The sequence below is a fragment of the Coregonus lavaretus genome (assembly GCF_964263955.1).
Source record: "Coregonus lavaretus genome assembly, contig: HAP1_SCAFFOLD_2183, whole genome shotgun sequence".
NCBI classification, from domain to species: domain Eukaryota; kingdom Metazoa; phylum Chordata; class Actinopteri; order Salmoniformes; family Salmonidae; genus Coregonus; species Coregonus lavaretus.
This window is the reverse complement of record NW_028165696.1, coordinates 1-65,000: the sequence shown is the minus strand read 5'-3', so window position 1 is coordinate 65,000 and position 65,000 is coordinate 1. Positions and strand designations below refer to the sequence as shown.

Sequence of the window (65,000 nt, the reverse complement as noted above, 5' to 3'; positions counted from 1 at the left end):
AAGGAGAGGAGGACAGGCCCCAGATAGAGGGAGGAATGAAGGAGAGGAGGACAGGCCCCAGATGGAGGGAGGAGGAATGAAGGAGAGGAGGACAGGCCCCAGATGGAGGGAGGAATGAAGGAGAGGAGGACAGGCCCCAGATGGAGGGAGGAGGAATGAAGGAGAGGAGGTCAGGCCCCAGATGGAGGGAGGAATGAAGGAGAGGAGGACAGGCCCCAGATGGAGGGAGAAGGAATGAAGGAGAGGAGGACAGGCCCCAGATGGAGGGAGGAATGAAGGAGAGGAGGACAGGCCCCAGATGGAGGGAGGAGGAATGAAGGAATGAAGGAGAGGAGGACAGGCCCCAGATGGAGGGAGGAATGAAGGAAAGGAGGACAGGCCCCAGATGGAGAGAGGAATGAAGGAGAGGAGGACAGGCCCCAGATGGAGGGAGGAGGAATGAAGGAGAGGAGGACAGGCCCCAGATGGAGGGAGGAATGAAGGAGAGGAGGACAGGCCCCAGATGGAGGGAGGAATGAAGGAGAGGAGGACAGGCCCCAGATGGAGGGAGAAGGAATGAAGGAGAGGAGGACAGGCCCCAGATGGAGGGAGGAGGAATGAAGGAGAGGAGGACAGGCCCCAGATGGAGGGAGGAATGAAGTAGAGGAGGACAGGCCCCAGATGGAGGGAGGAATGAAGGAGAGGAGGACAGGCCCCAGATGGAGGGAGGAGGAATGAAGGAATGAAGGAGAGGAGGACAGGCCCCAGATGGAGGGAGGAGGAATGAAGGAGAGGAGGACAGGCCCCAGATGGAGGGAGGAGGAATGAAGGAGAGGAGGACAGGCCCCAGATGGAGGGAGGAGGAATGAAGGAGAGGAGGACAGGCCCCAGATGGAGGGAGGAGGAATGAAGGAGAGGAGGACAGGCCCCAGATGGAGGGAGGAATGAAGGAGAGGAGGACAGGCCCCAGATGGAGGGAGGAATGAAGGAGAGGAGGACAGGCCCCAGATGGAGGGAGGAGGAAGGAAGGAGAGGAGGACAGGCCCCAGATGGAGGGAGGAATGAAGGAGAGGAGGACAGGCCCCAGATGGAGGGAGGAGGAAGGAAGGAGAGGAGGACAGGCCCCAGATGGAGGGAGGAATGAAGGAGAGGAGGACAGGCCCCAGATGGAGGGAGGAGGAAGGAAGGAGAGGAGGACAGGCTTCCATCAGGCATTAAGGGATCACAGTGTCTCCCGACCCCCCCTGTCTCAGCCTCCAGTATCTATGCTGCAGTAGTCTATGTGCCGGGGGGCTAGGGTCAGTCTGTTATATCTGGTGTTATTCTCCTGTCTTATCTGGTGTCCTGTGTGGATTTAAGTATGCTCCCTCTAATTCTCTCTCTCTCCCTCTCTCGCTCCCCTCCCGGAGGACCTGAGCCTAGGACCATGCCTCAGGACTACCTGGCCTGATGACTCCTGGCTGTCCCCAGTCCACCTGGTCATGCTGCTGCTCCAGTTTCCACTCTTCTGCCTGCGGCTATGGAACCCTGACCTGTTCACCGGACGTGCTACCTTGTCCCAGACCTGCTGTTTTCAACTCTCTCTCTCTACCGCACCTGCTATTTCAACATCTAAATTCCCGGCTATGAAAAGCCAAGTGACATTTACTCCTGATGTACTGACCTGTTGCAACCTCTACAACCAATGTGATTATTATTTGACCCTGCTGGTCATCTATGAACTTTTGAACATCTTGGAGAAAAATCTGGCCATGTACTCTTATAATCTCCACCCGGAACAGCCAGAAGAGTACTAGCCACTAGGTTTCTTCCTAGGTTCCTGCCTTTCTAGGGAGTTTTTCCTAGCCACCGTGCTTCTACATCTGCATTGCTTGCTGTTTGGGGTTTTAGGCTGGGTTTCTGTATAGCACTTAGTGACATCTGATGATGTAAAAAGGGCTTTATAAATAAAAGGTGATTGATTGATTGATTGATCTCCATCAGCAGCAGCAGGGATAGAGAATAACGTTGTCAGGCGTTCTACGAGTACTGTAGAAGCTGAGTCATTATGAGGCAGGGTGTTAGATTGGAGTGTTAGGCAGAGGCATCAGGACCTCACCATAGTGGGCCGCCTATTGACATGCATCCCTCTCTCCCTCCCTCCCTCCCTCCCTCCCTCCCTCCCTCCCTCCCTCCCTCCCTCCCTCCCTCCCTCCCTCCCTCCCTCCCTCCTGCCCTTCCTCCCTCCCTCCCTCCCTCCCTCCCTCCCTCCCTCCTGCCCTTCCTCCCACCCTCCCTTCCTCCCTCCCTCTGCCCCAGCTTTAGGTTGATTAGTAGAGAACCCATCTTCAGTATGGCTGCTGGGTCATTAGTGTGATGAGCTGACCAGAAGGACCCAGAAGGACCCCTCTTTGAGGATAAACAGGCACTAGGACAGATGCTTACGGGCCCCTTGTAATCCTTAGAAGGTTAACTCAAACTGACTATACAGCCTCAACGGGACTGGTGTGACTATACAGCCTCAACAGGACTGGTGTGACTATACAGCCTCAACAGGACTGTGTGACTATACAGCCTCACAGGACTGGTGTGACTATACAGCCTCAACAGGACTGGTGTGACTATACAGCCTCAACGGGACTGGTGTGACTATACAGCCTCAACAGGACTGGTGTGACTATACAGCCTCAACAGGACTGGTGTGACTATACAGCCTCAACAGGACTGGTGTGACTATACAGCCTCAACAGGACTGGTGTGACTATACAGCCTCAACAGGACTGGTGTGACTATACAGCCTCAACAGGACTGGTGTGACTATACAGCCTCAACAGGACTGGTGTGACTATACAGCCTCAACAGGACTGGTGTGACTATACAGCCTCAACAGGACTGGTGTGACTATACAGCCTCAACGGACTGGTGTGACTATACAGCCTCAACAGGACTGGTGTGACTATACAGCCTCAACAGGACTGGTGTGACTATACAGCCTCAACAGGACTGGTGTGACTATACAGCCTCAACGGGACTGGTGTGACTATACAGCCTCAACAGGACTGGTGTGACTATACAGCCTCAACAGGACTGGTGTGACTATACAGCCTCAACAGGACTGGTGTGACTATACAGCCTCAACAGGACTGGTGTGACTATACAGCCTCAACAGGACTGGTGTGACTATACAGCCTCAACGGGACTGGTGTGACTATACAGCCTCAACGGGACTGGTGTGACTATACAGCCTCAACAGGACTGGTGTGACTATACAGCCTCAACAGGACTGGTGTGACTATACAGCCTCAACAGGACTGGTGTGACTATACAGCCTCAACGGGACTGGTGTGACTATACAGCCTCAACAGGACTGGTGTGACTATACAGCCTCAACAGGACTGGTGTGACTATACAGCCTCAACGGGACTGGTGTGACTATACAGCCTCAACGGGACTGGTGTGACTATACAGCCTCAACGGGACTGGTGTGACTATACAGCCTCAACAGGACTGGTGTGACTATACAGCCTCAACGGGACTGGTGTGACTATACAGCCTCAACAGGACTGGTGTGACTATACAGCCTCAACAGGACTGGTGTGACTATACAGCCTCAACGGGACTGGTGTGACCATACAGCCTCAACAGGACTGGTGTGACCATACAGCCTCAACAGGACTGGGGTGACTATACAGCCTCAACAGGACTATACAGCCTCAACAGGACTGGTGTGATCCTTGTAGATGGCAGACGAGCAGCTCTTCCTGAACCTTCACAGACTGTAGGATATTCAGGCTGTGTCCCCTTCATTCCTCCTTGACGGACGACGTAACAACGCAATCACCTTGAAACGTTTGATGATTCATAACACTTTGAATGCGCCAATAGGTTTAGGTCATTTCTGTAATACAACCTGGTTTGAAATAGTACTGCATGTACCTACCGTTCCTATCACAGTAAAGGGAATGTATTAGTGTGTTGTTAGTTTGTTAACGAGTCAATCGGAATTAAGCTAATCTATTCCCCTAACCTATATATCCTACCTCTTCTCCTAACTCAATGATGTGTTTCCTATCTACAGGACAAAAAAAAAACCAAAAAGAAAGTAATGAATTTCTGCTTAAACATTTCTACTGAATAGATATGCCATCCATCGGCAATTAGACCAACAATCAGATCAGCTAAGCACTAACACACACACGCACACACGCACACACACGCACACACATAGCATGCACGCAGCATCACGCACACACAATCTCCATTCCTCCCTTCCTACCCCCTGAAGATAGAATAGGTCCATTGCTAAACCTATCTCTCTTATCTAATGGTGATCACCTTAGCCTGAGGGCTCCATTGAAATAACCTGGCATACCTACCATGGGACTTTAAGCCTCACCAATTACACCATTCATATGGAAGTCGTTGTCTCCATGAATATGAAATGTTTGGCAGTGTCCTTTAACATTGTGAAGGGCTCTGTGTTTTCCTGCTGAGGGACAAAGCCTGGAGGTGTTGGCCCATTTCCATATGATTTAGAAGGCTTGAGAAGGGTTTGAAACGGGGCTGTGTTTACAGTAAACTTAGTGTCTCTCTCTTTGAGCTGAGCCTCTGGACTGCATGGTAGAGGATGCTTCCACCAAAAGTATTCATCCCCCTTGCCGTTTTTTCTATTTTGTTGCATTACAACCTGTAATTTAAATAGATTTTTATTTGGATTTCATGTAATGGACATACACAAAATAGTCCAAATTGGTGAAGTGAAATGAAAAAAATAACTTGTTTCAAAAAAGTATAAAAATTAAATAACGGAAAAGTGGTGTGTGCATATGTATTCACCCCCTTTGCTATGAAACACCTAAATAAGATCGGGTGCAACCAATTACCTTCAGAAGTCACTTAATTAGTTACATAAAGTCCACCTGTGTGCAATCTAAGTGTCACATGATCTGTCACATGATCTCAGTATATATACACCTGTTCTGAAATGCCCCAGAGTCTGCAACACCACTAAGCAAGGGGCACCACCAAGCAAGCGGCACCATGAAGACCAAGGAGCTATCCAAACAGGTCAGGGACAAACTTGTGGAGAAGTACAGATCAGGGTTGGGTTATAAAAAAAATATCAGAAACTTTGAACATCCCACGGAGCACCATTAAATCCATTATAAAAAAATTGAAAGAATATGGCACCACAACAAACCTGCCAAGAGAGGGCCACCCACCAAAACTCACGGACCAGGCAAGGAGGGCATTAATCAGAGAGGCAACAAAGAGACCAAAGATAACCCTGAAGGAGCTGCAAAGCTCCACAGCGGAGACTGGAGTATCTGTCCATAGGAGCACTTTAAACCGTACACTCCACAGAGCTGTGCTTTACGGAAGAGTGGCCAGAAAAAAACCATTGCTTAAAGAAAAAAATAAGCAAACATGTTTGGTGTTCGCCAAAAGGCATGTGGAAGACTCCCCAAACATATGGAAGAAGGTAATCTGGTCAGATGAGACTAAAATTGAGCTTTTTGGCCATCAAGAAAAACGCTATGTCTGGCGCAAACCCAACACCTCTCATCACCCTCGAGAACACCATCCCCACAGTGAACCATGGTGGTGGCAGCATCATGCTGTGGGGATGTTTTTAATCGGCAGGAACTGGGAAACTGGTCAGAATTTAAGGAATGATGGATGCTGCTAAATACAGGGAAATTCTTGAGGGAAAGCTGTTTCAGTCTTCAGACATTGGAGACTGGGACGGAGGTTCACCTTCCAGCAGGACAGTGACCCTAAGCATACTGCTAAAGCAACACTCGAGTGGTTTAAGGGGCGACATTTAAATGTCTTGGAATGGCCTAGTCAAAGCCCAGAGCCTCAATCCAGTTGAGAATCAGTGGTATGACTTAAAGATTGCTGTACACCAGCGGAACCCATCCAACTTGAAGGAGCTGGAGCAGTTTTGCCTTGAAGAATGGGCAAAAATCCCAGTGGCTAGAATACTTTCGCAAGCCACTGTATTTACTAGCAACATTAAACTGCAGTGCCCTGGCTCTTCCTTCCCCACCCCCCAGAACAGCTGCCTATTAAACAGCTCTGATGAAACATTCAACTGCAGGTATGACAGTATTAGCCAGGTATGACAGTATTAGTAAAGCAACACTGATGATGCTTATTTTTAGTTTCCTACTTAGTGCACTTTGCATTCTTTCAAGGAATTAAATGCAATATGTGTTTGTATCTCTGCCTCCTTGGTCATTCCATTGTATGGTGCATGATATCATTGCAATAACTTTTGGTTGACTTTAGTTATTCTTGTATTGTTAGTCATCGCTGTGTGTTACCCATGTTGAAGATGACCTCATCGCTGTGTGTTACCCATGTTGAAGATGACCTCATCGCTGTGTGTTACCCATGTTACTGATGACCTCATCGCTGTGTGTCACCCATGTTACAGATGACCTCATCGCTGTGTGTTACCCATGTTAAAGATGACCTCATCGCTGTGTGTTACCCATGTTAAAGATGACCTCATCGCTGTGTGTCACCCATGTTACAGATGACCTCATCGCTGTGTGTTACCCATGTTAAAGATGACCTCATCGCTGTGTGTTACCCATGTTAAAGATGACCTCACAGAACGGGGTTGTCGCAGGCTTTTCTCACCGTGGCCACACATTAGTCAATGTCTCTGTGATTCATAGAGAAAGGGCATTCAGCTGGCTATTGTCATGGAGGGTGATCTCTAAGCCCACCGATTGGGCAACCTGGCACTTGGTGGGGGGTCAGGACCGTTAGCATGGGGGGCCAATCTGCTGGGATTGCTCAGCTCAGCGAGGGGTCCGTGTGTATGTGACGGGGGGGGGTTTGTCCTGGCTCTTTGTACTTTCTAACTCAATTAACTTCTGCACCTTCTGACCTGGACCAGTCAGCTAGCTCCGAGAACTATACTAACCACATCCCAAATGGCACCCTATTCCCTATAAAGTGCGCTACATTAGACAAGGGCACTACAGTGCAATAGGGTGTCATTTAGGAATAAAATGACTGTATCTTTCTTCCGTGGGTTGCAAAGCCTTTTCATTCCACCTCTCTCTATACGTGTAGAAACTAATTGGGAGAGTAGTCCAGGATAAAGAACGGAGAAGTTAGAGGAATGTCTTAAGAACACAGACGGAAAGTTCCGGTCACTAATAGAACACAAAGAACCAGAGCTAATTGAAGAGGGTGTCGTTCCCTAAAGCCTAACGGTAAAACACGTTGAAGGGTCCTAGTTCAATAGAACGTCGTCTAATCCTGAGTGGTCAAGTGCTGTAAAACCATTTGCCGACGAAGCAGCAAGACAGTGTCTGCTTCCCAAACCGCACACTTTAGACCAGGACCATAGGGAATAGGGTGCTATTTGGGACGCATCCTATGACGGGACTGTTTCCTCCTTCACCTTACTTCCAGTTACAGAAAACACACACACACTTCTGTCTCCCTGTCTGGTCTGTGTTCCCGTATCTAACAGGTCAAAGTGAGGTTAAAGTGAGGACTGGTACGGGAACAGGACTCGGGCTGTGTGATTTCCTTTAATAGTCACCCAGGCAGACGGTGTGTGTGTGTGTGTGTGTGCGTTGAGCCCCAGACAGCATTTCATTAGCGATTCCTGTAACGTCAATAAAGTTGGGATGGTTGTCAGGAAGAGCGTTGGGTGGGGGACGGACCGAACAGGAGGCTGCCGTGGTCTCAAGGCCGCCTGACCAGACAGGACACACACACACACACACACACACAGGCATGTACTCACACACACACACACACTCACACACACACAAACGCACACACACTGCAGTATATGCCATCACTCACAGCCAAACAGGCTGGATGATCATGAACACTCAGCGCCTTCATCACACTCCCCTACATACTAAAACAGACAGCCTGGGCTGCGTCCCAAATGGCACCCTGTTCTCTATGTAGTGCACTACTTTTGACCAGGACCCATAGGGAATAGGGTGCTCTTTGGGACGCAGACCCTGTCTGATCAGCAAGTCTAATGTCTGCTCTAGTCTGTCTAGATCTGTTCTCAAGTGTTCCGGACCCCTACTGGTTTTTCATTGTGATGTCCTGAGGTATGTCTATCTTCTAGATTGTATTCTAACAGTACTGAGTACTTTTTGTATAATGACTTGATTGTTAACGATGGGCTATGACTACAAAAGGACAGTTGAAACCAGGTTCCATGTTGAAGTACTGAAGCTTCTCATTCATCTCATTTTCAATGTTTTCAACCTACGGCTGTAAGGACCTTGCCTGAGGATGAGGCTGCAATAAGGACCATACCTGTTGTATTAAAAAATAAAAATAATGTATGCACTCACTAACTGTAAGTCGCTCTGGATAAGAGCGTCTGCAAAATGACTAAAATGTAAAAAATTGCAGCCTTATCCTCAGGCATGGTCCTTATTGCATCCCTGGCGGGAATACTACAAAGCAGGTTCAATGAGTTAGCCAGATAACTTTGATTTAAAAAAAAACAAATAAATAACTGTTGACTTCCTGGTTTATTAAGAAAGCTTAACTTATATATGTGTTTTGGTTGTAGACCATGCCCATTTCAAGCTTACAGTATATTTCAAAAATAATAATTTCAGGATATTTAGGCAAATTAGCTGGCTAACTGAACCGGTTTGTCTTATATACATCTGGCCTGTACTATTCAATGGGTTACAGTGCCATCTATTGTTAGTCATGAGAAGTGCAACCAAAAAGTATAGACCCTTTTCCAGTCCACGACACACTGACGTCAGGCACAGATGCGCACGACTCTTGGCGGCAGAAAGAAAGCCATCTCCATCTGCGCCCATTCAACATAGCCTAGAGTTACGTTTTTATTACTTCTAACCAATCTTTTATTACTTTGCTGCGTTCTCATACGCTTACAATTATGTTTTGAATTCTTGCTTGAACTGTCGCCAAGATCATATTTGGTTGTGATCTTTGCAAAATAACTATTTTGGATGCAGCAGTTGTTAGCTAGAATGCTAACACTCATTGACATAGGCTGTAGCAAAATGTTTAAGTGTTTAAGTGTTTAAAAAAGTTTAAGTGTTTAAAAAAAAAAAGTGTAATGCAGTTGATTTGCAATGATTACACAAACGTGATATTAACGCAGGACATTCATACGAGCTATAAAATACAATTATAATCAAAAAGTAGTGTGGAATGCACTCTTAGGTAAATAGGCATTTTTTTTGCCGTTCTATAAGGACTCACCCTTGTTCTGCCACCAATTTGGGCGCGTTGCCTTCGTGCGTCAATGTTTGCAAACACATAAAGGAGTCTATTAGATGTGCCTTTAGGTCACACCACTAGGGGGTGGTATCATCCTTCATACTGGAAAAACACACTTATCCCGCAAGGAAGCCATAAGGAGTAGGAACTTGCCCCTAAAAGTGAATATTAATTGTATTTCCTTGATTCCTCACACAGATGAATTGAGAAAGAGCGAAGAAGTAGGGTGAACCGTAAAATGCTGATCTATTGTCAGTGGTGCATTTTCTCCCCTCGTAGTTTAGATGACGTTTTTGTGGATGTAGACTGATCCTAGATCTGTGCCTGTGTGTAGCAGAGACACCTCCATGTTTTCTCATTAGCGTATCACAATAGAGTGAGCATTCCAAGTAAGACTAACTTTTGGCTCATAGAGGTGCCATTTGGGACATGGGCCTATGGGTCCTGGTCAGAAGTAATGCACTAGGGAATAGGGTGCCATTTGGGACATTGGCCCTGGTTAAAAGTAGTGTGCTATACAGGGAATAGGGTGACATTTGGGACATTGGCCCTGGTTAAAAGTAGTGTGCTATACAGGGAATAGGGTGACATTTGGGACATTGGCCCTGGTTAAAAGTAGTGTGCTATATAGGGAATAGGGTGCCATTTGGGACATTGGCCTTGGTTAAAAGTAGTGTGCTATATAGGGAATAGGGTGCCATTTGGGACATTGGACCTGGTTAAAAGTAGTGTGCTATATAGGGTATAGGGTGCCATTTGGGATACACAATAGATAATGTAGATGATATTGATGTTTTATGTGTTAGCAGGACTAGACAGAATCTGTGGCGAATGTTGTTTAATCAATAACTTCACCGGTGTTGGTCGGGATATCTAATCAATAATCAATACAACTGAAGCTATTCATGTTTTATAGTCACATTTGCTTTGATGTGTGTGTGCATGTGTGTGTGTGTGAAGGTCAGCCAGAACTTTAGTCTCTGCTGGAATGTGGACAGCTACTATACAGAGTGCTTAACCAATTGCAACACCGGAGATCACAAAGATGCCAAATTCCTCGGCTGTGATTGGCAACGTCTAGTGATTACAACCAAAGCCGCTGGCGGCCATCTTTAGGTGCCAGCTGATCTCTGTTCACACTGATAATACAAGAGCCCGGCCATTCCCTATACAGGGAGAAGCTATAGTACAGGAGTCAGGACATTCCCTATATAGGGAGTAGCTATAGTACAGGAGTCAGGACATTCCCTATATAGGGAGTAGCTATAGTACAGGAGGAGTCAGGACATTCCCTATATAGGGAGTAGCTATAGTACATGAGTCAGGACATTCCCTATATAGGGAGTAGCTATAGTATAGGAGTCAGGACATTCCCTATATAGGGAGTAGCTATAGTACAGGAGTCAGGATATTCCCTATATAGGGAGTAGCTATAGTACAGGAGGAGTCAGGACATTCCCTATATAGGGAGTAGCTATAGTACAGGAGTCAGGACATTCCCTATATAGGGAGTAGCTATAGTACAGGAGTTAGGACATTCCCTATATAGGGAGTAGCTATAGTACAGGAGTCAGGATATTCCCTATATAGGGAGTAGCTATAGTACAGGAGTCAGGACATTCCCTATATAGGGAGTAGCTATAGTACAGGAGTCAGGACATTCCCTATATAGGGAGTAGCTATAGTACAGGAGTCAGGACATTCCCTATATAGGGAGTAGCTATAGTACAGGAGTCAGGCCATTCCCTATATAGGGAGTAGCTATAGTACAGGAGGAGTCAGGACATTCCCTATATAGGGAGTAGCTATAGTACAGGAGTCAGGACATTCCCTATATAGGGAGTAGCTATAGTACAGGAGGAGTCAGGATATTCCCTATATAGGGAGTAGCTATAGTACAGGAGTCAGGCCATTCCCTATATAGGGAGTAGCTATAGTACAGGAGTCAGGACATTCCCTATATAGGGAGTAGCTATAGTACAGGAGTCAGGATATTCCCTATATAGGGAGTAGCTATAGTACAGGAGGAGTCAGGACATTCCCTATATAGGGAGTAGCTATAGTACAGGAGTCAGGACATTCCCTATATAGGGAGTAGCTATAGTACAGGAGTCAGGACATTCCCTATATAGGGAGTAGCTATAGTACAGGAGGAGTCAGGACATTCCCTATATAGGGAGTAGCTATAGTACAGGAGGAGTCAGGCCATTCCCTATATAGGGAGTAGCTATAGTACAGGAGGAGTCAGGACATTCCCTATATAGGGAGTAGCTATAGTACAGGAGTCAGGACATTCCCTATATAGGGAGTAGCTATAGTACAGGAGTCAGGACATTCCCTATATAGGGAGTAGCTATAGTACAGGAGTCAGGACATTCCCTATATAGGGAGTAGCTATAGTACAGGAGTCAGGCCATTCCCTATATAGGGAGTAGCTATAGTACAGGAGGAGACAGGACATTCCCTATATAGGGAGTAGCTATAGTACAGGAGTCAGGACATTCCCTATATAGGGAGTAGCTATAGTACAGGAGGAGTCAGGACATTCCCTATATAGGGAGTAGCTATAGTACAGGAGTCAGGACATTCCCTATATAGGGAGTAGCTATAGTACAGGAGGAGTCAGGACATTCCCTATATAGGGAGTAGCTATAGTACAGGAGTCAGGCCATTCCCTATATAGGGAGTAGCTATAGTACAGGAGGAGTCAGGACATTCCCTATATAGGGAGTAGCTATAGTACAGGAGTCAGGACATTCCCTATATAGGGAGTAGCTATAGTACAGGAGTCAGGACATTCCCTATTAAGGGAGTAGCTATAGTACAGGAGTCAGGACATTCCCTATATAGGGAGTAGCTATAGTACAGGAGTCAGGCCATTCCCTATATAGGGAGTAGCTATAGTACAGGAGGAGTCAGGACATTCCCTATATAGGGAGTAGCTATAGTACAGGAGGATTCAGGACATTCCCTATATAGGGAGTAGCTATAGTACAGGAGGAGTCAGGACATTCCCTATATAGGGAGTAGCTATAGTACAGGAGTCAGGATATTCCCTATATAGGGAGTAGCTATAGTACAGGAGTCAGGACATTCCCTATATAGGGAGTATCTATAGTACAGGAGGAGTCAGGACATTCCCTATATAGGGAGTAGCTATAGTACAGGAGGAGTCAGGACATTCCCTATATAGGGAGTAGCTATAGTACAGGAGTCAGGACATTCCCTATATAGGGAGTAGCTATAGTACAGGAGTCAGGACATTCCCTATATAGGGAGTAGCTATAGTACAGGAGTCAGGACATTCCCTATATAGGGAGTAGCTATAGTACAGGAGTCAGGACATTCCCTATATAGGGAGTAGCTATAGTACAGGAGGAGTCAGGACATTCCCTATATAGGGAGTAGCTATAGTACAGGAGTCAGGTCATTCCCTATATAGGGAGTAGCTATAGTACAGGAGTCAGGACATTCCCTATATAGGGAGTAGCTATAGTACAGGAGGAGTCAGGACATTCCCTATATAGGGAGTAGCTATAGTACAGGAGTCAGGACATTCCCTATATAGAGAGTAGCTATAGTACAGGAGTCAGGACATTCCCTATATAGGGAGTAGCTATAGTACAGGAGGAGTCAGGACATTCCCTATATAGGGAGTAGCTATAGTACAGGAGTCAGGCCATTCCCTATATAGGGAGTAGCTATAGTACAGGAGGAGTCAGGACATTCCCTATATAGGGAGTAGCTATAGTACAGGAGTCAGGACATTCCCTATATAGGGAGTAGCTATAGTACAGGAGTCAGGACATTCCCTATATAGGGAGTAGCTATAGTACAGGAGTCAGGACATTCCCTATATAGGGAGTAGCTATAGTACAGGAGGAGTCAGGACATTCCCTATATAGGGAGTAGCTATAGTACAGGAGGAGTCAGGACATTCCCTATATAGGGAGTAGCTATAGTACAGGAGTCAGGACATTCCCTATATAGGGAGTAGCTATAGTACAGGAGTTAGGACATTCCCTATATAGGGAGTAGCTATAGTACAGGAGGAGTCAGGACATTCCCTATATAGGGAGTAGCTATAGTACAGGAGTCAGGACATTCCCTATATAGGGAGTAGCTATAGTACAGGAGTTAGGACATTCCCTATATAGGGAGTAGCTATAGTACAGGAGGAGTCAGGACATTCCCTATATAGGGAGTAGCTATAGTACAGGAGTCAGGACATTCCCTATATAGGGAGTAGCTATAGTACAGGAGTCAGGACATTCCCTATATAGGGAGTAGCTATAGTACAGGAGGAGTCAGGACATTCCCTATATAGGGAGTAGCTATAGTACAGGAGTCAGGATATTCCCTATACAGTGCTATGAAAAAGTATTTGCCCCCTTTCTAATTTTCTCTACTTTTGCATATTTGTGATGCTGAATGTTATCAGATCTTCAACCAAAACCTAATATTAGATAAAGGGAACATAAGTGGACAAATAACACAACAATTACATATTTATTTCATAAACAAAGTTATGCAACACCCAATTCCCCTGTGTGAAAAAGTAATTGCCCCCTTACACTCAATAACTGGTTGTGCCACCTTTAGCTGCAATGACTCCAACCAAATGCTTCCTGTAGTTGTTGATCAGTCTCTCTCGTCGCTGTGGAGGAATTTTGGCCCACTCTTCCATGCAGAACTGCTTTAACTCAGTGACGTGTGGGTTTTCAAGCATGAACTGCCACAACATCTCAATTGGGATTAGGTCTGGACTTTGACTAGGCCATTCCAAAACTTCCAATTTGTTGCTTTTTATCAATTTACATGTAAACTTGATTGTGTGTTTTGGATCATTGTCTTGCTGCATGACCCAGCTGCGCTTCAGCTTCAGCTCACAGACGGATGGTCTGACATTCTCCTGTAGAATTCTCTGATACAGAGCAGAATTCATGGTTCCTTCTATTAAGGCAAGTCGTCCAGGTCCTGAGGCAGCAAAGCATCCCCAAACCATCACACCACCACCACCGTGCTTGACCTTTGGTATGATCTTCTTACTGTGGAATATTCATACCTGACAGACAGTTTGTTCATTTCCCAAAACTCAGAGCAGTCACCACATCCAACCCAGACATACTGCAACATTTGAGCTATGATGCAATTTGTGCGTGTGTTGGAAGAGTTGACGTTGGAGTTGGAGTCAAGATTCAAGGATATCATGGAGTACAAGGAGGTTTTCAACTTCGTTGAGAACCCCCCTTTTCATGTGCCAGTGTCATCTCTGACCCCAGTCTTCACAGCCCTCTGTCCTGGCCGTGCTGGAACAGAGAGTGAGATAGTGGAGCTGCAGGCAAATGACACACTGCGAGGTGAACTAAGATCAGGTGTTTCCCGTTTCTGGAGCCTTGTGTCAGACACAGACTATCCACTTCTGAAGCAGTGTGTGCAAAAGGTGACGTCATTTTTTCGTCAGCACTTATTAATGTGAAGCAACATTTTCAACGATGAACATTGTGAAACAAAAACAGACAAACAGACTGACCAATGCACACCCGGATTGCCTCACAATGATAGCGACAACAGACTATACATTTAGAATTAATTCTGTCAAGGAGCAGAAGGGACATTTTCGCTCATCCAACTACTGAGGTAACCCTCAATATGGGTCTTATACATGTGATGTAGCATTTAAGAAGAAGAAGAGACTTGCTTGGGCCAAGAAACACGAGCAATGGAAATTAGACCGGTGGAAATCTGGTCTGATTGGTCCAAATGTGAGATTTTTGGTTCCACCCGCCGTGTCTTTGTGAGACGCAGAGTAGGTGATCAGATGATCTCCGCATGTGTGGTTCCCACCGTGAAGCATGGAGGAGGAGGTGTGATGGTGTGGGGGTGCTTTGTTGGTGGCACTGTCTGTGATTTATTTAGAATTCAAGGCACACTTAACCAGTATGGCTACCACAGCATTCTGCAGCGATACACCATCCCATCTGGTTTGAGTTTAGTGGGACTATCATTTGTTTTTCAACAGGACAATGACCCAAAACACACCTCCAGGCTGTGTAAGGGCTATTTGACCAAGAAGGAGAGTGATGGAGTGCTGCATCAGATGACCTGGCCTCTACAATCACCCGACCTCAACCCAATTGCGATGGTTTGGGATGAGTTGGACCGCAGAGTGAAGGAAAAGCAGCCAACAAGTGCTCAGAATATGTGGGAAACTCCTTCAAGACTGTTGGAAAGGCATTCCTTATGAAGCTGGTTGAGAGAATGCCAAGAGTGTGCAAAGCTGTCATCAAGGCAAAGGGTGGCTACTTTGAAGAATGTTTAACTCTTTTTTGGTTACTACATGATTCCATATGTTATTTCATAGTTTTGATGTCTTCACTATTATTCTACAATGTAGAAAATAGTAAAAATAAAGAAAAACCCTTGAATGAGTAGGTGTGTCCAAACTTTTGACTGATACTATGTCTTTAGTATTTTACAGATAGAAAGATGAAAAAAGTATTTATCCACAATCTGCTCTGAGTAAGTCCGGTGATGAAGTGTCTTAACAAAATGAAACTAAAATATGTATGTGATTTCTTAACAGATGACACAACAGGCTCAAAGTGTTCACCAAATTGAAAATGGGGATTGGCCAACACAGATAGAAGGAATGGATATGCCTTCAGAGAAGGATGCTCAAACCCAATGGGAAGACCCATCTCTAAGTGATCACAACTACAGCTCAGGTGATGGTGTAAAGCCCATCTACCTGTGAGGCAGGGACACGGTGCCCAGCAGCACCTCTATACAAAACCCTGCTGAGGAACGAATTGGTGAACACTTGAGCCTGTTGTGTCATCTGTTAAGAAATCAGTATGATCCTCTGTAGCTCAGCTGGTAGAGCACGGTGCTTTTAACGCCAAGGTAGTGGGTTCGATCCCCGGGACCACCCATACACAAAAAAAATGCATGCACGCATGACTGTAAGTCGCTTTGGATAAAAGCGTCTGCTAAATGGCACATTATTATATTATTATTATTATACAGGCTTGTCTCTTGCTGCCTTTTCTACCCCGGCGGAACGTCTTCTACCAAGGCAGCTTTCAGTTAGACCTGACAGACCAACTCTGATGAAGCTGAAGCTCAACTTGCTGCAGCAGTACGTAGCAGAAAGGTTTCCCAGAGTTTTGTCAGTCTAGTGATTTAGTTATTGGATTGACATGATGGAAGAGAATCTAAGTGAGTACATTCCATGGCTGCCAAGGGAGACCATCCGTGCTACAATGCCACAATGCTTTAAGGACCACTACCCAGGAACAACCTGCATTATTGATTGCTCAAAAACTGCTTTACAGAAGTGCAAGAATCTGGATTCAAGGGGGGAATCATTCAGCCATTAATACGCCCAGAACACTATCAAGTACCTGGTGGCCATTGCACCTTGTGGTCTAGTGATGTTCATCTCCTCAGCATATGGAGGTAGCGACAAATATATCACAACGGATTCTGGGTTCCTGGAGTACCTCTGTCCAGGTGACGAGGTCATGGCTGACCGGGACTTCACAATCCGTGATCTGCTACACGAGAGGAAGGTCAAATGAACAATTCCAGACTTCACAAAAGAGGCACACAGCTGTCAGAGGACACCACATGTTCAAGACGGACAGCTAACCTGAGGGTTCATGTGGAACGCGTCATTCAAAAGGCTCCAACGGTTTAGAATCATCTCACAGACAGTGCCAATCAACCTCTCATCTAAAATGGACAAAATACTTTGAAACTGTGCTGCCCTGTGTAACCTGCGTGGTGATATCGTTCATGAAGATGCTGAATGAACTGACCAGTCAAATGCCATTCACAGGGTCGATTTACCAATATTTTGAATTGAAGTTATGTGCCAAAAGTTACATTAAATAAATGTCAATTCATTCTATAATAACTCAACTTAATTATTTGATGTACATACTCATTCATATTAATAGAAGGCTAGAAGGATAAAGTTAAACGGAGCCGACCTCAGCAGTAGCAAAAAAATAGGCTACTAAATTCTGACGATAACTTTGCTTTACAGGCTTCAGCAAACAGAAAGTTGTGTGGTGCTCAGTTGTGAGGCTGAGGCAGGCTGCAATGTAACAGGAGGAAGCAGAGAAGACACAGTGAGAGGAAGCGAGCAGAGAGAAAGGTTAGCACAGTGGTTCCCAAACTTGGGGTCGGGGGCCCTCATGTGGGGTCCCCTGAGAAAACGTTACACTTTACTAATCTTATCATAGAAGTTAGGAACTTTAGTAAAAATAAGATATGTTTCAATGTGAACATCTCCACATGGCCTATCTTCCCTATAGGCCGACATTGAAATACAATCAAAATGGCAAATAATACAGATCTAAAAACGTTTTCATTTATGTCGGTGGATGTTCGTCTTATCTGGAGTTTATAGTTTACCCACCTTGTTTTTTTTACCACTACATCACTGATATTGATACATAATCGTAAGGAATATTCTAATAACTCATCAGAATGTGATAATACGATCATCTATGTGCTCCATTTATGTCTGTCTGTGCAGAGCTTGATTAGTAATGCCTAGGAATACAAAATGTGAACACAATGGGGGTTTTCTCATTTGGGGAAAAGACCATCCTCTCTCCTCCGTGACCCGGAAACCGATAAGTGGTCGAGGAATGTGTCAGTTCGTTAGTAGGCAAACGGTAGAGTGTTCTCTGCTCCTCGATAGACACCTTTCATCGAGAATACGGACCGTGGAAGAGTTTTAAAATCTGCCACACCCCCTTTGAATCAGCTTTTGTTTTATTAGAGAATAAAAACATGCACACCTTTTTAAAACAATATGCTAATTATTGTTTTATCTATAAAATGTCTTACACAACTAACTTAATTAGTTTTGATCACTTTACACATTCGTTTTGGGATCCACCCCTGGGATCCACCCCTGGGATCCACCCCTGTAAACGTCATTTTGTGACCTTGGGACTATAAGGTCCTATCTGCGCAAAGCATAGTTCTGAGATATTGATCGTCAACATTTTCACATCCCAGATCTCAGAACTCTTTTGTAGTGAATTATTCTTTCATAACCCAAGTACCTAAAGTACAGAGTATCAAAATCCTGAGACATTTGTAGATCTTTTTTTTTTTAGGGCGGTGCAATCGCAGATAGCACCTTATGGCTCTGAAATGTCAATCTGGGTTCAGCCATAAGATTCTATCTGATACTTCTGAATTAGACATGTTCGTTTGTAAGAAAGATGTAGCTATTTCAATACATAAAGGATACAATAACACTATTTTACCAAGATAGAGTCAGAACACATCACCAGATAGGTTATGACATGTATTATGATCATCAGACTAATTACTGTCATCACTGAACAACGATGTGACATCATTTACTTTAAAGATTTCTGACAGTGTAGGTTTTTTGCTTGCATGCCGTTATCGCTGGGTAGGCTGGGCCTAGGCCATACTTAGAGGGAGATGGCAAAAGACATGCGTTCTGATTGGTCAGTGTGTTTTTGTTCAGGCTTGTGATTGGATTGCAGATAAAAACCTTATATTGCCAAGTTCAAATGGGTTTATGCAGATAGAACTTTCTAGTTGTTCTTTTTTTTTTTTTTACTTAAAATGTACTCCACAGACATATGAAGAACCATCTAAAGATCAATTATAATTATATGTGACAAAAATGTCAGAAATAATCTTATAGTCCCACTCACCTCGATGAACTTTGACCTTTTTTAAAGTTGGTGAGAGAGGATGGAGGAGAGAGGACACAGGAGGTGAACAAATCTAATTGATAAAAGGCCTTTGTAATTTGAGAAAATAGATATCTACACTACATGACCAAATGTATGTGGACACCTGCTCGTCGAACATCTCGTTCCAAAATCATGGGCATTAATATGGAGTTGGTCCCCCCTTTGCTGCTATAACAGCCTCCACTCTTCTGGAAAGGCTTTCCACTAGATGTTGGAACATTGCTGCGGGGACTTGCTTCCATTCAGCCACAAGAGCATTAGTGAGGTCGGGCACTGATGTTGGGCGATCAGGCCTGGCTCGCAGTCGGCGCTCCAATTCATCCCAAAGGTGTTCGATGGGGTTGAGGTCAGGGTTCTGTGCATGCCAGTCAAGTTCTTCCACACTGATCTCGACAAACAATTTCTGTATGGACCTCGCTTTGTGCACGGGGGCATTGTTATGCTGAAACAGGAAATGGCCTTCCCCAAACTGTTGCCACAAAGTTGGAAGCACAGAATCGTCTAGAATGTCATTGTATGCTGTAGCATTAAGATTTCCCTTCACTGGAACTAAGGGGCCTAGCCCGAACCATGAAAAACAGCCCCAGACCATTATTCCTCCTCCACCAAACTTTACAGTTGGCATAATGCATTGGGGCAGGTTGCTTGTATCCCAGAAGGCAACAGTAGCCTATAGTAGCCTTGAGCAGGAACATATGACGACACTCTTATTCATAGCAAAATAACAGGTAGCTAAATGTAATAACAAGATGCAATCATTTGCTGTTAGTAAAAATCTATTTATTTCATCTTTGCATTCTAAAATAATTAGAAATAGGCATCTATTTCCTATTATTTATTTCATTTATTGCAGAATACATTCTTCACCATTTCTGACTGTGATGGTTTCATACTGGTGAAATAGCCTACAGGCCCGCAACAATGGACAGGCTACCGTTCATCACATCTCTCATTTAAATTAGACCCACGTCACAGTATTAAATAGATATAGCTATTTCAGGTATTTTGTAATTACACTTTAACAAGTATTGTAATTAATTGTAATAATACATAGTTACACTATAATAACAACATGCAACTGGTGGTGATTGCAGCCTGTAATTACAATTACACTTGTCACCGTGCTTGTTACAAATGTTAAAGTTTTCCGATAGCATCCCATCCAATACTTCCAAAGTATACAGCAACTTAGTGAAGCGTGATTCCAGGCAGAGTTATAATGCTCGTTCATACGCACACAGTTTTGTGACAGGTCTGATTTATAAAGGGAAACATGCATATGTATGGCGTGTTTAATGTGTGCCAAGTTTATACATCTTAATATTTTGTGCATGTGCTGTCTTTTCAGAAATGGTGCACGCAGATATTTACTGTTAAATCTATGCAACGGCTATAAATGAGGCCCGCGCTGAAGATGTCTACATCTGTTCGCTAATACAGGACTATTAAAGGTCCAGTGCTTTTGTGGAAAAATGTAAACTAAATATACACTGAACAGAAATATAAACGCAACATGTAAAGTGTTGGTACCAGGTTTCATGAGCTGAAATAAAAGATCCCACAAATGTTCCATATGCACAAAAAACGTATTTATCTCAAATGTTGTGCACAAATTTGTTTACATCCCTGTTAGTGAGCATTCTCCTTTGCCAAGATAATCCATCCACCTGACAGGTGTGGCATATCAAGAAGCTGATTAAACAGCATGATCATTACACAGGTGCACCTTGTGCTGGGGACAATAAAAGGCCACTCTAAATTGTGCAGTTTTGTCACACAACACAATGTCACAGATGTCTCAAGTTTTGAGGGAGTGTGCAATTGACATGCTGACTGCAGGAACGTCCACCAGAGCTGTTGCCAGAGAATTTAATGTTAATTTGTCTACCATAAGCCGCCTCCAACGTTGTTTTAGAGAATTTGGCAGTACGCCTAACCGGCCTTACAACCGCAGACCGTGTGTATGGCGTCGTGTGGGCGAGCAGTTTGCTGATGTCAACGTTGTGAACAGAGTGCCCCATGGTGGCGGTGGGGTTATGGTCTGGGCAGGCATAAGCTAACGACAACGAACACAATTGCATTTTATCGATGGCAATTTGAATGCACATTATAGATATAGAGATACCGTGACGAGATCCTGAGGCCCATTGTCGTGCCATTCATTCGCCGCCATCACCTCATGTTTCAGCATGATAATGCACGGCCCCAGACTACCGATTGAGCACTTCCATAATGTGGTAGGTGTGTCTAGGGTTTAAAATCCCGGTAACCTCGCCAAAATTCCCAGAAATCGTGGTTGGAGGTAACTGGATTTTGTTGGGTACTAACTTCTAAACTTGAAATATGAAATATCCTTATTCATGTTACCATATTAGAACTGATGGTATGGAAATCTACTGAGTGAGAAAGGGGAATGCAGGGAGGTTACATCTCGCCAGAACATGTTAAATAAATAATATGCCATTTAGCAGACGCTTTTATCCAAAGCGACTTACAGTCATGTGTGCATACATTTTTACGTATGGGTGATCCCGGGGATCAAACCCACTACCCTGGCGTTACAAGCGCCACGCTCTACCAATTGAGCTACAGAGGACCACATGTTATTGTTAAAATCTCATGTATCCTATGGAGAGGAGAAGGGCCACAGTCTGGTTTCAGTCAACAGATAAGGAAGGGCAGCCGTGGGTTGGGGAGGAGAGGGATTTGGACCGAGGTCTGATGAGATGAAGTGAGAAAGAACAGGCGTCAGTCCTGCCTGCCTAGCAACAGAGATGTATTGGCTGTCCAGGCAGCTTAGTGGTTAAGAGCGTTGTGCCAGTGAACCGAAAGGTCGCTGGTTCTAATCCCCGAGCCGACTAGGTGAAAAATCTGTCGATGTGCCCTTGAGCAAGGCACTTAACCCTAATTGCTCCTGTAAGTCGCTCTGGCTAAGAGCGTCTGCTAAATGACTGTAAATGTACAAGGAGGGGACTCGGCATAGGAAGAAGGTAGATATACGTGCGCTTGTGTAAACATGTCTTTGTCTCATCAGCTGTTTGACCAAGTGGGGGAATAAACTTGGTTTGAGCTTTGACTAGTTCGATTTTCAGTGTGTTTACATTTCCTGCTGCTTCTGGGAATATTCCAACTGGGATTTCTGGCAAACCTGTGAATTTTTGGGAAAGTTACAGGAATTGTGCAACCCTAGGTAGGTGTGTCAGTATGGGGGATGGATTTATGATTGTACGAAGAAATTATGTTAGTTAAATAAGATTAAATGTCACTAAAATATTTGACACGTTTATTTTTTAACAGCTTTTTGGCTTTCCTGAAACCTGAATTGTTGCAACACTTGTACACACGTTGTCAAAAAATTAACAAAAAAAATCATCAGTAACCATCAGTAAGTAGATTATGTAAGCATAATAATAATGTGCCATTTAGCAGACGCTTTTATCCAAAGCTACTTACAATCACGTGTGCATACATTTTTTACGTATGGGTGGTCCCGGGGATCGAACCCACTACCCTGGCGTTACAAGCGCCATGCTCTACCAGCTGAGCTACAGAACGAAGATGACAGGTCAAACATACCCAGTGATACGTAATGGGATTGGGATGGGTTAAATCCTACGGATCCTTGGGATTGGGATGGGTTAAATCCTACGGATCCTTGGGATTGGGATGGGTTAAATCCTACGGATCCTTGTGATTGGGATGGGTTAAATCCTACGGATCCTTGTGATTGGGATGGGTTAAATCCTACGGATCCTTGGGATTGGGATGGGTTAAATCCTACGGATCCTTGGGATTGGGATGGGTTAAATCCTACGGATCCTTGGGATTGGGATGGGTTAAATCCTACGGATCCTTGGGATTGGGATGGGTTAAATCCTACGGATCCTTGGGATTGGGATGGGTTAAATCCTACGGATCCTTGCTCATTCCATATCCAGTATAAACTGAGGACAAAGCATTAAGAACACCTGCTCTTTCCAAAGCATTAAGAACACCTGCTCTTTCCAAAGCATTAAGAACACCTGCTCTTTCCAAAGCATTAAGAACACCTGCTCTTTCCAAAGCATTAAGAACACCTGCTCTTTCCAAAGCATTAAGAACACCTGCTCTTTCCAAAGCATTAAGAACACCTGCTCTTTCCATTACACAGACTGACCAGGTGAAGCCAACTGACATTTACAGCTGAGGTGCTGACCTGTTGCACCCTCTACATCCACTGTGATTATTATTTGACCCTGCTGGTCATCTATTAACGTTTGAACATCTTGAAGAACAATCTGGCCTTAATGGCCATGTACTGTTATAATCCCCACCCGGAACAGCTTGAAGGGGACTGACCAGCCCTCAGAGCCTGGTTCCTCTCTAGGTTTCTTCCTAGGTTCCTGCCTTTCTAGGGAGTTTTTCCTAGCCACCGTGCTTCTACATCTGCATTGCTTGCTGTTTGGGGTTTTAGGCTGGGTTTCTGTATAAGCACTTTGTGACATCTGCTGATGTAAAAAGGGCTTTATAAATAACATTTGATTGATTGATTGATTGACATCCAGCCAACTTGACACAACTGTGGCAAGCGTTGGAGTCAACATGGGCCAGCACCCCTGTGGAACGCTTTCGACACCTTTTTAGAGTCCATGCCCTGACGAATTGAGGCTGTTCTGAGGGCAAAAGGTGTTCCTTAAGGTTTTGTACACGCAGTGTAAAAGACAGTACTATTAATGACGTATAGATCACCTTATAGTAATGCCATTTACTATTCAAGGTGCAATGGAGGAAAAAGTTAGTGGCTTAAGTCTCTAATGGCACACTATGTAGTTTAGTGCAGTACGTTTGACCAGTGCCCATATGGCGTTGATGAACCTTAGTGCACTATAAATGGAATAGGGTACCATTAGAGACTCATATTAGGTTTTTGTCTTTGAGGCAGTTGACTCCTTGTGAAACGTAACTTGGGGATGATAATGCACATTTCCACTGAATCCTTGATTATCAACGCACTAGGGAATACTGGTCTATGTGATGTGTGTTAGTGGGTGCTGCTGGGTGTTCAGTCCTTGATTATCAACGCACTAGGGAATACTGGTCTATGTGATGTGTGTTAGTGGGTGCTGCTGGGTGTTCAGTCCTTGATTATCAACGCACTAGGGAATACTGGTCTATGTGATGTGTGTTAGTGGGTGCTGCTGGGTGTTCAGTCCTTGATTATCAACGCACTAGGGAGTACTGGTCTATGTGATGTGTGTTAGTGGGTGCTGCTGGGTGTTCAGTCCTTGATTATCAACGCACTAGGGAATACTGGTCTATGTGATGTGTGTTAGTGGGTGCTGCTGGGTGTTCAGTCCTTGATTATCAACGCACTAGGGAATACTGGTCTATGTGATGTGTGTTAGTGGGTGCTGCTGGGTGTTCAGTCCTTGATTATCAACGCACTAGGGAGTACTGGTCTATGTGATGTGTGTTAGTGGGTGCTGCTGGGTGTTCAGTCCTTGATTATCAACGCACTAGGGAATACTGGTCTATGTGATGTGTGTTAGTGGGTGCTGCTGGGTGTTCAGTCCTTGATTATCAACGCACTAGGGAGTACTGGTCTATGTGATGTGTGTTAGTAGGTGCTGCTGGGTGTTCAGAAAAGAAGGTTGCACAATGAACATTTTATAATATACTCAATGAATACTTCTATTCCTAAGAATTTCCTACCAATTCTTATAAATCGTATTGTGTGCAGTAGTTAAAGCTGCAATCTGTAACTTAGAAATGTGAGTTACACAGTAGATCTGTCATTCTCATTGAAAGCATGTCTAAGAAGCGGTAGTTCTGTTCTATGTGCGCTATTTCTATGCTTCCCGTTCTTACGTTTCATTTTTTGAGTCTTTCACTTTCGGTTTTGTGCACCAGCTTCAAACTGCTGAAAATAAAAAATATTTTTTGGTTATGGAAAATATATTTCACAGCGGTTAAGATGTTACAATGATTCTCTACACAATGACTGCTTTTTTTTTTTTTTTTTTTCACATAAACTGAAATTATGCAAACTATTAGAATTTTAGCAACCAGGAAATGGCGGAGCGATTTCTGCATGTTGCACCTTTAACGATTTGTGCTTAATATCTGAAGTGATTAGGTGGTGATGATGGCTGAGTGTAGAGCAACACGTTACTATAGCTATAAGACTATAAGAGTAACATTACAACATAATAAAACCCAGTTAAATAATTATATTTAGCAAATCATTAAATTATGTTAGCAATGTTCATTTTATAACTTTCCTTTTTTTGAAACTATAAATGGTCACATTCTTTTGTTTCACTTGCAGTAGCAATTATCCATAAAATCAAACTAACATTTTAAACTTCATTCACTGTGTTCAAAAAATGTAATACCAATGATCAGGGATGAGCTTCGTGATGCGATAGGAGTGACACTGGCCGTGTCCGAAAACCCAAACTTAAAATAGTAAATAGTAAATAGTAAATAGTAAATAGTAAATAGTAAATAGTAAATAGTTGCTGTTTGAGTACGGCAAAAAAAAAAAAAAAAAAAAAGTTTTATAGTGTGTGACATTTTGAAAATCGAGTGTACATTAAATGCCCGGATCTCATACTCATTTGGCTGTTCATCAAATAGAATTCGCTGAACACTATTGAGGAAGAGAGACATCAGTTTTTTTGACAACAGCTGATAATCAGAATAGGGGATGCGCTCTACAAAAAATATACCAATGGCGGGGAACAAGTGTGATTGCGCATTCGATGACACCTTCTCAGTATGGATGAGTAGTATGTTGATATTTGTTGCATACTCCGCACATCCTTACTAAAACAGTGTGTTCTAAATGTAGTACGATTAGTACACAGTAATGCAGTTTAAGTAGTAGGCAAGTCAGATTTCGGACACGACCAGTGACTGACTACCTTTTTCCAAACCACAAACATTTAAACTAAAGACAAGTTCAAGGGAAAAGCTAAATGTTCAAAGTGCATTTAGGGTCAAACTATTGGAATCATCTGAGTGATCACTCCTGAGTGGCGCAGTGGTCTAAGGCACTGCATCGCAGTGCTAACTGTGCCACTAGATCCTGGTTCGAATCCAGGCTCTGTCGCAGCCGGCCGCGACCGGGAGACTCATGGGCGGCGCACAATTGGCCCAGGGTAGGGGAGGGAATGGCCGGCAGGGATGTAGCTCAGTTGATAGAGCATGGCGTTTGCAACGCCAGGGTTGTGGGTTCGATTCCCACGGGGGACCAGTATAAAAAAAAAAATATGTATTCACTAACTGTAAGTCGCTCTGGATAAGAGCGTCTGCTAAATGACTTAAATGTAAATGGTTGGTCTAGAGATGACTGAGGCCAGATTCAATCTGATCGCATTTTGTCAACAATGCGTCTTTTAAAGGCAACGCTCCCGCATTCACGGCGATTGCATTCACAGTAAACACGGCAAATGTCAGCTCAGTCGGAAAACGCCTTTAAATGTCAAGTACGCTTTAACATGTATCTAACGCAGATCAAAACGCTGTTAGCAATAGCCAACTCCATTGTAGCAAACCAAGGTGTTAGCATTAGCCAACTCCATTGAAGTACCCCAAGGTGTTAGCATTAGCCAACTCCATTGAAGTACCCCAAGTTGTTAGCAATAGCCAGATCCATTGTAGCACGCCAAGGTGTTAGCAATAGCCAACTTCATTGTAGCACAGCTAGATGTTAGCAATAGCCAACTCCACTGTAGCACAGCTAGATGTTAGCAATAGCCAACTCCACTGTAGCACAGCTAGATGTTAGCATTAGCCAACTCCACTGTAGCACACCTAGATGTTAGCATTAGCCAACTCCATTGTAGCACACCAAGGTGTTAGCTAACGCCAAAAGACAACTATAGCCTTCAGACCAGGATGTGTTCTAGTTTAATTCCCACATTAAAATAATTTCTGCTGTGTTAAGTTTTAATTTGTTATTTTACTAAATATGTATTTTGAAAAAAACAGAAGACTGCAGTTTTTTAAATAATAAATGGAAGCACCTGTAAAAAAAAAAAACTAAAACAATAATAATAACTCTAATATTACAGCTCTAACTCAGACTGACTGGTGGTGACATCATCGTCAGCCATCTTGGCTCTCCATGTGTCTCAGTTTCTGTGTCTCTCTGTGTCTCTATGGCGACCACCAGGCTGCCCAATGGCAGGCCAGCACGTGCTTTTGTCTGTATGTGTCTCACTGGGTGTGGTTGGAGGAGGGCTGAGGAGGGGAACCCACTACCCTCGTAGCCCAGGGTTTGGGCCAGGGGGTCTACCTGTACCTCTGTGTGTGCCTGTTGGGTCTGGGGGTGCTGACCCACTACCAACCCAGTCCCCTGGGGGGCGCCAGTCTGAGCCGGGCTCCCAGTGATGCTGGTGGTGGTGGTGGAGGCCTGTATTGTGGGCCTCTGTGTCTGTGGGGAGAGGGGAAGGTAGCCCTGGGCCTCTTCCTCCCAGCTCCAGTCCCTGGATGAGGCTGTCCTGTCTGGCCTGGGCCTGGCCTCAGTTGGACACCATGTTAGCCCCGGGACTAGACCCCATACCCGGCCCCCCTCTCCAGGCTGTTGTGGGTGAGGAGCAGGTCATTGTGTCGCGCCTCCTTCTCCGTCAGCCTGTTGTTCCCATTCCCACTGAAGACAAGCCCCCCCCCTCGGTGGCCCCCCCCTCGGTGCCCCCCCTCCTCGGTGCCCCCCCCCCCCCTCGCTTTCTAGCTCCTCCAGCTGATGGGCCACTCACGTGTAACCACGGGCAACCACCTCCCCCCCTACCGGCACTCCCCCTCCTCCTCTCCTTTGACCCCCCTGACGATGACGTCACAGATGATAATGTCATCACAGACACAACCTGGGGTCTGTCTAATGGGTTAGTCTCATCCGGGAGGTCATTCATAGATTGTAGTTGACCTCTAACCTCTGAGTCGCGGGGTGTGTGGGTGGTACTGAGGCGGTGGTGGGAGTGTGCCGGGGACAAGAGGGGTGGTGCGTGGGCTCTCTGGGAGTCCCGCTGTGGCCCAGTTCGGGGGGTGACCAGGCCTCCTCTCCCTTTCCTCCGCACCCCCTGCTCCGGCCCCGGCCCCCCTGCTCAGATGCCAGGTCATCCTTAAAGTCAAGCTTATGGGTTTGGTTGTCGTCGTTGTTTTTCTCGAGTTGGTCTAAAAGGTGTAGCAGTAACATTTTTCGACATCCTTCTGGAAGATGTGCCAGTCGTCCTGTCTGGGCTGTAGTCAGTCCTTCTCTGGTCGTCCTGTCTGGGCTGTAATCAGTCCACCTCCTTCTCCGTCAAGTTGGGCAGCTTAACCCGCTCGTCCATCCCAGACTGGCTGAGTGCTGTGGGGGGAGAGGAGGAGAGGGTCAGGGTCTGGAGGTATGGGACTGGGAATGTGTGGTGTAGTAGTGGTAGTTTGTGGTTGGATGATTGTGTTGCAGTCATGCCTAGTCCAACAGCAGTATCTAGTCCAACACCAGTATCTAGTCCAACAGCAGTATCTAGTCCAACACCAGTATCCATCCCAACAGCAGTATCTAGTCCAACAACAGTATCTAGTCCAACAGCAGTATCTAGTCCAACAGCAGTATCTAGTCCAACAGCAGTATCTAGTCCAACAGCAGTATCTAGTCCAACAGCAGTATCTAGTCCAACACCAGTATCTAGTCCAACAGCAGTATCCATCCCAACAGCAGTATCTAGTCCAACACCAGTATCTAGTCCAACAGCAGTATCTAGTCCAACAGCAGTATCTAGTCCAACACCAGTATCTAGTCCAACAGCAGTATCTAGTCCAACACCAGTATCTAGTCCAACAGCAGTATCTAGTCCAACACCAGTATCTAGTCCAACAGCAGTATCCATCCCAACACCAGTATCTAGTCCAACAGCAGTATCCATCCCAACACCAGTATCCATCCCAACACCAGTATCTAGTCCAACAGCAGTATCCATCCCAACACCAGTATCTAGTCCAACAGCAGTATCCATCCCAACAGCAGTATCCATCCCAACACCAGTATCCATCCCAACAGCAGTATCTAGTCCAACACCAGTATCTAGTCCAACACCAGTATCTAGTCCAACAGCAGTATCCATCCCAACACCAGTATCCATCCCAACAGCAGTATCTAGTCCAACACCAGTATCTAGTCCAACACCAGTATCTAGTCCAACACCAGTATCTAGTCCAACAGCAGTATCTAGTCCAACAGCAGTATCTAGTCCAACAGCAGTATCTAGTCCAACAGCAGTATCTAGTCCAACAGCAGTATCCATCCCAACACCAGTATCTAGTCCAACACCAGTATCTAGTCCAACAGCAGTATCCATCCCAACAGCAGTATCTAGTCCAACAGCAGTATCTAGTCCAACACCAGTATCTAGTCCAACACCAGTATCTAGTCCAACAGCAGTATCCATCCCAACAGCAGTATCTAGTCCAACAGCAGTATCTAGTCCAACAGCAGTATCTAGTCCAACACCAGTATCTAGTCCAACAGCAGTATCCATCCCAACACCAGTATCTAGTCCAACAGCAGTATCTAGTCCAACAGCAGTATCTAGTCCAACACCAGTATCTAGTCCAACACCAGTATCTAGTCCAACAGCAGTATCTAGTCCAACACCAGTATCTAGTCCAACAGCAGTATCTAGTCCAACAGCAGTATCTAGTCCAACAGCAGTATCTAGTCCAACAGCAGTATCTAGTCCAACAGCAGTATCTAGTCCAACACCAGTATCTAGTCCAACAGCAGTATCTAGTCCAACAGCAGTATCCAGTCCAACAGCAGTATCTAGTCCAACAGCAGTATCCAGTCCAACAGCAGTATCTAGTCCAACAGCAGTATCTAGTCCAACACCAGTATCTAGTCCAACAGCAGTATCCAGTCCAACAGCAGTATCCAGTCCAACAGCAGTATCTAGTCCAACAGCAGTATCTAGTCCAACACCAGTATCTAGTCCAACAGCAGTATCTAGTCCAACAGCAGTATCTAGTCCAACACCAGTATCTAGTCCAACAGCAGTATCCATCCCAACAGCAGTATCTAGTCCAACACCAGTATCTAGTCCAACAGCAGTATCCATCCCAACACCAGTATCTAGTCCAACAGCAGTATCTAGTCCAACAGCAGTATCTAGTCCAACAGCAGTATCTAGTCCAACACCAGTATCTAGTCCAACAGCAGTATCCATCCCAACACCAGTATCCATCCCAACACCAGTATCTAGTCCAACACCAGTATCTAGTCCAACAGCAGTATCTAGTCCAACAGCAGTATCTAGTCCAACAGCAGTATCTAGTCCAACACCAGTATCTAGTCCAACAGCAGTATCCATCCCAACACCAGTATCCATCCCAACACCAGTATCTAGTCCAACAGCAGTATCTAGTCCAACACCAGTATCTAGTCCAACAGCAGTATCTAGTCCAACACCAGTATCTAGTCCAACAGCAGTATCTAGTCCAACACCAGTATCTAGTCCAACAGCAGTATCTAGTCCAACACCAGTATCTAGTCCAACAGCAGTATCTAGTCCAACAGCAGTATCTAGTCCAACACCAGTATCCATCCCAACACCAGTATCTAGTCCAACAGCAGTATCTAGTCCAACAGCAGTATCTAGTCCAACAGCAGTATCTAGTCCAACAGCAGTATCTAGTCCAACACCAGTATCTAGTCCAACAGCAGTATCCATCCCAACAGCAGTATCTAGTCCAACAGCAGTATCTAGTCCAACAGCAGTATCCATCCCAACACCAGTATCTAGTCCAACAGCAGTATCTAGTCCAACAGCAGTATCTAGTCCAACAGCAGTATCTAGTCCAACACCAGTATCTAGTCCAACAGCAGTATCTAGTCCAACAGCAGTATCTAGTCCAACACCAGTATCTAGTCCAACAGCAGTATCTAGTCCAACAGCAGTATCCAGTCCAACAGCAGTATCTAGTCCAACACCAGTATCTAGTCCAACAGCAGTATCTAGTCCAACAGCAGTATCCAGTCCAACAGCAGTATCTAGTCCAACACCAGTATCTAGTCCAACAGCAGTATCTAGTCCAACAGCAGTATCCAGTCCAACAGCAGTATCTAGTCCAACACCAGTATCTAGTCCAACAGCAGTATCTAGTCTGTAGCCTCCACAATGCCAGCCAGCTCAGCTCCATAGGGTTAGGGCCCCCTACCCCAGTCTCTTTCTCAAACACACACACACACACGCACTTACGCACGCACGCACACACACACACACACACACACACACACACACACACACACACACACACACACACAGCCCTGTTTGGCCAGGAGTGTTGAGTAAGAAGGAAAGAGAGAAAGTTGAGCCTGCTGTGTGTGTGTGTGTGTGTGTGTGTGTGTGTGTGTGTGTGTGTGTGTGTGTGTGTGTGTAAAATTGATACAAATGTCAATTTGAATAAAGTTAGGGCCTATACACTGAGGCTGGAATAGTTAAGGTACATGCTTACTAGTAATACGGTTGGGATGGATTCCATTTCAATTCAGCTAATTCAGTTAATACATTCCAAGAGTTGGAAAAGACTAGGAGGTCCAGATTAGAGTATTCTGCTGTAGGCAGAGAACATAGAGGATGGTTTTAATTGGTTTATAGGCTAAGAGAATCCCAGGAAGGACTGGCTTGGTCTCCTCTTTGACCACTTTTGATGCCGCTGTTGCCTGGTGAGCAGGTGCCCAGAAACAGAGGTCAATAGGTTCGTTGCCTGGTGAGCAGGTGCCCAGAAACAGAGGTCAATAGGTTCGTTGCCTGGTGAGCAGATGCCCAGAAACAGAGGTCAATAGGTTCGTTGCCTGGTGAGCAGGTGCCCAGAAACAGAGGTCAATAGGTTCGCAGTCAGAGGTCAGGAAGAGGGACGGAGAGGTCACAGCAACTCAAGTGTCCACTCTGCTACTCTAATAATGCCATTCTGAATGATGCCATGTTGCTCTAGTACAACGATTGGGTATCATTAAGACTAACCAAGCTGTTGATTATGTATACCCGCATCCCAAATGGCACCCTGTTCCCTGTGAAGTGCACTACCTTTGACCAGAGGGCCTTGGTCAAAAGTAGTGTACTACATAGGGAATAGGGTGCCATTTGGGACGCAACCTCTGTCTATGGTCAGGTAGTGTGGAATATGGTGATGTTGCATTAGCAACATGTCCGTGATCGTGCGATGCATGAGTGAAATCAGTGAATGTCATGCATTTTCATTCACATGCATGTGACACACATTTACCAAGTTCCTGAATGTGAAGATTTGACTTATTTGAGCTTTTATATATTTCATTTCTATCAAATAAAATTTTTGAATAAATAATTAATTTAATTTTGAGGATACATTTGTGATTAAACTGATGTTTCTTGTCCAGAAAGGTCAAATTAATTTGACTAAATATCAATATCTTCACAACTTGAGTGACCAACCTGGACATGTGTGAGAGGGCATACAAGAGGCGCTCTGTGAGCTAGCTGACTTGTTAAGCCAAGAGGAGCTCTGTGAGCTAACTGACTTGTTAAGCCTGACTTGACAAGCCAAGATGAGCTCTGTGAGCTAACTGACTTGTTAAGTCCAAGAGGAGCTCTGTGAGCTAACTGACTTGTTAAGCCAAGAGGAGCTCTGTGAGCTAACTGACTTGACAAGCCAAGATGAGCTCTGTGAGCTAACTGACTTGTTAAGTCCAAGAGGAGCTCTGTGAGCTAACTGACTTGTTAAGCCAAGAGGAGCTCTGTGAGCTAACTGACTTGACAAGCCAAGAGGAGCGCTGTGAGCTAACTGACTTGACAAGCCAAGATGAGCTCTGTGAGCTAACTGACTTGTTAAGTCCAAGAGGAGCTCTGTGAGCTAACTGACTTGTTAAGCCAAGAGGAGCTCTGTGAGCTGACAAGCCAAGAGGAGCGCTGTGAGCTAACTGACTTGTCAAGCCAAGAGGAGCTCTGTGAGCTAACTGACTTGTTAAGCCAAGAGGAGCTCTGTGAGCTAACTGACTTGTTAAGCCAAGAGGAGCTCTGTGAGCTAACTGACTTGACAAGCCAAGAGCAGTTAAAAAGTGACTTCTCAGTCTGACAGATGTTCTAAAGGATAGGACTGATGCATGTAGGGGTGCAGAGAGGGGCTGAAGACAGATCTGCACCTTGGCATTTGCCTCACCCAGCAGATAAAGACCATTTTTTTCTGACTGTAAGTCACTCTGGATAAGAGCATCTTCTAAATGAATAAAAATGTAAAGATGCAATGATGACACCCCTCAGCCTTCATGGTGACGTGATGACAAGCTGCTTTCAATTAAGAAGAAATCTAAAAATCGACTGAACCAATCATTTATTAGTTAGTGTAGTTTCCCAGGCATGCAGAAGAAGAAAAAACCAAGCAGATCCACACCTCATGGATTATTAGTGGGAATGAGTCAACGAGTCGGCCTATGCAGTTAATAGGAACAGAAGCCTCTTTCAGAGTGAGAGAGACTGCGACCCAAATGGTACACTATTCCCTATGTAGTGCACCACTTTTTGATCAGAGCCCACAAGGCCCCTGGTCAAAAGTAGTGCACTATATAGGTAATAGGGTACCATTTGGGACGCTTCCAGAGAGATGGTAAAAGAGGGGTGGATACCTGTGTGGTTCATAGCTGTCTCCATCTTTACCTCCTGATAAGAAAATAAGAGCAGTTCCGATGTTAATAAAGAGATGGGGGTGGGGGGATAAGGAAAATAATGAATCATTCACGTTGGAGAAGCCTCTTCATCGACAGGACAAACGAGCATCAATGGCCCTAGAGGAGAAATGATAGTCCTGTTAGAGTATGGATGGAGAGATGGTGGAGAGGAGGAGCAGGACAGGGGTCGGGTGGAGAGGATGGAGGGATATTTGATTGGGTTGGATGGTGATATCCTGCCTGGTTGGCCCTATCTGGGGGTATCGTCGGATGGGGCCACAGTGTCCCCCCCCCGTCTCAGCCTCCAGTATCTATGCTGCTGTAGTCTATGTGCCAGGGGTGCTAGGCTCAGTCTGTTATATCTGGTGTAATTATCCTGTCTTATCTGGTGTCCTGTGTGGATTTAAGTATGCTCCCTCTAATTCTCTCTCTCTCCCTCTCTCCCTCCCCTACCGGAGGACCTGAGCCCTAGGACCATGCCTCAGGACTACCTGGCCTGATGACTCCTGGCTGTCCCCAGTCCACCTGGTCGTGCTGCTGCTCCAGTTTCCACTGTTCTGCCTGCGGCTATGGAACCCTGACCTGTTCACCAGACGTGCTACCTTGTCCCAGACCTGCTGTTTTCAACTCTCTCTCTCTACCGCGCCTGCTATTTCAACCTCTAAATGCCCGGCTATGAAAAGCCAAGTGACATTTACTCCTGATGTACTGACCTGTTCCAACCTCTACAACCACTGTGATTATTATTTGACCCTGCTGGTCATCTATGAACGTTTGAACATCTTGAAGAAAAATCTGGCCTTAATGGCCATGTACTGTTATAATCCCCACCCGGAACAGCCAGAAGGGGACTGACCAGCCCTCAGAGCCTGGACCCTCTCTAGGTTTCTTCCTAGGTTTCTGCCTATCTAGGGAGTTTTTCCTAGCCACCGTGCTTCTACATCTGCATTGCTTGCTGTTTGGGGTTTTAGGCTGGGTTTCTGTATAGCACTTAGTGACATCTGTTGATGTAAAAAGGGCTTTATGAATAACATTTGATTGATTGATTGAGAGATAGATGGTGAGATTGGGAAGGACCTGTGTGATGGTGTGTGTGGGTGTGTGAAGGTTCCTGACTGGTGTAAAGTGACAGGCTCAATAGGCTTGTTCACAACACTCTTCAGAGATACATCACTAACACACTGGGAGCATCCCAAATTGCACCCTATTCCTTATATAGTGCACTACTTTTGACCAGTGCTCTGTAGGTCCTGGTCAAAAGTAGTGTACTACAAAGGGAATAGGGTGCCATTTGGGAAGCGGGCATAAACCACTTCCACAGCAGAAGGAGTTGAAATGAGGGACACATTATTAGGTTCTCATTACATCAGAAACCAATTCAAAGCTCTATATATGTGTCACGGATTCTGCCGAGGCTGCTCCTCCTCCTTGCTCGGGCAGGCTTCGGCGTTCGCCGTCCCCGGAGTACTAGCTACCACCGTTAGATGTTTCGATGTTAGATTGGTTTTGTCTGTCTATTGCACCTGTGTCCGTTTGTGTCTGATTATGTGTCCTATAAGTTGCCTGCTTTGTGTTGGTTAGTTTGTGTGTTATTGTTCCGCCTGTCCGTTTGTGCTGCGTGTTTCTCTTTGTTTGTTGTTTTCGTTGTTTACGCACTGTTTGCGTAATCGCTCGCCTCTGTTTTGTGTTTGAGGCCGTTTTTGTATTTTGCCTAGTATTGCACTAGTAAAGACTGTTGGACTAGCTTCGGTGTCCTGCGCCTGACTCCCACACCACATTACATCAGCCCTTGACAATATGCTTGATACAAACCACACGGACTGGTTTGGCTGCAGAAGAGTTCCCTGTGCGTGTCACGACTATGATAAAAACAAACCAAGGGATTATTTGAGTAACATCTTTCATTTCAACCCAAACCCTGAATGACTGAAATATCCATAAACCCTGGATAACACAAATATCCATAAACCCTGGATAACACCAATATCCATAAACCCTGGATAACAACAATATCCATAAACCCTGGATAACACCAATACCCATAAATCCTGAATGACTCCAAAATCCATAAACCCTGGATAACACCAATATCCATAAACCCTGGATAACACCAATATCCATAAACCCTGGATAACACCAATATCCATAAACCCTGGATAACACAAATATCCATAAACCCTGGATAACACCAATACCCATAAATCCTGAATGACTCCAAAATCCATAAACCCTGGATAACACCAATACCCATAAACCCTGAATGACACCAATACAAATCATGCAGTGATGACAACATTATAGATGTCAGATTTCCTGTGAAAGTAGACAAAGCCGTAGTGCCATAGTATCAGTGTCTGTGTGTCTGTGCTGCGACAGGAATCCCTAGGGAGTAGACAGCGTTTGGGTCAGAACCAAGACAGGCACACAGGGATTGTGTGTGTGTGTGTGTGTGTGTGTTGTCAGATAGAAATAAACACACACTGTAGACATAGTAGAACCACAAGAGAGGACTCAATGATGATTTCTTCTTCCTTCCTACAGTATGTTGAAATGTCAGCGTACATCATTGAGAGAGAGAGAGCGAGAGAGAGAGAGAGAGAGAGAGAGAGAGACAGAGAGAGAGAGAGAGAGACAGACAGACAGAGAGACAGAGAGCGAGAGAGAGAGAGAGAGAGAGAGAGAGAGAGAGAGAGAGAGAGAGAGAGAGAGAGCGAGAGAGAGAGAGAGAGAGAGAGAGAGAGAGAGAGACAGAGAGAGAGAGAGAGAGAGACAGACAGACAGACAGAGAGCGAGAGAGAGAGAGAGAGAGAGAGAGAGAGAGAGAGAGAGAGAGAGAGAGAGAGAGAGAGAGAGAGAGAGAGAGAGAGAGAGCGAGAGAGAGAGAGAGAGAGACAGAGAGAGAGAGAGACAGAGAGAGAGAGAGAGAGAGACAGACAGACAGACAGAGAGCGAGAGAGAGAGAGAGAGAGAGAGAGAGAGAGAGAGAGAGAGAGAGAGAGAGACAGAGAGAGAGACAGAGACAGAGACAGAGAGAGAGAGAGAGAGAGAGAGAGAGAGAGAGAGAGAGAGAGAGAGAGAGAGAGAGAGAGAGAGAGAGAGAGAGACACAGAGAGAGAGAGACAGAGAGAGAGTCCTTTCCCAACAATGCAGGTTGAAATTGAAAGGCAATGTTCCCGCTTTAGCCAAGACTGCATTCAATGTAAATGCTGCATTTGTCGGCTCAATCGGAAATTAAGTTAAAATTTATGCAGCAGAATCTGCAACACTTCAGCTTTACAGATTGAAAAGAGCCCTAAAACAGACTGAAACAGGCCAGACTGGGATGGACTGGGTCAAATGTCTCAGTAAGTGTATTATACGGCATTATAAAGGATATAATATAGGATATAATAAAGGATATTATAGAGGATATTATAGAGGATATTATAAAGGATATTAAAGAGGATATTATAAAGGATATTATAGAGGATATTATAGATATTATAGATATTATAGACAATATTATAGAGGATACTATAGAGGCTATTATAGAGGATATTATAGAGGCTATTATAAAGGATATTATAGAGGCTATTATAGAGGATTTATAGAGGATATTATAAAGGATATTATAGAGGATATTATAGATATTATAGATATTATAGAGAATATTATAGAAGATATTATAGAGGATATTATAAAGGATATTATAGAGGATATTATAGAGGATATTATAGAGGATATTATAAAGGATATTATAGAGGATATTATAGATATTATAGATATTATAGAGAATATTATAGAGGATACTATAGAGGATATTATAGAGGATACTATAGAGGATATTATAGAGGTTATTATAGAGGATATTATAAAGGATATTATAGAGGATATTATAGATATTATAGATATTATAGAGGATATTATAGAGGATATTATAGAGGATATCATAGAGGATATTATAGAGGATACTATAGAGGATATTATATAGTATATTATAGAGGATATTATAGAGGATATTATAAAGGATTTTATAGAGGATATTATAGATATTATAGAGGATATTATAGAGGATATTATAGAGGATACTATAGAGGATATTATATAGTATATTATAGAGGATATTATAGAGGATATTATAAAGGATATTATAGAGGATATTATAGAGGATATTATAGATATTATAGAGGATATTATAAAGGATATTATAGAGGATATTATAGATATTATAGAGGATATTATAGAGGATACTATAGGGGATATTATAGAGGATATTATAAAGGATATTATAGAGGATATTATAGAGGATATTATAAAGGATATTATAGAGGATATTATAGATATTATAGAGGATATTATAGAGGATACTATAGAGGATATTATAGAGGATATTATAAAGGATATTATAGAGGTTATTATAGAGGATATTATAGAGGATATTATAGAGGATATTATAGATATTATAGAGGATATTATAGAGGATACTATAGAGGATATTATAAAGGATATTATAGAGGATATTATAGAGGATATTATAAAGGATATTATAGAGGATATTATAGAGGATATTATAAATATTATAGAGGATATTATAAAGGATAATATAGAGGATATTATAGAGGATATTAGAGGATATTATAAAGGATATTATAGAGGATATTATAGATATTATAGATATTATAGAGAATATTATAGAGGATACTATAGAGGATATTATAGAGGTTATTATAGAGGATATTATAAAGGATATTATAGAGGATATTATAGATATTATAGAGGATATTATAGAGGATATTATAAGGGATATTATAGAGGATATTATAGAGGATATTATAGAGGATATTATAGATATTATAGAGGATACTATAGAGGATATTATAGAGGATATTATAGAGGATATTATAGAGGATATTATAAAGGATATTATAGAGGATATTATAGAGGATATTATAGAGGATATTATAGATATTATAGAGGATATTATAGAGGATATTATAGAGAATATTATAGAGGATATTATAAAGGATATTATAGAGGATATTATAGAGGATATTAGAGGATATTATAGAGGATATTATAGAGGGTATTATAGATATTATAGATATTATAGAGAATATTATAGAGGATACTATAGAGGATATTATAAATATTATAGAGGATATTATAAAGGATAATATAGAGGATATTATAGAGGATATTAGAGGATATTATAAAGGATATTATAGAGGATATTATAGATATTATAGATATTATAGAGAATATTATAGAGGATACTATAGAGGATATTATAGAGGTTATTATAGAGGTTATTATAAAGGATATTATAGAGGATATTATAGATATTATAGAGGATATTATAGAGGATATTATAAGGGATATTATAGAGGATATTATAGAGGATATTATAGAGGATATTATAGATATTATAGAGGATACTATAGAGGATATTATAGAGGATATTATAGAGGATATTATAGAGGATATTATAAAGGATATTATAGAGGATATTATAGAGGATATTATAGAGGATATTATAGATATTATAGAGGATATTATAGAGGATATTATAGAGAATATTATAGAGGATATTATAAAGGATATTATAGAGGATATTATAGAGGATATTAGAGGATATTATAGAGGATATTATAGAGGGTATTATAGATATTATAGATATTATAGAGAATATTATAGATATTATAGATATTATAGAGGATATTATAGAGGATATTATAGAGGATATCATAGAGGATATTATAGAGGATACTATAGAGGATATTATATAGTATATTATAGAGGATATTATAGAGGATATTATAAAGGATTTTATAGAGGATATTATAGATATTATAGAGGATATTATAGAGGATATTATAGAGGATACTATAGAGGCTATTATATAGTATATTATAGAGGATATTATAGAGGATATTATAAAGGATATTATAGAGGATATTATAGAGGATATTATAGATATTATAGAGGATATTATAAAGGATATTATAGAGGATATTATAGATATTATAGAGGATATTATAGAGGATACTATAGGGGATATTATAGAGGATATTATAAAGGATATTATAGAGGATATTATAGAGGATATTATAGAGGATATTATAGATATTATAGAGGATATTATAGAGGATACTATAGAGGATATTATAGAGGATATTATAAAGGATATTATAGAGGTTATTATAGAGGATATTATAGAGGATATTATAGAGGATATTATAGATATTATAGAGGATATTATAGAGGATACTATAGAGGATATTATAAAGGATATTATAGAGGATATTATAGAGGATATTATAAAGGATATTATAGAGGATATTATAGAGGATATTATAAATATTATAGAGGATATTATAAAGGATAATATAGAGGATATTATAGAGGATATTAGAGGATATTATAAAGGATATTATAGAGGATATTATAGATATTATAGATATTATAGAGAATATTATAGAGGATACTATAGAGGATATTATAGAGGTTATTATAGAGGATATTATAAAGGATATTATAGAGGATATTATAGATATTATAGAGGATATTATAGAGGATATTATAAGGGATATTATAGAGGATATTATAGAGGATATTATAGAGGATATTATAGATATTATAGAGGATACTATAGAGGATATTATAGAGGATATTATAGAGGATATTATAGAGGATATTATAAAGGATATTATAGAGGATATTATAGAGGATATTATAGAGGATATTATAGATATTATAGAGGATATTATAGAGGATATTATAGAGAATATTATAGAGGATATTATAAAGGAAATTATAGAGGATATTATAGAGGATATTAGAGGATATTATAGAGGATATTATAGAGGGTATTATAGATATTATAGATATTATAGAGAATATTATAGAGGATACTATAGAGGATATTATAGAGGTTATTATAGAGGATATTATAAAGGATATTATAGAGGATATTATAGATATTATAGAGGATATTATAGAGGATATTATAAGGGATATTATAGAGGATATTATAGAGGATATTATAGAGGATATTATAGATATTATAGAGGATACTATAGAGGATATTATAGAGGATATTATAGAGGATATTATAGAGGATATTATAAAGGATATTATAGAGGATATTATAGAGGATATTATAGAGGATATTATAGATATTATAGAGGATATTATAGAGGATATTATAGAGAATATTATAGAGGATATTATAAAGGATATTATAGAGGATATTATAGAGGATATTAGAGGATATTATAGAGGATATTATAGAGGATATTATAGATATTATAGAGGATACTATAGAGGATATTATAGAGGATATTATAGAGGATATTATAGAGGTTATTATAAAGGATATTATAGAGGATATTATAGAGGATATTATAAAGGATATTATAGAGGATATTATAGAGGATATTATAGATATTATAGAGGATACTATAGAGGATATTATAGAGGATATTATAAAGGATATTATAGAGGATATTATAGAGGATATTATAAAGGATATTATAGAGGATATTATAGAGGATATTATAGAGGATATTATAGAGGATATTATAGAGGATATTATAAATGATATTATAGAGGATATTATAGAGGATATTATAGAGGATATTATAAAGGATATTATAGAGGATATTATAAAGGATATTATAGATATTATAGAGAATATTATAGAGGATATTATAGAGGATATTATAAAGGATATTATAGAGGATATTATAGAGGATATTATAAAGGATATTATAGAGGATATTATAGATATTATAGAGGATACTATAGAGGATATTATAGAGGATATTATAGAGGATATTATAGAGGATATTATAAAGGATATTTTAAAGGATATTATAAAGGATATTATAAAGGATATTATAGAGGATATTATAGAGGATATTATAAAGGATATTATAGAGGATATTATAGAGGATATTATAGAGGATATTATAAAGGATATTATAGAGGATATTATAGAGGATATTATAGAGGATATTATAGAGGATATTATAAATGATATTATAGAGGATATTATAGAGGATATTATAGAGGATATTATAAAGGATATTATAGAGGATATTATAAAGGATATTATAGATATTATAGAGAATATTATAGAGGATATTATAGAGGATATTATAAAGGATATTATAGAGGATATTATAGAGGATATTATAGAGGATATTATAGAGGATATTATAGATATTATAGAGGATACTATAGAGGATATTATAGAGGATATTATAGAGGATATTATAGAGGATATTATAAAGGATATTTTAAAGGATATTATAAAGGATATTATAAAGGATATTATAAAGGATATTATAGAGGATATTATAAAGGATATTATAGAGGATATTATAGAGGATATTATAAAGGATATTACAGAGGATATTATAGAGGATATTATAAAGCATTATATGTATGTCCTTCATAGAAAGTGTTACCACTAGGATTTACTGTTTACCCTGATCAACCAATAGACTGTCTGTTTTCCGATCCGTTTCAGTGTCTGTTCTGTAATTGGTCTCTGTTCTGTATTGGACTCTGTTCTGTAATGGTCTCTGTTCTGTAGTGGTCTCTGTTCTGTAGTGGTCTCTGTTCTGTATTGGACTCTGTTCTGTATTGGACTCTGTTCTGTAGTGGTCTCTGTTCTGTATTGGACTCTGTTCTGTATTGGACTCTGTTCTGTATTGGTCTCTGTTCTGTATTGGTCTCTGTTCTGTAGTGGTCTCTGTTCTGTAGTGGTCTCTGTTCTGTATTGGACTCTGTTCTGTAGTGGTCTCTGTTCTGTAGTGGTCTCTGTTCTGTATTGGACTCTGTTCTGTATTGGACTCTGTTCTGTAGTGGTCTCTGTTCTGTATTGGACTCTGTTCTGTATTGGACTCTGTTCTGTAGTGGTCTCTGTTCTGTATTGGACTCTGTTCTGTAGTGGTCTCTGTTCTGTATTGGACTCTGTTCTGTAGTGGTCTCTGTTCTGTATTGGACTCTGTTCTGTATTGGACTCTGTTCTGTAGTGGTCTCTGTTCTGTATTGGACTCTGTTCTGTAGTGGTCTCTGTTCTGTATTGGTCTCTGTTCTGTAGTGGTCTCTGTTCTGTATTGGACTCTGTTCTGTATTGGTCTCTGTTCTGTATTGGTCTCTGTTCTGTATTGGACTCTGTTCTGTACTGGTCTCTGTTCTGTTTTGGACTCTGTTCTGTAGTGGTCTCTGTTCTGTATTGGACTCTGTTCTGTAGTGGTCTCTGTTCTGTATTGGTCTCTGTTCTGTAGTGGTCTCTGTTCTGTAGTGGTCTCTGTTCTGTATTGGACTCTGTTCTGTATTGGACTCTGTTCTGTAGTGGTCTCTGTTCTGTATTGGACTCTGTTCTGTATTGGACTCTGTTCTGTAGTGGTCTCTGTTCTGTATTGGACTCTGTTCTGTAGTGGTCTCTGTTCTGTATTGGACTCTGTTCTGTAGTGGTCTCTGTTCTGTATTGGACTCTGTTCTGTATTGGACTCTGTTCTGTAGTGGTCTCTGTTCTGTATTGGACTCTGTTCTGTAGTGGTCTCTGTTCTGTATTGGTCTCTGTTCTGTAGTGGTCTCTGTTCTGTATTGGTCTCTGTTCTGTATTGGACTCTGTTCTGTATTGGTCTCTGTTCTGTATTGGACTCTGTTCTGTAGTGGTCTCTGTTCTGTATTGGACTCTGTTCTGTATTGGACTCTGTTCTGTAGTGGTCTCTGTTCTGTATTGGACTCTGTTCTGTAGTGGTCTCTGTTCTGTATTGGACTCTGTTCTGTAGTGGTCTCTGTTCTGTATTGGACTCTGTTCTGTATTGGACTCTGTTCTGTAGTGGTCTCTGTTCTGTATTGGACTCTGTTCTGTAGTGGTCTCTGTTCTGTATTGGTCTCTGTTCTGTAGTGGTCTCTGTTCTGTATTGGTCTCTGTTCTGTATTGGACTCTGTTCTGTAGTGGTCTCTGTTCTGTAGTGGTCTCTGTTCTGTAGTGGTCTCTGTTCTGTATTGGTCTCTGTTCTGTATTGGACTCTGTTCTGTAGTGGTCTCTGTTCTGTATTGGTCTCTGTTCTGTATTGGTCTCTGTTCTGTATTGGACTCTGTTCTGTAGTGGTCTCTGTTCTGTAGTGGTCTCTGTTCTGTATTGGTCTCTGTTCTGTATTGGTCTCTGTTCTGTATTGGTCTCTGTTCTGTATTGGACTCTGTTCTGTAGTGGTCTCTGTTCTGTAGTGGTCTCTGTTCTGTATTGGTCTCTGTTCTGTATTGGTCTCTGTTCTGTATTGGACTCTGTTCTGTATTGGACTCTGTTCTGTAGTGGTCTCTGTTCTGTAGTGGTCTCTGTTCTGTAGTGGACTCTGTACCATACCAGAGGGAACCTGCTCCTAAGTACAGGTCTAGGATCAGCTTTCCCCTCCCCCAATCCTAACATTAACTATTAGTGGGGAAAATGCCAAACTGACCCAGGATCAGCATCTAGGGGCAACTTCACCCTATACAGTAGACCAGGGATCATCCACTTCACCCTATACAGTAGACCAGGGATCATCCACTTCACCCTATACAGTAGACCAGGGATCATCCACTTCACCCTATACAGTAGACCAGGGATCATCCACTTCACCCTATACAGTAGACCAGGGATCATCCACTTCACCCTATACAGTAGATCAGGGATCATCCACTTCACCCTATACAGTAGACCAGGGATCATCCACTTCACCCTATACAGTAGACCAGGGATCATCCACTTCACCCTATACAGTAGACCAGGGATCATCCACTTCACCCTATACAGTAGACCAGGGATCATCCACTTCACCCTATACAGTAGACCAGGGATCATCCACTTCACCCTATACAGTAGATCAGGGATCATCCACTTCACCCTATACAGTAGACCAGGGATCATCCACTTCACCCTATACAGTAGACCAGGGATCATCCACTTCACCCTATACAGTAGACCAGGGATCATCCACTTCACCCTATACAGTAGACCAGGGATCATCCACTTCACCCTATACAGTAGACCAGGGATCATCCACTTCACCCTATACAGTAGACCAGGGATCATCCACTTCACCCTATACAGTAGACCAGGGATCATCCACTTCACCCTATACAGTAGACCAGGGATCATCCACTTCACCCTATACAGTAGACCAGGGATCATCCACTTCACCCTATACAGTAGATCAGGGATCATCCACTTCACCCTATACAGTAGACCAGGGATCATCCACTTCACCCTATACAGTAGACCAGGGATCATCCACTTCACCCTATACAGTAGACCAGGGATCATCAACTTCACCCTATACAGTAGACCAGGGATCATCCACTTCACCCTATACAGTAGACCAGGGATCATCCACTTCACCCTATACAGTAGACCAGGGATCATCCACTTCACCCTATACAGTAGACCAGGGATCATCCACTTCACCCTATACAGTAGACCAGGGATCATCCACTTCACCCTATACAGTAGACCAGGGATCATCCACTTCACCCTATACAGTAGACCAGGGATCATCCACTTCACCCTATACAGTAGACCTTGGATCATCCACTTCACCCTATACAGTAGACCAGGGATCATCCACTTCACCCTATACAGTAGACCAGGGATCATCCACTTCACCCTATACAGTAGACCAGGGATCATCCACTTCACCCTATACAGTAGACCAGGGATCATCCACTTCACCCTATACAGTAGATCAGGGATCATCCACTTCACCCTATACAGTAGACCAGGGATCATCCACTTCACCCTATACAGTAGACCAGGGATCATCCACTTCACCCTATACAGTAGACCAGGGATCATCCACTTCACCCTATACAGTAGACCAGGGATCATCCACTTCACCCTATACAGTAGATCAGGGATCATCCACTTCACCCTATACAGTAGATCAGGGATCATCCACTTCACCCTATACAGTAGACCAGGGATCATCCACTTCACCCTATACAGTAGACCAGGGATCATCCACTTCACCCTATACAGTAGACCAGGGATCATCCACTTCACCCTATACAGTAGACCAGGGATCATCCACTTCACCCTATACAGTAGATCAGGGATCATCCACTTCACCCTATACAGTAGACCAGGGATCATCCACTTCACCCTATACAGTAGACCAGGGATCATCCACTTCACCCTATACAGTAGACCAGGGATCATCCACTTCACCCTATACAGTAGACCAGGGATCATCCACTTCACCCTATACAGTAGACCAGGGATCATCCACTTCACCCTATACAGTAGATCAGGGATCATCCACTTCACCCTATACAGTAGACCAGGGATCATCCACTTCACCCTATACAGTAGACCAGGGATCATCCACTTCACCCTATACAGTAGACCAGGGATCATCCACTTCACCCTATACAGTAGACCAGGGATCATCCACTTCACCCTATACAGTAGACCAGGGATCATCCACTTCACCCTATACAGTAGATCAGGGATCATCCACTTCACCCTATACAGTAGACCAGGGATCATCCACTTCACCCTATACAGTAGACCAGGGATCATCCACTTCACCCTATACAGTAGACCAGGGATCATCCACTTCACCCTATACAGTAGACCAGGGATCATCCACTTCACCCTATACAGTAGACCAGGGATCATCCACTTCACCCTATACAGTAGACCAGGGATCATCCACTTCACCCTATACAGTAGACCAGGGATCATCCACTTCACCCTATACAGTAGACCAGGGATCATCCACTTCACCCTATACAGTAGACCAGGGATCATCCACTTCACCCTATACAGTAGACCAGGGATCATCCACTTCACCCTATACAGTAGACCAGGGATCATCCACTTCACCCTATACAGTAGACCAGGGATCATCCACTTCACCCTATACAGTAGACCAGGGATCATCCACTTCACCCTATACAGTAGACCAGGGATCATCCACTTCACCCTATACAGTAGACCAGGGATCATCCACTTCACCCTATACAGTAGACCAGGGATCATCCACTTCACCCTATACAGTAGACCAGGGATCATCCACTTCACCCTATACAGTAGACCAGGGATCATCCACTTCACCCTATACAGTAGACCAGGGATCATCCACTTCACCCTATACAGTAGACCAGGGATCATCCACTTCACCCTATACAGTAGACCAGGGATCATCCACTTCACCCTATACAGTAGACCAGGGATCATCCACTTCACCCTATACAGTAGACCAGGGATCATCCACTTCACCCTATACAGTAGACCAGGGATCATCCACTTCACCCTATACAGTAGACCAGGGATCATCCACTTCACCCTATACAGTAGACCAGGGATCATCAACTAGATTCAGTCACAGGTAGATTTTTTTCTTGAGCGGATGTTCAGGGGGCCGGAACATAATTACAAATAATTTGTAGACTGCAAATTGACCTCAAAGGCCAAACAGATAACATTTGACTAAAAAATAATCATTTCAAACCTTGCTTACATTTGTTTACAACCAATATTTGGAACGGATTTCCTAAATTAAAATCACTTGTAGTACTGTATTGTAGTAGTACTGTAGCATCACTGTAGTAGTACTAATATTAGTACTGTAGTATCACTGTAGTAGTACTAATAGTAGTACTGTAGTATCACTGTAGTAGTACTAATCGTAGTCCTGTAGTATTACTGTAGTAGTACTAATATTAGTCCTGTAGTATCACCGCAGTATCACTGTAGTAGTACTGTAGTATCACTGTAGTATCACTGTAGTAGTACTGTAGTATCACTGTAGTAGTACTAATAGTAGTTCTGTAGTATCACTGTAGTATTACTAATAGTAGTCCTGTAGTATTACTGTAGTAGTACTAATAGTAGTACTGTAGTATCACTGTAGTAGTACTGTAGTATCACTGTAGTATCACTGTAGTAGTACTAATAGTACATTTCACATTTACATTTACATTTTTGTCATTTAGCAGACGCTCTTATCCAGAGCGACTTACAGTTAAGTGCATACATTATTTTTTTAATTTTTCATACTGGCTCCCCGTGGGAATCGAACCCACAACCCTGGCGTTGCAAACGCCATGCTCTACCAACTGAGCTACATCCCTTCCAGCCATTCCCTCCCCTACCCTGGACGACGCTGGGCCAATTGTGCTCCGCCCCAATAGTAGTACTGTAGTATCACTGTAGTACCACTGTAGTAGTACTAAAAGTAGTAGTAATAGTAGTACTGTAGTATCACTGTAGTATCACTGTAGTAGTACTAATAGTAGTAATGTACTATCACTGTAGTATCACTGTAGTAGTACTAATAGTAGTACTGTAGTATCACTGTAGTAGTACTAATAGTAGTACTGTAGTATCACTGTAGTATCACTGTAGTAGTACTAATAGTAGTACTGTAGTATCACTGTAGTAGTACTAATAGTAGTACTGTAGTATCACTGTAGTAGTACTAAAAGTAGTAGTAATAGTAGTACTGTAGTATCACTGTAGTATCACTGTAGTAGTACTAATAGTAGTACTGTAGTATCACTGTAGTAGTACTAAAAGTAGTACTTTAGTAGCACTGTAGTATCACTGTAGTAATATGTGTGTGTTTACCTGTTGTGTCCAGGCCTTTGGGTCGGGGGTTACACTGCTTGTGTCCCTGGCAGCTCCTCATCTCCATCAGCTGGGCATGGAGGGTGTTCAGCACCTCTCTATCCACTGAATACACCACGTTGGTCAGCTATAAGACACAGACACACACACGGAGGCACACAGACACACACAGACACACACAGACACACACAGACACACACAGACACACACAGAAACAGACACACACAGACACACACAGACACACACAGACAGACACACACAGACAGACACCGACACACACAGACAGACACACACAGACACACACAGACAGACACACACAGACACACACAGACACACACAGACAGACACACACAGACACACACAGACACACACAGACAGACACACACGGACACACACAGACAAACTCACACACGTTAATACATAGTTTTTGATAGACAGAAAACACAACCGGCTACTGAAAGGTATCTGGAAGGGGAGAGGAGTCCACTCACCTGATAGGGGTCGTGGTTGAGGTCAAAGTACTCGAGGAAGCCCGTAGCGAACTCACAGAACAGGGTGTTGTGTGTCTCGTTGATGGTCCTCACGCACCAGTAGGTGTTGTTGTTGGAACTGGTGCAGGCACAGAACCCTCCTACTGGAGGAGGACAGGAGGGACAACAGGGTTAACTACTAACTAGAACAGAACCCTCCGACTGGAGGAGGACAGGAGGGACAACAGGGTTAACTACTAACTAGAACAGAACCCTCCGACTGGAGGAGGACAGGAGGGACAACAGGGTTAACTACTAACTAGAACAGAACCCTCCGACTGGAGGAGGACAGGAGGGACAACAGGGTTAACTACTAACTAGAACAGAACCCTCCGACTGGAGGAGGACAGGAGGGACAACAGGGTTAACTACTAACTAGAACAGAACCCTCCGACTGGAGGAGGACAGGAGGGACAACAGGGTTAACTACTAACTAGAACAGAACCCTCCGACTGGAGGAGGACAGGAGGGACAACAGGGTTAACTACTAACTAGAACAGAACCCTCCGACTGGAGGAGGACAGGAGGGACAACAGGGTTAACTACTAACTAGAACAGAACCCTCCGACTGGAGGAGGACAGGAGGGACAACAGGGTTAACTACTAACTAGAACAGAACCCTCCGACTGGAGGAGGACAGGAGGGACAACAGGGTTAACTACTAACTAGAACAGAACCCTCCGACTGGAGGAGGACAGGAGGGACAACAGGGTTAACTACTAACTAGAACAGAACCCTCCGACTGGAGGAGGACAGGAGGGACAACAGGGTTAACTACTAACTAGAACAGAACCCTCCGACTGGAGGAGGACAGGAGGGACAACAGGGTTAACTACTAACTAGAACAGAACCCTCCGACTGGAGGAGGAGAGGAGGGACAACAGGGTTAACTACTAACTAGAACAGAACCCTCCGACTGGAGGAGGACAGGAGGGACAACAGGGTTAACTACTAACTAGAACAGAACCCTCCGACTGGAGGAGGACAGGAGGGACAACAGGGTTAACTACTAACTAGAACAGAACCCTCCGACTGCAGGAGGACAGGAGGGACAACAGGGTTAACTACTAACTAGAACAGAACCCTCCGACTGGAGGAGGACAGGAGGGACAACAGGGTTAACTACTAACTAGAACAGAACCCTCCGACTGGAGGAGGACAGGAGGGACAACAGGGTTAACTACTAACTAGAACAGAACCCTCCGACTGGAGGAGGACAGGAGGGACAACAGGGTTAACTACTAACTAGAACAGAACCCTCCGACTGGAGGAGGACAGGAGGGACAACAGGGTTAACTACTAACTAGAACAGAACCCTCCGACTGGAGGAGGACAGGAGGGACAACAGGGTTAACTACTAACTAGAACAGAACCCTCCGACTGGACGAGGACAGGAGGGACAACAGGGTTAAATACTAACTAGAACAGAACCCTCCGACTGGAGGAGGACAGGAGGGACAACAGGGTTAACTACTAACTAGAACAGAACCCTCCGACTGGAGGAGGACAGGAGGGACAACAGGGTTAACTACTAACTAGAACAGAACCCTCCGACTGGAGGAGGACAGGAGGGACAACAGGGTTAACTACTAACTAGAACAGAACCCTCCGACTGGAGGAGGACAGGAGGGACAACAGGGTTAACTACTAACTAGAACAGAACCCTCCGACTGGAGGAGGACAGGAGGGACAACAGGGTTAACTACTAACTAGAACAGAACCCTCCGACTGGAGGAGGACAGGAGGGACAACAGGGTTAACTACTAACTAGAACAGAACCCTCCGACTGGAGGAGGACAGGAGGGACAACAGGGTTAACTACTAACTAGAACAGAACCCTCCGACTGGACGAGGACAGGAGGGACGACAGGGTTAACTACTAACTAGAACAGAACCCTCCGACTGGAGGAGGACAGGAGGGACAACAGGGTTAACTACTAACTAGAACAGAACCCTCCGACTGGAGGAGGACAGGAGGGACAACAGGGTTAACTACTAACTAGAACAGAACCCTCCGACTGGAGGAGGACAGGAGGGACAACAGGGTTAACTACTAACAGTGTAGTAACGGTGTAGTAATGGTGTTGTAATGGTGTAGTAACGGTGTAGTAACAGTGTAGTAACGGTGTAGTAATGGTGTTGTAATGGTGTAGTAACGGTGTAGTAACAGTGTAGTAACGGTGTAGTAATGGTGTTGTAATGGTGTAGTAACGGTGTAGTAACAGTGTAGTAACGGTGTAGTAATGGTGTTGTAATGGTGTAGTAACAGTGTAGTAACGGTGTAGTAACGGTGTAGTGACGGTGTAGTAACTTGTAGTAACAGTGTATTAACAGTGTAGTAACGTACGGTTCCAGAAGGGGGCGGTCTGCCAGTGGTCGTTGTTGTGAGTGAAACATGTCAGACCAGGTAGACTACAGTCATCCCCCTTCTTCTGCCTCTTCCTCTCTTTCCTCTCCTTCTTCTTCCTCCTGATCTCGTTCAACAGCTGGGTCTTCCCATCCACTTCCTGGACCGCCTCCCTGCATGACGGACAGACAGACACACCCACCAAGAAGATCACAGACACACCAAAGTAGTGCATTATATAGGGAAACGTGTGCCAATCCGGATGCAACCTCCTGGTGCAAGGCGACGGCTACTGTGTCAGAGGGACAGGCTGATTCCATTCAGTCTGAGTCATGGTATTGGGTTCCTGCTGCAACTTGGGACGATCACTTCCAGACCTCTCTCCTTTGCTGTAGTATCTGGTTTTCTCCCTGTGTCTATCTCCTTTGCTGTAGTATCTGGTTTTCTCCCTGTGTCTCTCTCCTTTGCTACAGTATCTGGTTTTCTCCCTGTGTCTCTCTCCTTTGCTGTAGTATCTGGTTTTCTCCCTGTGTCTCTCTCCTTTGCTGTAGTATCTGGTTTTCTCTCTGTGTCTATCTCCTTTGCTACAGTATCTGGTTTTCTCCCTGTGTCTCTCTCCTAAAGCTGTAGTAGTGTCTCTCTCCAACTAAATGTGGTGCCTCTTTTTTGTTTCCTCCTCTCTAAAAAAAAGCTTCAACAGCAGATAACAATGATAATATACCATAATGGAAGAGGTCTACTCTTAGAGAAACCTCTCATAGTCACATCAGATCCTGCTGTTCTCCGGTACACTGGCATGATGTAACCACCCAGAGCAGCCAATGGCCATTTAGAAATGACAAAGAGTTTTGTGGTCTAAAAGTTGGCCTACAGTCACTTTGGGAGCATTATACCAGTGCTTTTGTTCTATGTTTAGAAACAGTACACATATTTGGGTACATTACTGACCTCTATTTTAGACTTTTCTTATGGTGGTAGATCAGCTTTGATATTGCAGATAGATTGTGGCTTCTATTAATGTAATTGTCTGCATCAATTCCAATCCCCTATATAATGTTTTGGGGGGAAATATAGACTACGTGACCAAAAGTATGTGGACACCTGCTCGTCGAACATCTCATTCCAAAATCATGGGCATTAATATGGAGTTTGTCTCCCCTTTGCTGCTATAACAGCCTCCACTCTTCTGGGAAGGCTTTCCACTAGATGTTGGAACATTGCTGCGGGGACTTGCTTCCATTCAGCCACAAGAGCATTAGTGAGGTCGGGCACTGATGTTGGGCGATTAGGCCTGGCTCGCAGTCGGCGTTCCAATTCATCCCAAAGGTGTTCGATGGGGTTGAGGTCAGGACTCTGTGCAGGCCAGTCAAATTCTTCCACACCGATCTCGACAAACCATTTCTGTATAGACCTTGCTTTGTCCACGGGGGCATTGTCATGCTGAAACAGGAAAGGGCCTTCCCCAAACTGTTGCCACAAAGTTGGAAGCACAAATTGTCTAGAATGTCATTGTATGCTGTAGCGTTAAGATTTCCCTTCACTGGAGCTAAGGGGCCTAGCCCGAACCACGAACAACAGCCCCAGACCATTATTCCTCCTCCACCAAACTTTACAGTTGGCACTGGGCGTTGGGGCAGGTAGCTTTCTCCTGGCATCCGCCAAACCCAGATTTGTCCGTTGGACTGCCAGATGGTGAAGCGTGATTCATCACTCCAGAGAACGCGTTTCCACTGCTCCAGAGTCCAATGGCGGCGAGCTTTACACCACTCCAGCCGATGCTTGGCATTGCGCATGGTGATTTTAGGCTTGTGTGTGGCTGCTCAGCCATGAAAACCCGTTTCATGAAGCTCCCGATGAACAGTTTGTGTGCTGATGTTGCTTCCAGAGGTAGTTTGGAACTTGGTAGTGAGTGTTTCAACCGAGGACAGACACTTTTTATGCTCTTCAGCACTCGGCGGTCCTGTTCTGTGAACTTGTGTGGCCTACCACTTCGTGGCTGAGCCGTTGTTGCTCCTAGACGTTTCCACTACACAATAACAGCACTTACGGTTGACCGGGGCAGCTCTAGCAAGGCAGAGATTTGTTGAACTGACTTGTTGGAAAGGTGGCATCCTATGACAGTGCCACGTTGAAAGTCACTGAGCTCTTCAGTAAGGCCATTCTACTGCCAATGTTTGTCTATGGAGATTGCATGGCTGTGTGCAAGATTTTCCCCTAACACCCTCCCCTAATTGGAGTAAACTAATGGACAACACTTAGGCTTCTACTTCCAGCCTATACATACTATATACATTTTACGGAGACAGTATATTTAACATTAGTTATCTATTGTTTATTTTGAGTCCCAGCCTCATCTACCCTCAACCCCTCCCATCTATCTCTGAAGACCATCCAGTTTTGATTTCTATTTGCCTTATATTTTTCAACTGTGATGTGATGTTTCACAAAAGTTCTGAACCTTTCTATTCTCATAGTTTCTACAGACTGTAAATTGAAGATAAATGTTTTTTTGCTAAGAGTATAATTATATTATCGATCGATTGACTATGACTTTTCAAATCACCCAGCAGTGCTATTTGCAAAGTTAGCTCCATGTAAATATTGCAATTCTTCAGCCATTCCTGAACCTGCAATCAAAAACAAGCTACACATGGACAGTACCAAAACAATATAATGATTCTGTCTCTTCGCAGAAAGATCTGCAGAGCTGTGATGGTTGTATCCCCCATATATATATACCATTCTATTGGTTGCAATAATTTTTTATAATCATTTAAACTGAAAAACTAAGTTTTGAATCCAGCGTAGTTTTGTGTATCAGTTCATAATATGTCATGGAATCAGTACATCGAAAATCTCTTCCCAACTATTTTGCAATCTGTATGGCACAGCTGTCAATTCTTTGGTCCTTAAATTAAACTGGTATACTTTGTTATTTATCACAATTTTCTTTAACCTCTTAAATGTAAAGTCCCCATATTTGTGGACCCTATTAGATGTTTTTTTTATTCAATTCAGTCTGATATGAGAACGGTAGCCCCTATCTGCAAAAGCAGGGTGTCTGCGGAAAGCTGAGTATCTTGGCTATTGATCTGTTCCTTAAAATATTTGTTGTGACTTACTACCATATATGGGCATACGAATGTATAAGGCGAGGCCGAGCCGATGACCTCTTTCAAGATGGCTGCTACCTACATTCCGGTTAGCATTGTGAAGCATAAAGGAAATAAACACGGAATACATTGATACAAACTGAAATCCGGGACTCCACAGATCATGAGGATATCTTATTTGTCTGCCTGTGACCTACCATTATTGATCACCAGCCCAGAGAGTCAAAATGTTTATTTTACACAACGTTTTCACCAAACAGCAAACATCTTACAAGGTAAGCTTAGATTTGGTCTGTGTTTGAGATATAGCTACAATCCTTAGGTTGGTAGGAACAAATCTAGCCTATTGCCAATGTTATCTGATGATGTATGACTTAATGGCAGCATCGAATGTCAACCAAGTGACTATATATTTGCGCATCAAAAATATGACGTTGCCTGCTTACGCGCTGAAGGCATCCACTACACAGGGGATTTGCTACTATGGCACCTTGACAGTCTTGTAGCCAATGAGATAAGCTTTCCAGGCATATGCAGTTGACCTGGGTGGGACAAAGCAAGACCTAGAACCTTTTATGCGTAATGTGAACTATTGCTACCTGGCTCAGAGACGAGACGCACCGAGCACGCTCCATTACATTGTAAAAAGATTTCATCGCTTTAGCATAAAAGATGGCTTCTAAAGGGGGGTAAAAAAAAGTTTAAAACTAAGAATATTGAACAGGAAGCTAAAAAGAAGGCAGCTATGAATAATCGGACTCGGATCAGGGGAGCGATTTGGACAATGAGGAGGTCTAGAAGGATCCAATTTTAGATCTGTAAGTAAATTATTTTCATGACTTTATATAGCTAATTTACTATATGAATTTCATTTTTTATAAGTTTTCTGCTTTTTGTGCTTTGGATTTAGTTTACATAGGCCTATGTAACAGGTCATTTCAATGTTATATAACAAAGTAGTTTAGTTTTTGACTATGTTTCATATTAGTTCACTGGGAGGGTGAAATGCCAGATCTTCTGTCCAAAATGCCAGTTTGCGTTTTGTTTCCTGGCAGAGAGGGACCGCTTCAAAGACTATCTAGACATGCACAAGCTACGGTGAAAGTGAAATCTAATCATCTACACCTGGTGTGTAAAACGAACACGAATGCCATTTTGTAAATAGTGCCGCTTATTTCTATTTTTGCATCTTTTTTAGTGAAGGACATGTGTGTAACCAAGTTTGTGTTTGATAAGACATTTTTATATATATTTTTAATGTATATCTGTTGCTTTTATATTGTTTTTGTAAACAGTTCATTTGTATGTGGGACCAATACATTGGATATGCCTAGGCTAAACGTTCAGGAACTTTGGAGAGGTTGAAAAAACATTTGTATGTCCCCTGTATGTCCCCCGACACCACCACAATGTTTGAGAGAGGAAATTTAGTTTTTATAGTGAACAAAAACTTTTAGGCACATCCAGTGTGCAAAAACAGTGCAATTACCACATTCGGACACTTTGGAGAGGTTTAAAGGACACTTGAATGTACCCTGGATACCCCATAACACCACCACAATGTTTGAGTGAGGTTGATATGGTAGAAATTGTGATTTTATACTAAACAAATAGCATTTAGGGATTACAAATATGTAATAGCACTGGAATTATCTAATTTACAGACATCTGATGTGTTTCCAGCTATGGCCATCAATAATCCACTTATACCACGAAAAACTAAAAAACAGTTATTTTGTGTGTGCTTGATCTTGTGTATTCTGAACTATGTAACTCCTATCTTCTGATAATTTCCTCATCATCTCCCAGATGTCTTCTTTCCAAATATCCCAAGTTTTGGCATGTCAGAATCATGTAATTACACATGAATAGCAGTTACTTTTGGGTCTGTCTATTTAGACGGAAATCTAAATTTTGCCATTACATTTAATGTTGGTCTTTAATACTGACGCCTTCTTCAATGTTTGTCTTTAATACTGACCTCTTTTTGCCACAGTCACATAATATTTATTTTCATTCACATCCAACAACGAGGCTATACAGTACAGTCATATTTAGGCAAGTTAGCTCATACCCATATGAATGAGGAGGCATTAATAATACTTTTTAGAAAGGTAAGTAAACAGACACCAACCTCTTCTTTCCACAGTCACACTCGTCAGGTCGCCTTCTCTTCAGATGACCCCTGACCTCCCGAAGGTTCTTGATCTTGTCCTGAAGGGCCTCGATCTGCAATCATATGAAGCATACTTTCACACAGAGTGATGAGAGAGAGAGAGAGAGAGAGAGAGAGAGAGAGAAAGAGAGAGAGAGAGAGAGAGAGAGAGAGAGAGAGAGAGAGAGAGAGAGAGAGAGAGAGAGAGAGAGAGAGAGAGAGAGAGAGAGAGAGAGAGAGAGAGAGAGAGAGAGAGAGAGAGAGAGAGAGAGAGAGAGAGAGAGAGAGAGAGAGAGAGAGAGAGTAGCTGATATAGAAGGAAGGAAGGAAGGATAGGTGAGGGAAAGAGATCAGACAGGACTGTTATGTGATGAATAGAGGAGAGATCAGACAGGACTGTTATATGATGTATAGAGGAAAGAGATCAGACAGGACTGTTATATGATGTATAGAGGAGAGATCAGACAGGACTGTTATATGATGTATAGAGGAAAGAGATCAGACAGGACTGTTATGTGATGTAAAGAGACAGACTAACCTCCTGGTCCACATAGCTCTTATGGTCCTTCCAGGCTCTAGAGGAAGAGTAGATCTCTCTCTCACAGTGGACCGTGTCATTCATCAGGAAGTAACACCTGGGAGAGGGGCAAAGGCCTTAACTGCAACCCAGGCCAAACACCCCAAAGAGCAAGTTAAGCAGACTTTGGCTAGGGAAAATTCCCTTGGTAGGAACGATGTCATACTTGTGTGTGACCTTGACAGAGTTGGGGTACACCACGGCGTTGGTATCATCCGCCAGCATCTCCTCTGACCTGTCGTCTGACTCCAAGGAGAACTCGGGGTCCTCCTGCTCATAGTGGCGCTTTCTGATGACACGTCTCTGCATGGCTGACTGGGCGTCTGCCGCGAGGTCACTGTCATAGATCTGTCCTTCGAACTCCACGGAGAGAGATCTGGTGGGTCGAGTACGAGGCCTGTAGCCTAATAGATATTATAACAGAGAGAGTTTAACACTCTTTTCTTGTGCCATTTTTATAGATTTATCTCAGACACGACAGACACAACAAACACAACAGACAACCCACAGTGATAAAGATTCACACGATGAATCAAATTTAACATACATTTCTAACTTCTTTAATAATAATAATATGCCATTTAGCAGACGCTTTTATCCAAAGCGACTTACAGTCATGTGTGCATAAATTGTTTCTGTGGTCCTGGGGATCGAACCCACTACCCTGGCGTTACAAGCGCCATGCTCTACCAGCTGAGCTACAGAGGACCACACTTTACCTAAGTATGTTGGTATGGAGTATGTATGTCATTTTGTTTTCCTGTCATTTCTGCAAACAAATTCCCCTTTCTAGTCAACAAAGATATACTGAAATGAATTGAATGTGAAAAGTCCATTCAGTAGCAATGTCTCTTTAGTCCAGTAGGTGGTGCCACAACGTTCCAAACAACCAGATACATAGCAGACATGACAGAGCGCTTTCTAAACTCAACTACATCCACCAGACCAGTGAACTAAAGTCAGAAGGTCTATTCGTCTGTCTCCCTCCTCTGCATCGGCCTCTCTTTATAGCCCTGCATAATCCTGAGCAGTAAATCAAGGCTCTGGCAGACACAGACATGGTCATCATTCCCATAGCTATGCACACACAGGCTTTAATACAGAGCGGTACATCCACAGAGAGACATATGTTCAAATCAAAATCAAAATCAAATTGTATTGGTCACATACACATATTTAGAAGATGTTATTGCGGGTGTGCTGCAGGCAGTGTGCCCCCGGTGATGCGTTGGGCAGACCGCTCAGTACACTACTCCCTTGCCGGCCTGAACCTTCATCAGCCTCAGTCTCAACCCCAGCTCCATTCACGGCCCCCCAGAAACTGTCCCTAAGATAACCCCCTATAACCCCAGCTCCATCCCCGGTCCCCTAGAAACTGTCCCTAAAATAACCCCCTATAACCCCAGAACCATCCCCGGACCCCCAGAAACTGTCCCTAAAATAACCCCCTATAACCACAGCTCCATCCCCGTTCCCCCAGAAACTGTCCCTAAAATAACCCCCTATAACCACAGCTCCATTCACGGTCCCCCAGAAACTGTCACTAAGATAACCCGAGTCCATGATAAGACCCATCTTTTGAACATTAGCATTCTATGGCCATGCAGCTCCAGCTCAGATCCAACTCTGGTTTCCCCAGCCCCATCTCCATCTCACCCCTCCAGCCCTCATCCCTGGCCTCAGCCTCGTCCCCACAACCCCTGTCCCCGTCCCATAACACTCAACCCCTCCATCCCCAGCTCCACCCCTCCACCCCACTCACCTGGTTCTCCAGAGGAGGGTGGGAACTGGAGGTGTGCTCGTCCCGGTCGGTCAGGACCACAGTCACAGGGTTCCATCTCCCTACTGTCGTAGCTGCTGAGAGGCCTCAGGCTGGGGGCCCTCTTCCTGGGGCCCTCCTTTAGTCCATCTCCCTTACACTTCTGGATCCGCCACTTCCCCGTGATCTCCTCCACACAGTGCCACTTCTGGAGAAGAGAGACGAGGACAGAGAGAACAGGGTTATATTTTAGTGGTGGATGAGATTAGTTTTTATTCGTCCCCTGTAATGTAAAAAGGTATTTCAAGTCATTTGTTGCATCCCAAATGGCACCCTATTCTTTGCAGCTTGTCAGAACAACACGTAGGCAGGCCGACTGAACGACAGACAGACATCCCAACCAGATCACAGACTGACGCTGTGGGAAAGATACAGAATCCTGAAGAGAAAGTGAAACCAGAACCATCATGAGATTAACTGGATCATTCTGCTGTTTTTAATTGGTTAATGTTGCATAGGCTTATGTTTTTTAAGTCATGTAAAAAAAAAAAACGGTAGATCTTGGCTTGCATTTTGACTCAGAAAGTGACCACTGATCTACATTGATTGAAGTGGATTTAACAAGTGACATCAATAAGGGATCATAGCTTTCACCTGGATTCACCTGGTCAGTTCATGTCATGTTCCTAATGTTTTGTACACTCAGTGGCCCGTTCACCAAAATGGTTCGCTCTTACAGACGTGGCCATGGCTTGCTATGTAAAGCAGGCAGACAGGCATCGAGGCATTCAGTTACTGTTCGATTGAATGTTAGAATGGGCAAAACTAGTGACCTAAGCGACCTTCAGCTTGGTATGATCGCGGTGCAAGGCATGCTGGTTCCAATATCTCAGAAACGGCCGGCCTCCTGGGCTTTTCACACACGACAGTATAGGGTTTACCAAGAATGGTGCGACAAACAAAAAACATCCAGTCAGCGGCAGTCCTGTGGGTCGAAAACAGCTCGTTGATGAGAGGTCGAAGGAGAATGGCAAGAATCGTGCAAACTAACAGGCGGGTCACAAACAGACAAATAACGGCGCAGTACAACAGCAGTGTGCAGAACAGCATCTCGGAACGCACAACTCAGCGGTCCTTGTCACGGATTGGCTATTGCAGCAGACTACCACACCTGGTTCCACTCCTGTCAGCTAGAAACAAGAAGAAGCGGATCCAGTGGGTACGCAATCACCAACACTGGACAATTGAGGAGTGGAAAAACATTGCCTGGTCCGACGAATCCCGGTTCCTGTTGCGTCATGTTGATGGCAGAGTCAGGATTTGGCGTAAGCAGCATGAGTCCATGGCCCCATCCTGCCTGGTGCCAACGGTACAGGCTGGTGGTGGTGGTGGTGGGGTAATGGTGTGGGGAAATGTTTTCCTGGCACACGTTAGGTCCCTTGAGACCAATTGAGCAACGTTTCCATGCCCCGAAGAATTCAGGCTGTTCTGGGGGCAAAGGGGGGTACTAGATGGATGTACCTAATAAACTGGCCACCAAGTGTATATGCTGTGAGCTATGGCTAAGACAGACTACAATGCAGTGGACGGTTTCTACTTTATGACCTCTGCCACTGGCAAAGACAGTTACTGGAACAAAGTGGAGGAAATCCAACTTGTCAGTCTGTGGGGGAACCCCCAGGTTCTGTATATAGCATGTGAGATCATGAGGGGGATGCTTTAGTGAATGTGCACGTGTGTTTGTCTGTGTGCGTCCGCGCATACAAATACCTGTCCAGGCTGTTGGCATGGCGTCTGGAACTCTGCCTGTTGACAAACCTCTTTGACCTTCTTGTATTTGGGCAGGCTGTTTGTGTTCTGGGTGGTTGAACTGCCTCCTCTGTCCTCCTTCTTCCTCAGGAGTTTTCTGTAGAGGAGACACATGAGGTGGAGGTTAGGACAGTGGTACAGGTCAGGGTTAGGACAGGACAGAGGTACAGGTCAGGGTTAGGACAGGACAGAGGTACAGGTCAGGGTTAGGACAGGACAGAGGTACAGGTCAGGGTTAGGACAGGACAGAGGTACAGGTCAGGGTTAGGACAGGACAGAGGTACAGGTCAGGGTTAGGACAGGACAGAGGTACAGGTCAGGGTTAGGACAGGACAGAGGTACAGGTCAGGGTTAGGACAGGACAGAGGTACAGGTCAGGGTTAGGACAGAGGTACAGGTCAGGGTTAGGACAGGACAGAGGTACAGGTCAGGGTTAGGACAGGACAGAGGTACAGGTCAGGGTTAGGACAGGACAGAGGGACAGGTCAGGGTTAGGACAGGACAGAGGTACAGGTCAGGGTTAGGACAGGACAGAGGTACAGGTCAGGGTTAGGACAGGACAGAGGTAGAGGTCAGGGTTAGGACAGGACAGGATAGAGGTACAGGTCAGGGTTAGGACAGGACAGAGGTACAGGTCAGGGTTAGGACAGGACAGAGGTACAGGTCAGGGTTAGGACAGGACAGGATAGAGGTACAGGTCAGGGTTAGGACAGGACAGAGGTACAGGTCAGGGTTAGGACAGGACAGAGGTACAGGTCAGGGTTAGGACAGGACAGTGGTAGAGGTCAGGGTTAGGACAGGACAGAGGTACAGGTCAGGGTTAGGACAGGACAGAGGTACAGGTCAGGGTTAGAACAGGACAGTGGTACAGGTCAGGGTTAGGACAGGACAGAGGTACAGGTCAGGGTTAGGACAGGACAGAGGTACAGGTCAGGGTTAGGACAGGACAGAGGTACAGGTCAGGGTTAGGACAGGACAAATGTAAAGGTCAGGGTTAGGACAGGACAGAGGTACAGGTCAGGGTTAGGACAGGACAGAGGTACAGGTCAGGGTTAGGACAGGACAGAGGTACAGGTCAGGGTTAGGACAGGACAGAGGTACAGGTCAGGGTTAGGACAGGACAGAGGTACAGGTCAGGGTTAGGACAGGACAGAGGTACAGGTCAGGGTTAGGACAGGACAGAGGTACAGGTCAGGGTTAGGACAGGATAGAGGTACAGGTCAGGGTTAGGACAGAGGTACAGAGAGAACAGTCCTTGACTAGGGTGGCAGTCTTTGGCAATTTTTCACCAGTCTTTAATTTCACACACAATGATGTTCCCCGTCATGTAAACAGCAGCGGGAGAGCAGGGGCTGCTGCAACACCAATCAATGGCTGCGTCCCAATGACGAGGCTAACCCCATCCCGCCTTTACCCTAAACTTTATCCTAACCCCAATCCTGCCATCCAGGACCTCTATACCAGGCGGTGTCAGAGGAAGGCCCTCAAAATTGTCAAAGACTCCAGCCTCCCTAGTCATAGACTGTTCTCTCTGCTACCGCACAGCAAGCGGTACCGGAGCGCCAAGTCTAGGTCCACTAGGCTTCTAAACAGCTTCTACCTCCAAGCCATAAGACTCCTGAACATCTAATCAAATGGCTACCCAGACTATATGCATTGTCCCCCCCCCCCTCTTTTATGCTGCTGCTACTCTCTGTTTATTATCTATGCATAGTCACTTTAATAACTCTACCTACATGTACATATTACCTCGACTAACCGGTGCCCCCGCACATTGACTCGGTACCGGTACCCCCTGTATATAGCCTCGCTATTGTTATTTTTACTGCTGCTCTTTAATTATTTGTTACTTTTATTTCATATTATTTTATATTGTATTTTTTTGTTGTTGCGGGTATTCTTTCTTAAAACTGTATTGTTGGTTAAGGGCTTGTAAGTAAGCATTTCACGGTAGGGTCTATACCTGTTGTATTCGCCGCATGTGACAAATACAATTTGATTTGATTTTGATCCCGCCCCTTACCCTAAACCGGGTTCATATCCAAATCGCAACCCTACCCTCCCCATACACTCATACATCACACTCGTTCTGTTGATTGAGCCCACCCCTCTCTTTATTAATGTCTTGTTTGAGCCCACCCCTCTCTTTATTAATGTCTTGTTTGAGCCCACCCCTCTCTTTATTAATGTCTTGTTTGAGCCCACCGAGTGGCGCAGCAGTCTAAGGCACTGCATCTCACTACAGACCCTGGTTAGATTCCAGGCTGTATCACAACCCGGTCGTGATTGGGAGTCCCATAAGGCGGCTCACAATTGGCCCAGCGTTGGCCGGGTTTGGCCGGTGTAGGCCGTCATTGTAAATAAGAATTTGTTCTTAACTGACTTGCCAAGTTAAATAAAGGTTAAATATACGATACCATTCAAAAGTTTGGACACACCTACTCATTCAAGGGTTTTTACATTTACATTTACATTTTAGTCATTTAGCAGACGCTCTTATCCAGAGCGACTTACAGTTAGTGAATACATATATTTTTTTTTATACTGGCCCCCCGTGGGAATCGAACCCACAACCCTGGCGTTGCAAACGCCATGCTCTATCAACTGAGCTACATCCCTGCCGGCCATTCCCTCCCCTACCCTGGACGACGCTGGGCCAATTGTGCGCCGCCCATGAGTCTCCCGGTCGCGGCCGGCTGCGACAGAGCCTGGATTCGAACCAGGATCTCTAGTGGCACAGTTAGCACTGCGATGCAGTGCCTTAGTTTTCTTAATTTGTACTATTTTCTACATTGTAGAATAATAGTGAAGACATCAAAACTATGAAATAACACATATGGAATCATGTAGTAAACAAAAAAGTGTTAAACAAATCATTTTTTAAAAAAGATTTTAGATTCTTCAAAGTAGCCACCCTTTGCCTTGATGACAGCTTTTCACACGCTTGGCATTCTCTCAACCAGCTTCACCTGGAATGCATTTTCAGCAGTCTTGAAGGACTTCCCATATATGCTGAGCACTTGTTGGCTGCTTTTCCTTCACTCTGTGGTCCGACTCATCCCAAACGATCTCAATTGGGTTGAGGTCGGGGGATTGTGGAGGCCAGGTCATCTGATGCAGAAATCCATCACTCTCCTTCTTGGTAAAATAGCCCTTACACAGCCTGGAGGTGTGTTGGGTCATTGTCCTGTTGAAAAACAAATGATAGTCCCACTAAGCCCAAACCAGATGGGATGGCATATCGCTGCAGAATGCTGTGGTAGCCATGCTGGTTAAGTGTGCCTTGAATTCTAAATAAATCACAGACAGTGTCACCAGCAAAGTACCCCAACACCATAACACCTCCTCCTCCTTGCTTTACAGTGGGAAATACACATGCGGAGATCATCCGTTCACCCACACCGCGTCTCACAAAGACACGGCGGATGGAACCAAAAATCTCCAATTTGGACTCCAGACTAAAGGACACATTTCCACCGTTCTAATGTTCATTGCTCATGTTTCTTGGCCCAAGCAAGTCTCTTCTTGTTATTGATGTCCTTTAGTAGTGGTTTCTTTGCAGCAATTCGACCATGAAGGCCTGATTCACACGGTCTCCTCTGAATAGTTGATGTTGAGATGTGTCTGTTACTTGAACTCTGTGAAGTATTTATTTGGGCTGCAATTTCTGATTCTGGTAACTCTAATGAACTTATCCTCTGCAGCAGAGGTAACTCTGGGTCTTCCATTCCTCTAGTGGTCCTCATGAGAGCCAGTTTCATCATAGCGCTTGATGGTTTTTGTGACAGCACTTAAAGAAATGTTCAAAGTTCTTGAAATTTTCCGTATTGACTGACCTTCATGTCTTAAAGTAATGATGGACTGTTGATTCTCTTTGCTTATTTGAGCTGTTCTTGCCATAATATGGACATGGTCTTTTACCAAATAGGACTATCTTTTGTATACACAACTGATTGGCTCAAACGCATTGAGATGGAAAGACATTCCACAAATTAACTTTTAAGAAGGCACACATGTTAATTGAAATGCATTCCAGGTGACTACCTCATGAAGCTGGTTGAGAGAATGCCAAGCGTGTGAAAAGCTGTCATCACGGCAAAGGGTGGCTACTTTGAAGAATCTCAAATATAAAATATTGTTTGATTTGTTTTACACTTTTTTGATACAGTGGGGAAAAAAAGTATTTAGTCAGCCACCAATTGTGCAAGTTCTCCCACTTAAAAAGATGAGAGAGGCCTGTAATTTTCATCATAGGTACACGTCAACTATGACAGACAAATTGAGGAAAAAAAATCCAGAAAATCACATTGTAGGATTTTTAATGAATTTATTTGCAAATGATGGTGGAAAATAAGTATTTGGTCACCTACAAACAAGCAAGATTTCTGGCTCTCACAGACCTGTAACTTCTTCTTTAAGAGGCTCCTCTGTCCTCCACTCGTTACCTGTATTAATGGCAC

The 65,000-nt window shown here is 43.5% G+C and overlaps 1 protein-coding gene across 1 annotated transcript; it reads right to left on the bottom strand.

The window, feature by feature from the left end:
- Positions 1-28,247: 28,247 nt before the first annotated feature.
- LOC311115585 (extracellular sulfatase Sulf-1-like) lies at positions 28,248-60,637 on the bottom strand (the record flags this gene model as incomplete). The annotated part of the gene is made up of 10 exons (XM_084190745.1): positions 28,248-28,311; positions 33,601-33,634; positions 48,251-48,377; positions 48,742-48,884; positions 51,128-51,300; positions 56,375-56,469; positions 56,934-57,030; positions 57,139-57,376; positions 58,735-58,939; positions 60,502-60,637. Coding segments are annotated over 10 exons (1,282 nt in total), but the record flags the coding sequence as incomplete, so codon positions are not given.
- Between the last annotated feature and the right edge of the window lie 4,363 nt (positions 60,638-65,000).